The sequence below is a fragment of the Pleuronectes platessa genome, chromosome 5, assembly GCF_947347685.1.
Source record: "Pleuronectes platessa chromosome 5, fPlePla1.1, whole genome shotgun sequence".
NCBI classification, from domain to species: domain Eukaryota; kingdom Metazoa; phylum Chordata; class Actinopteri; order Pleuronectiformes; family Pleuronectidae; genus Pleuronectes; species Pleuronectes platessa.
Window position 1 is genome coordinate 18,633,436 of NC_070630.1, and position 72,089 is coordinate 18,705,524.

Consider the following 72,089-nt stretch of genomic DNA (forward strand, 5'->3'; position numbering starts at 1 on the left):
AGTTGCTTGATGCGCTACTTGAAAAAACCCACATACACACTCACACACACAGCCACACACACACACACACACACACACACACACACTGGTTAGGCCTCAATTACCAAATGGCGCCATTTGTCTGTCGAATGAATACATCTCATAAATGCGGGTTCGCCCCCTCGCCCTCGTTACACGACGCCGCCACAGCCTCCTCAGTGAGCCATGTGATGTCAAAGAAACTACAATGAAGTGGAATATATTTATTTTCATGTAAAAATGAAGAAATGATTCATGTTGACAAAGCAGCCACAAGATTTTAGAAGCGGACAAAAAATAACTGAGATTTGAAAGAAAAAGTGATGATCAAACTGGATTTCATGGTTTTCCTGCAGCAGTTGAATTAAATGAAGAATTGAAGCTGGGATTTTCTACCTACTATTATTAAGCAGTGAAACATCAAAACTCAGAAACTCAAACAGATCATCCAATAAAACACTGTAAATTTCTTTTATATAATTTAGACTGTAAAATGACAGTCTAAATTAGACTGTCCATCAATAAAGATTGAAGAAATGATGGCTCTCAAAAGGGAGGCCAAATTATCTGGATTTATAGAATCACAAATTCTTGTCTTGTTGTCGCTGTGAGAGGTGACAGACGACATGTCGCTCAACACCAATAACCACTTGACATGTCGATGAAATATTCCATTATTCTGGTATCCACCAGAGTAAGACAACAATCAGAAAAAGACACTCAAATATAAATAGTTTGTTCCGATAAACTTAACCTAATTAAGATCGAACTCAGAATAATCAATAATCATTAATACAAATTGAAAACGTCTTGTGGGAGTTTACACAACATTTTGACATAACAGTTACAACTGATGACATCATGTCCTCGACTTAGTGAGATCTGTGGATGAAGTACGATCATAGAATGTACATAAATGATTCATCTGCAGTTGATTATGTTGTGTATTGAAAATGTCACTTTCAGGGATATTCCCTTATTTCCTTTTATTTCATGTACTTTTGAGAATAATAGTCGGATGTTGTACATGAAAGAAAGTAAACTTATATAAAACTTTCTAACTCTTTGTACACAAGCAGGAACATGCAGATTAGTTGTTAACACATGTGTGAAGAATCCAGAGACAATACGTTATTGAACTGATTAGATGTAATGAGTCCAGAGGTTTTCATGAATTTTTTCGGTGACAGCACAGCTGCAGGCTCCCTGTGTTTCTAAAAGTCTTTCACCCACAGACTCACAACACATTTGAGTTATTAGATGAAGCAGGTTATTAAACTATGTAGATGTCAAACTTTACCATTTGACAAATAACATGTTCTGATTAAATTAACTTTGAACAGAAAAACTATTTAGCTTCTCATTAGGTGAAAATAAATTTGTAATCTGAAGAAGTTCATCGCCTAGTCATTATCCTTTCTTCTTTATTTACATTGACTCTTAGCAATCACTGTTGACTATACAATTCAATGTAATGACATTTTTATTTACAGCATGGTTTAATCAATCTGTGTTCAAATAACAACACCTTACACTTTCTGATTACCTGCAGTGCTCATGGTTTTCACGTGTTTCCTTTAGTTTTCAACACAACATGCTAACATGCTGCCACTCAGCAGATATTCATTACACTGTCTGCCCAGTGCCCACAGTTTTGTGTCCCTACCAGTAAATATAATGTCACTTTTTAAATTTGAAAGCAAAATTAGCATTTAATTGGCACATTTTTCTGCACATAATTTTGAAATATTTAGGGCTTTGACTTTTCTGTGTCAAAAGGCAGCGCAGCAGCAGAGCAGAGCAGATACACTGATGGTGCAGTGCCACATCAACAGAAGCACACAGGAATGATGGTGGACTGGACACTGTGTGACAGTGGACCCGATCTCAGAGCAGCTCACCTCCTCTGATTCCTCTGGAGCTCTGTCTCCACTCTGCCTCCCAGCAACAAGGCCCAGTCAGAGCCACTCTATGCACAAGCTGCAGCTGCTTCAGCCTCTGTAGATGATCAGGACACAGCTCAGCCTCCATCCACATACACTGTCTTCTTCACACTCATTTTTACAATGATCACTTCCTCAATCTGTGGATAGAAGAACACATCAGTGTTTACAGAGACTCACTTCATCAGCTGTAAGTCAGTAATGCAGCACATCCAGTATAAAGAGCAGCAGGGACTTCAGTCCTGTTCAGAGGATTCACTTCAGGACCCTGAGTGCATTTGGTATTTTGGTGACTGGATGAGTCTGGTGAGATTGAGATGTACTGTGTTTGTTAGCGGCAGAGATCGACTTAACCAACCATAACTGGCCTTATCCTTCCTTTTAAGGAAAGAGTGCACCACACAACAGTGTAGAGTCCCTTTGGTCAGTGGGCGGAGCTTTTATATGGGTTGTTCTCAAACTTAACCTGCTCCGGAGCAGGTTAGCCTCATGTCCCCATGGGGATTTACCCGTTTAGAAGTGAATGAGCTTCTTAGGACTGAAAAAACTAAACCTGAAGTTAACCTGATAACAACAAATCCTGTTCCGTAGTACAGACCCTGAATCTTTACTGTGAAACTGACCGTGTTTATTAAAATACTGATGAAAGTGGTGTGGACTGACTCACCTCACAGTCTCCAGTCAACTGCCTGAAGGCTGCTTTAGATTAAGCAGCTCTTTCACTCCTGACTCCTGCAGGTCGTTAAGTCTTAGATCCAGTTCTCTCAGATGAGAGGGGTTTGACCTCAGAGCTGAAGCCAGAGAAGAACGGCTTATCTCTGACAGACTGGAGCCCTTCAACCTGGATAAAGGTTTATTTGTGAAAATATCGTAAGAATACTCATGTCAGTACCGACTCATAAAATGGAAGGTAAATATGGAAAAAGGACTAAAACGAGTGCTGATTCAGTAAAAATATATTATTTGGACCCGGTCTCTGTCCTGCAGATCAGTTTAGGAAATCCAAAACCTAACACGGATATGTTTTAACAAGTAGTGGACAATTTAGAATTAAAATGGATACATTGGGTGTAAATGCTGTGTTAAAGATATGGGATCTAAAAAATTCGGTCGGTGAACTGACCTCAGACTCTCCAGTCGACAAGTTGGACTCTCTACAAAACCACAGAGCTCCTTCACTCCTGAGTCCTGTAGGTTGTTTCTATTCAGATTCAGTTTTCTCAGATGAGAGGGGTTTGACCTCAGAGCTGAAGCCAGATAAGAACCGCTGATCTCTGACAGACCGCAGCCCTCCAACCTGAACGAAGGATGGTGATAATAATGTAAAATTATGTATATAGAACTTTTAAAAAGTTTAGAAAATGCTTTGACAGCAAGCAAGAAAAGTAAATAAAAACTTGAATACATAAAAGCAGTAATATGACTGTAGAGATAAAGGAACAAGAAAATAAATGTTGAAAATGATAAAAAAAGAGTAAAAACACAACATCACATAAAAGCTATAAAATTGGTTTTAAGAAGTGGTATAAAAGAAGTAACTGATTCTGCCTTTTCTCCTCAGGTAGGCCGTTCCAAAGCCAAGGGGCCCTGACGGTAAAAGCACAGTCACGGTTCAGTTTTCAACCTCGACTTTGGAACAGCCAGTAGGATCCACCTGAGGATCTAAGGCTTGGTGCAGGCACATAGGCGGTCAATAATTCTGTAATGTAGCTTGGGGCCAGAATCTTAAAAAGCGATCAGAAAAATCTTTAAATCAATCCTTAAACAGAAAAGGAGCCAACGGAGAGAAGCAAGAATCGGGGTGATGTGATGTTGCCATTTAATACCAGTGAGAAGCCGAGCTGCTCTGTTCTGAACTAGTTGGAGGTGGGACTTTTGGCTGATGCCCAAGAGGATGGAGTTACAGTAGTCCAGTCTAGAGAAGAATAGTATAAAGTATGAAGGATTAAACTTAACTCTGTTGATATGGGCCAATGCTAGTGTGGATGTGCTGCAAACAAAAACACTGATCTTTCCATTATAATTTATACGCCAAGTCCGGCCTCCTGCTGCTCGACATGTTCTCCATATGTGAAAGTCAAACTCCAGAAAATGTCCAGACACTATTTGAGTTCATGACTGAAAACAGCTTCAAAGTGTAAGTGTTCAGTTGTTTGTAATATGTAACTTCAACACTAGATGTCTCTAAATATATTGCTGGACATCTTCAGGAGTCTAGATGTGAGCAAGTGGATTTCGTTCACATGTACTACACCTGGTGATGTCACTAAATCTTTCACAGTGAATCTGTAACATAAGAAAACTCAATGTAACGCAGATATCATGGAGATATGTGTTTTGGCTCCACCCCTCGCAGCCCACTATCATCTTATATCCTGTCAGTCCACAGGACCACCAGGACAAATCCTAGTTAGCTTACAAAGAAACATTACATGTACACATTGTCCAGCATTGGATTTTGAATCCCTCTGTAAAACTTCAGTCACATTTTACTCGGCCCTCAACGCTCATTCTACAATCTTTCAGCTCAGCATCAGTGTTCACTGTGAGGAACAGATGTTCTGCACTATGAACTTAAAGCTCTAGTGTGTAAGTTTTAGGTGAAAAGATCTATTTTGAGAAACTAAATATAAAATAGTAGTGATATTTTAATTGCTTTATCTAAATTGTACAAATGTTTGTATATACAGATAAAGCAACATTTTGTTTACTAAACTAAACCTTTGAGTTTCTATGATGACTGAAGCTACCACAGGTTCTCTTTAATGTTTGGAAGGGGAGGGTGAGGCGATGGGTATTCAGCTGCAACTAGATTAAAGTAAAGTGTACACACTGAACCTTTAACATTAACACAAGATGGCTGACCTCAGAGTCTCCAGTTCACAGGTTGGACTCTCTAGAAAACCACAAAGCTCCTTCACTCCTGAGTCCTTCAGTTCGTTGTAGCTTAGATCCAGTTCTCTCAGATGAGAAGGGTTTGACCTCAGAGCTGAAGCCAGAGAAGAACAGCTGATCGTTGATAGATAGCAGCCCTTTAACCTGGATAAAGAAATATGAATATTTGCATTTGTCCTGCTGTTATTTTTGATTGTCAGAATGTCAACACAGACTCTCAACATGCTGCTTACCTCACTCCAGTGTGTGACCTGAAGATAAATATCAATCAACATGTTTGACCATTATCTAATTTATCACATGACATGACCTTCTACTATATGTGATTGGTCACTGAGTAGGTTTTCTGAATTAAACACTGTTTAAAGTAGGAATGGCTCCTGACAGTCACTTCCAAATTGTTTCTATATTTATCAACTGTCCGACGTCTTTCAATAAGAATGTGTCTTATTTTTGGAAACTTGAGGAGAACGACTGCTCGGCCTCAGTCCACATTATTTACAGATACTTTATTACTGATCAGGAGCAGGTGTGTGCAGGTGAATGGAGTTGGGCTGATGAGGTGGACGTGACTGACAGGCTGATTGAGTGACATATGACTGCAGGACAGTGAGCAGACTAGAGCAGAATCGTGACAATCTAATTCAATTTAAATAAATAATGACGAAATAAGAAAAAAGTTGGAAAAATTAACATTCAAGGTTTCAAGAACCTAACCTCAGAGTCTCCAGTCGACAGTTTGGACTGTCCAGTCCAGCAAACAGCAGCTTCCCTCCTGAATCCTGCAGGCTGTTTCCACTCAGATTCAGTTCTTTCAGATGTGAGGGGTTTGACTTCAGAGCTGAGGCCACGACTTCACAGTGAGTCTCTGAGAGTTCACAATCAATTAGTCTGTAATTAGAGAAAATATCAAATCTGTTAGAATAAAATCTGAAAACACAACATTCATACAAAACATGTTCATTTGACCCTCCCCGTGGTATATCCCCTTTTTGCCTCATGAACATGTTATCTTAAAAACACCTCAAGAGAATTCTTTCAAATTGATGCAAGCATTCATTTAGACTAACAGAAGAACTCATGAGTTCGGGTGGTCAAAGGTCAAAGGTTACAGTGACCTAATCTTATTGTGAATGCAATATGTCAGGAGCCTGGAGGGACTGGCACTGCACTGATTTGCAGTGGCGTACAAACACAGGGTAATAATTCTAGTTTGACTGGAAAGAAGAATGAACGATATTTCCAGTCCTGCTTCTTCAGTGATTGTCTCCTCAAATTGTGCTCAGTGTGCTAAGTCAGAAAAAAAACTTTCCACCCTCATAGAATGGCTGCACTTACAGTGTTGACCACTGCAACACCAGGCTGCCCCAACAAAATTTGAACAATTTAATACAGTGCGTATTTGACAAACGACTTATCTACACTGATCGAATGTGTTATTGATCATGTCTGAACTCACAGAGCTTTCCTGCAGTTCCTCACAGCTGGGATCAGTCTCTGTCGACCCTGGTCTGATGTGTTGAACTTCTTCAGGTCCAACTCATCCAGAACCTCCTCTGACATCTGCAGCATGTAGGCCAGAGCTGAGCAGTGGATCTCAGAGAGTTTCTCTTTTGATTTGTTCTTTGACGTCAGGAACTGTTGCATCTCCTGATTTACTGAGTGGTCGTTCATCTCAGTCAGACAGTGAAAGATGTTGATGCTTCTGTCAGGAGAAATGTCATCACTCTGCATCTCATTCAGGTTCTTGATGATTCTCTGTATGATCTTTGGATTGTTCCCTGTCCGACTCAGCCGGCCTCCTAAGGCTCTCTGGATGATCTTTGGATTGTTTTCTGTCCAACCCAGCAGGCCTCCTAAGAGTTTATGGTTAGACTTTAGACTGAGGCCATGAAGGAAGCGAACAAAAAGGTCCAGATGACCATTTTCACTGGTGAGGGATTTCTCCATGGTTCTCTTCAGGAGGTCATCCAGAGAGAAGGTATCCTGTGTGTTCCCATATGTTCCCAGGAAGTTTTTGAGTTCTTCTGTGTTCCTCTTGGTGTAACAGTGGAACATGTAGACTGCAGCCAGAAACTCCTGAACGCTCAGATGAACAAAGCAGTAGACTGATTTCTGGAAGATCACACACTCTGTGAATATCTCAGTACAAACTCCAGAGTACACTGAGGCTTCTTTGACATTAAGACCACACCCCTCCAGGTCTTCTTGATAGAACATGATGATTCCTTCCCTCAGATGTTTAAGCGCCAGCTTCCCCAGCTTCAGAAGAACGTCCCTGTCAGCCTTCGTCAGCTGCTCAGGAGTCGTCTCATGTCCCTCACCGTACTTCTTTTTCTTTCTCTTTGTCTGAACCATCAGAAAGTGTGAGTACAAGTCAGTCATGGTCTTGGGCAGCTCTCCACTCTGGTCTTTGGTCAACATGTACTCCAGAACTGTAGCACTGATCCAGCAGAAGACCGGGATTTGACACATGATGTGGAGACTCCTGCACATCTTGATGTGTGAGATTATTCTGCTGCACAGCTCGTCATCACTGAACCTTTTCCTGAAGTAATCTTCCTTCTGGGCGTCAGTGAAGCCTCGTACTTCTGTGACCCTGTTAACACATGTAGAAGGGATCTGATTGGCCGCCGCAGGTCTTGAGGTTATCCAGACAAGAGCAGAGGAAAGCAGATTCCCCAGGATGAGGCTCGTCAGCAGTGTGTTGACTGATGACCTCTGTGTGACATCAGTAACAACCTTCCTGTGGTTGAAGTCCAGAGAAAGTCTGCTTTCATCCAGTCCGTCAAAGATGAACAAAAGTTTACAGAGAGCGAGCATCTCTGCCGTGATCTTCTGTAATGTTGGATGGAAAACATGGAGCAGCGTTAGAAGACTGTGCTGCTGGTCTTTCACAAGGTTCAGCTCTCTGAACGAAAGCACAATCAGCAGGCTGACATCTTGGTTTTCTAAACCCTCTGCCCAGTCCAGAGTGAACTTCTGCACCGAGAAGCTTTTTCCAATGCCAGCGACGCCGTTGGTCAGGACGACTCTGATGCTGCTCTGCTGGTCAGTGGAGGCTTTAAAGATGTCATGGCACTTGATCGGAGTGTCGTGGAGGATCTTCATCTTGGAAGCCGTCTCAAGCTGCCTCACTTCATGTTGAGTATTAATCCCTTCACTCTGTCCCTCTGTGATGTAGAGTTCAGTGTAGATCCTGTTGAGGCGGGTTCTACTTCCTGTTTCATCAGTTCCTTCAGTTACATGTTTACATGTCCTCGTCAGACTGATCTTATGTTCATTTAAAACCTTCTGCAGATCTTCTGAAAGACAAGAAACAATGTCAGACTAAAGACAGAGAATCTAAAAATCTGCTGATTATTTCCCTCAGATACAGAAAAACTACAGAAAATAAAAGCTTTTTAACTTTGTGGTTTTATTAAGATGTTAAATGTTAATGCTGTATGAGGGAACCACATAGAACAATATGTGCCGTTGTCAAAATTCAAGACATCAGCAGACAGATGTACGGTGCTGCTCTGACCAGCTGTCTTAGCTCCAGGTCCTGTTCTGGGTCTTTGTCCACAGTTGGCACTGCATAAAAAGAAAAATTTGTGTCAGTTAGTATCGCTGCAAATTTCGGTGGAATTTCAGGTTAACGGCTGCACAGAAAACTGCCAGGAACTGCCGGGAAGTGACGCAGGGTTCCCATTTCTGGCAGTTTTACAAGCCTGAGAATGTTGGCAGGTGACCCCCCTGCTCCTAGGCCTAGGTGAGGCTGTCACATGTAAATTACAATTCTGTGAGCTTTACAAATGCAAATCAGGATGGTTTCACATAGTGGTGCAGAGGTAACACCTTTTTCTAAAAGGTACTAACTAAGGTACCAACTAAAATATCTGGCGTAAGTACAGCAGGTTTAAAATAAATATAAAATCTGAAATTGTAGTTTATATAGATTTCCCTTATGTAAGTAAGTGTGTATTACATTGTATATCATGAGCAGAGGTCAATGCTATGAAACAGTGGAGTTTATTTCAACATTTGCCTGTCAAGCTCATCCAAGATAATATGTTGGAATGGAGAGAGTGGCACCACTGGAAACTTTTCTAAGAGAAGTCTTTCTGCATCAACATCAGTTGTGTCATTGCATGTCAAAATTCCAACCATATGTCCTCTCAAAATACTGGCTAACTCAGCACCATATTCACATGTCCATGGCATACTACAACCCAGTCTCATCAGAAAACGTTCAGTGGCAACGTTGGTCCACTTGGAAAAATGTTACCATCTCACAATCTGGCCTCTCAGAATGTGAGATGGGAACGTCTCTGTCCGCCCATTGTTTTGCATTTGCGTGTTCTCACGTCAGGTGACTCCCATGTTCCCGTCTGCGGAAAGGAAAACATGGCGGACATTCCTTGTTTTTCAGATAAAAATATAATTTTGTAAATTAATTTGGGCATAAAAATGACACCATTTCTAGCGAGAAATGTGCTCTTTGCTTCCAGTCTTCAGCCAGTTCATGCTTATGAAATACATTTTAATAGTTGTCACGAATGTTTTAATCGTTGCTATGAGGGTTGCTATGACGATGCCATGCCGAAAACCAGGTCGTAGCGTGCTGTTTAAATCACCGTCCCTGCGTTGTGTCGTTCAGTGATCGTGAATGTTATTCAGGTTATATAAATATATTATATTTGAGGATAGATTACAGCTCTAGTTCGAAGGATCTAAGGAATCCGTTCATATCGAGGCGGGCCCGAGTGCGCGAGCAGACATGACGTGTGGCTGTCGTAAAAAAAGTTTTTGTAAACATCCGGTCCATTTAACTCAGCGCTGCATCATAAACACGGAGCACTTGGAAGACGACAATGGATCTTCCTTCTGTCAGGAAGGAAGATACAGCCGAGTGCTGAGACAACGGATGCGGAACCCGTCGATACACACTATGGACGCTATTCATCAGCTAATATTCCGTTGTTTTGCCCCAGGCTGCGGCCCACGGTAGCCCGTGTTACCTGGGATTTGGATAGATGGCTGGTTAAACCAGTTCAAGACGCTTAGCTCATCATTTAGGGATGCTACAATATAAATATAAACATGAACAGATAATGTAATGGTATAAGGAAGCTAACAGAAACCACGAATCTGCCCATAAATATATTTTTACATGATACAGTGCAGGGTGCCCACTGTAGGGCCTTTACTATACATTAATTTAAAGTTTTGAGAGCTTCCCTATTTTTGGTTTCTATTTGGTTTGATTTCTCTTCTCAAATTAAGGATGGTTTATGATTTTGCTTTGATTTATGAATGCTTTAGATTAACAAGGAGTGTATTTGTCTACCACTACTCCACAATATCAGATCAATTTGGTTTAATTTATAGTATGCAATATGACAATAATGTTTTCATGTTAGGGAGTTGTGATTCATTTTATAAAACAATTGCTATGTTCTGTTTTTTAATCAAGGAGGATCCAAGTGAAGCTACAGCAGTTTCACCAACGTCAATAACTTCGACCGAACAGTTTGTTTTGCTTGAACAGGAAGGGCAGACTGGAGAGAAAGAGAAGCCGAGTTGAGGCCACTCCACCATCCACATACATCGAGGAAGATGAGGGAGAGAAATGATACTACCATTAAAAAGGCACTTTTAAGTTACATACCAGAAACACCATTTTATATAATATGCCAAATAGAAATTTTTATTAAATCCCCAAAGTACGCTGGGTGAAATACAAGTTTATATCACACTGAAATAATTTTGATCAATCATGCTTCCCTGCTGTGATTGTTCAATTGGGAAAACAACTTTTTCCACAGGAAGGCAAGTAAATTTGAGGAATGCATGTGCAAAGTTTTCCTCTGTTATGTATAATGATGACCCCCATCAAACATAATGTTAGCAATATTTACACCTTTTAATTTATATGTTTATTTCTGTCTACATGTGTCAATTTGCCTTCATTAGTTTCAGAAAAGAGCGATGATGTATCGGTCAGTGGGCGGCAGCACGAGACTCCGCAAACTAGTCTGTAAGCAAAGTGGACGAAGGCGTTGAGGTTGCCTCCTGCTATCATTGTTATTTTGCTTAAGGGACTGAATATGTTTCATGCAGGAATATTTGCGTTTCCCTTATATCTACCAAAACTGCTTGTTTCACAGACTGCAGTTTTGTTTTGATTCGATGTGGTGTGCAAATACTAACCGTATCTGCAATGGGTAGTAACTCTAATTTTGTTTTTGACAGACTGTGCTAAGGACCTTGAGAACATCACCACTCTACAGGAAGACACAGTCCAGTAATGGGTGTCAGAAGTTCAGTAATGAACGACATGTACTGTGGGAAAAATGTGTCATTGTTGCACAATGTCCTTTGACTCTGTTTACACAAGGTCAACACAAAAAGGTTTGATTGTAAACCTTATGCTAATGAGAAAGGCGGGCCTAACCTCAGTCTCGAGCAGGATTGGTCAACTGAGCTACACACACACCGCCCCTGCGCTCCGCCACATACTCGCTCAGAGACACGGGCAGTGACTGAGACTTGAGCTTTTCACCGTGAAACAGCCGGTCAGTGACTTTGTAGAACAGTGGAAACACAGAGTTTCTCTGGTCACATCTGCTCAGAGATCAGCGGCTTCATGATCAGAGCAGAAGCTGCAGGTGGTTTGTACCGAGCTGGAGTTTCTGTTTCCTCCTTCTCCTCTCGGCTCGCTCCTTGTGCTCAGTACAACACCAGACGTGATGCTCACAGTCAGGACTACTGACAGCTAAATCATCCCAATAAAAAATAACCTTAACTAACCCTCTGAACTTGAACTAGTTCATTTTAAGTGTGAACTGGCTCAACGCTGCAAACAGCTACTGGACACCAGCATTGAGAGGCAGAAGTAGTAGGGCTGGATCATTACACTCCTGTGACCAATCCTGCATGAGACTGCGGTTAGGCCCGCCTTTCTCATTAGCATAAGGACACTGCAAATGAAAAGGAAATGTATCATGGAATAAATAAATGTGCAAATATATTTAAGATTTATTTTGGTATTAACATATTTATTTTATTTTTTCTGTATTCATTTACTTATTTCCTTTTTTATTTATTTATTTATTTCTGTATTTATTTATACATTTATTTATTTATTTATTTTTACTTAAGTCATGTATGGTCCTCCATATAAGAAAACAAATCCTCTTCTGATCAGTTCTCAGTAGAAACAGTCTCTTACTCTGCGTGTGAGGGTCCAGGTTCATTTCTGAAGTCTATGAGACCTTCTTTGGACATGTTACTCTGGAGAGACTCCGCTCTGTCATCCACTTTCTCCTCATAACCACTCATCTTCAGTCTGAGAGGAAAAACAATGAAATTGACTGTTAGCCCATATAGACACACAATGAAGCCAGGAACCTACATTCAGTGTTTCTTCCAAAATATCAAAGTCGACCCTCCTGCACAGTTTCCCTGTTGTCACGGTAACCTGAGACAGTTGTAAGTTTAATGTGTTCGACTCAGCCGATCATGGAATTGAGTCAAACTGTTAATTGACAGAAGTTCATCCTTGATCTTGTTCTCCTGACAGTTCACATGTAGAAAAACTGACTCAGAGACTCCGACAGTAAAATAAAATTAATGTTAATATACAGTATATATCTACCTATGTACCTGGCACTGCAGGTCGATGTTTCTCTCACAACCTCAGCCAGGGAGTCCAGAGCTCGATAGTGAACGCTGTTGACGAATTGGTGACCACTGCTGTAATGTTGGATTCTGAAAACACCAGTCGGTTTTTAAACACTTGATTAACAGATGTGACCACGATAAAAAATGAAATTGTGAGTTAACTGTGTTAATTAGTCATTTGAAGGCACTTTCTTCCACACCTGGTGTTCACAACTGTCCCTGGTGATCCGGTCAAGTTGAAACTATGTCTGTCACAAGGTGTGAACTGACAAACTTAGAGCCGTGTGAACCACAGACGGGTGTTAACACCAGGTGTTAGAGTGTGACAGTAAAACTTTCATAAATGTGTGTTAACTTTCCTTCCTTCTGCTCATCCAAGTTAAAATGGAGTCTGACACTTCCCTGTTCTCATGTTACTCCTCAGTGTTGAGCCAGTTCACACTTGAAAAGAACAGGTTCGAAGTTCAGTTCATATAAATGATAAGGAACTAATTTTCGTTGAAAGTTCATTTTTTTATTGGCAAGATGATGATAGATGATGAACTTATGATCATGTATTTAATTATTAACCGATGGTGTCGGATCATGAATCCAGATCCTCTGCTCACTTCAACACTGAGTCCAGACTGTGTGCACCTCGTGTTGTACTGAGCAATAAAATGTTAGCTAGTCATTTTTCATGATGTCTAAAGGCAGCCTCATAAACTCTGGAGTGAATCAAACAAACTCTGACTAACTTCATGTACTGATCAGGTCCTGATAACTCGTGATGAGCGTTTATTAGTTAAAGTGAGAGCAGAGCGGAGGAGGAAACAGAAACTCCAGCTCGGTACAAACATTCTGATCATTGAGCAGTTTTGGACCAGAGAGAAACTGAAACAGACTGTGCTCCTATTATCTTGTCTCAATGTGTGAGTCACTGTGTGAGTGAGTGGTGCTGGGGCCTGTGTGTGTGTAAACTCCTTCTCGCTCTCAAGAAGGAGGAGTCTGGGAGCACACACACACACACACACACACATACACACACACACACACACACACGCACACACACACACACTCCTAGATAGATAGATGGCTCTGATTAGCCTTCTTAATTACACAGCAGTCTTCATCCACCTTTTGTTGGTTGTGGCAGAGGCATCGGCGGAGACTGTGTATCCAATTGCCTGTTTGGCTGCAGATGGGATCTTCCCTGCTCCCTCGAGTCGATCAGTGCTCTCCACCTGCTCTCACTGCGGCCCAGGGACTCCAATGAAGTTACGCCACCCCTCATTCAGGCTTTTAAAATCTCCCACTATCACCCTGATGGCAGGTCAGAGTTCTCCCCAGTGCCTTCCCTTTGCCCTCCTATGCCCCACTAAACAATCTGTCGCTTCACATCAGCCAGCAGATTAACTGCTGCTGTGTTTGTCCACAACTCATGAGCAGAGCTCTGTCTGTCCAATGCATTTTTTCATAGATCATATAGTTCATCTGTTCCCTTTTCTTATTGCATGCATGTACAGTTATCAGACTTTCAGCTGGTACGGTGTTTAGTTTACATCTATTCTACTAGTCGGTGTAGGGGCTGCTTGATTTCCTCACCTCCTTCTAAATGGTGTATCAGCAAGTGAAGAGTTTCTTTAAAACCATACGACATCAGAGCTGATGACTTGGATGTATCTGAAAAGGGTCAAATTCTGTCCAAATACTTTTTGATGCGAGTAAGTACTTTAAAAAATCCTTCAACACTGCGAATCCACAGTCAACGGGGTCTCTGGGATGAAGTTAGTTCACCGCAGACACCTCAGATACTGTTTGAGTGAGTTAAGGGAACAAGATCAAATGTCCATTTATAAAACAGCAGCTTCCAGTGTAGGACATTTTCTCAGCTGATATATATTCTGCGGACATATTCACTAAATTCATTCCTCAGTGCAAAAACAGGGATGTTGGAATTATTTTCTGGCACTGCTAACCACCTTTCTTGCAATATGGGCATTACACCTCGTATGATAATCACTTGTGTGTCAGCTATGGGAGAGCCCTGTCCAACACAGCTGGGCTGACTAGATATTCATAGATATCTATAGTCCTCTAAATATGCAGGGTTTTTTCCACCTAGACCCATGAATTATTCCCTGGGAAAATGTTATCTCCCAAATTTAAGTGAAATAAAACGGAAAAAAACGTGTTGAAAAACTGACTCCGATTCTCAGACAGTAAGATAATATTAATTAATAATATTAATGTTGATATATATATACCTATGCACCTGGCTCTGCAGGTCGATGTTTCTCACACAACCTCAGCTAGTGAGTCCAGAGCTTTATGGGGATCCACAGTGAAGACTGTCGACGAGTTGGTGAACACTGCTATAATGTATGTAGTCTGAAAACACCAGTCGGTTTTTAAACACTTGATTAACAGATGTGACGAAGATTAAAAAAGAAATTGTGAGTTAACTCTGTTAATTAGTCATTTGAAGGCACTTTCTTCCACACCTGGTGTTCACATCTGTCCCTGGTGATCCGGTCAAGTTGAATTTATGTCTGTCACCAGGTGTGAACAGACAAACTTAGAGCCGTGTGAACCTCAGACGGATGTTAACACCAGGTGTGAGAGTGTGACAGTAAAACTTTCATAAATGTGTGTTAACACTCACCTTCTCCCTTTTCTTCGTTCTGCTCATCCAAGTGAAAATGGAGTCTGACACTTCCCTGTTCTCATGTTACTCCTCAGTGTTGAGCCAGTTCACACTTGAAAAGAACAGGTTCAAAGTTCAGTTCATATAAATGATAAGGAACTAGTTTTCGTTGACAGTTCATTTTTTTGGGGGTAACGATGTAGATGATAAACTTATGATCATGTATTTAATTATTAATCGATGGTGTCGGATCATGAATCCAGATCCTCTGCTCACTTCAACACTGAGGCCTGACTGTGTGCCGAGTGTTGTACTGAGCCGTAAAATGTTGGCTGGTCATTTTTCATGATGTCTAAATGCAGCTTCGTAAACTCTGGAGTGGATCAAACAAACTCTGAGTAACTTCATGTACTGATCAGGTCCCCGACCACTTGTGACTGAAGGCTGCTTTCTATATACAGTAGTCATTTAAATCCAAATAGTATGAAATAGAGCAGGGGGCAAATTATAATGTATATCATAACCATGATGTGTATTTTATATTAGTAAGTATTTGCTTTCATTTGGTCATAAAAACCTATGTAAGTGTAGCATTGTTAAAAGCTCTATAGACATAACATATATTCTTATCAAAATTGAAAATGCAGTTCACTTGAAACATGCAACCTTGGATATTAGACTTTTTTAAAACCTTTGTATTACTATTTACTCAAGTAGCCGACAGTTTTTTAGGTCTTCCACTTCACGTCATCTACTATAATGTTATTTATACCTTTGGTACAACTATGTCTATCATTGAATCGGAAAAAATTGCACGGATACTGTGCCACAGTCTATGAAAGAATGTTTGACTAAGGTGAGCCAAACATTTTCATAAAATATAGATTAATTATGCTCTCAGTATTAAGAGTTAGAAAAAATGTATCCAACTGTATCCAAATCCTCATTACATTATTAGTTACGAATCAAAGTTCCGTAATATATTTTTGTATCAGTGCAAAGACTCAAATTTAATATTCCTACCATGTCTAGAAATTTACAGGAGGTACAGTATTCAGATTAGCCACAGTTTATTTATGGTCTATAACATTGAAAGCATGTAGTCTACAGCTTTTGGATATTAATTCTTCAGGTGAAACAGTCGACCCACTAAATCACATATTTACAGTAATGTATTTATTGAACTTGCTACATATAATTTCGATGTCTCAGAATAACAGGTTCAATATTCTGACTCAATGTCAGTGTTGTTCATGTAAACACGGCGACCTATATAAAGACAGGAGAGTGTGTTTTTCCTATACTGTAAAAAAACAGCCACCCTCAGAAAGCCTGTTAATGGACATCAGTGATGTGACTCCATTAGGTTTTACAATCTATAACCCATACTGTGTCTATCTGTCTTCCTAATTACGGAGCCCTTATCATGCTGTTTGGATACGCTGCAGGAGAGAGGATGTCTGGGCCATTGACCTCCCTGAACAGAGCTCTTAGTGAACCATGGTCTCATTCCAGTTCATTACCATGACCTCTGCAGCTCGAACCAACAACAGGTTTGAGTCAGCAGCATCAACCCAAAGAGGAAGACTGTGAAAGAATCATACTGAGACCTTTTCATTGATATAAGCAACATATTATTGACCACGTGAGATGGAGATAAACAAGATACTGAATTAATACGATTCTATTACTAACCACTTTCAGAAGAGAGAATTATTATCTCGGCACAAAGATTATAGCCTTCATACCCACATTCCATTCTCAATTACATCTCTGTCTCTCAGCTTTTGCAAAGAGAAAGAAAACACCATAGATAAAGATTGTAATATAGTTGATGTGGGTTTATAGTGTTTCCATTATGACAAAAACCACTTTCTCCGATGTAAATCAACAGCAATGTGAATAAATGAAACGAAAATAATGCAGAGGTGGATTTCAATGCACCTGAACCGACTTTTCGAATTAAAGCTAGGGTTGGTGATCCTGGAAACGAGAGCAGGCTGGGCTTTGGAAAAATGAAACTGATACGCCTCACCCTCTCCCATCAGCCCTCTGGTCAAAGCTAATTCCACTAAACACTAAACCAGACCCACCTTTAGGTATGATGCAGTTTAGGTAGAAAGATATAAGGATAAAACAAATTATGTCTCAGATAAAGATGGAAACAACAGCAAGTAATGATGATCGGCTGCTTTTAACTAATAAAAAAAAATTGGGTGTTTGAAGCCATGAATATGTTTTTTCTGCACCACACTTTGATTGTGTGAAGACACCTACCTTTCCATATTATGATTTTCAAACAGTTCTTTGTACAAAATGTTAGTATATGAGCTAACCCCACGATGTGTCAATGAAACTTCTGAAATTTATAAAATCTCACAGGTAATATCTCAAATGATAGTTTTTTGTTGAACATGAATCTAGAGCTGCTCCATTGACACTGTTACTGGGCCAAAAATCTTTCGTTGATTAATTTCCATAGGCAGAGAGAGAGAACTGGCAAAAGCAGTTTGCTTTCTGGCAGCCATGAGAAAAACTTTAAGAGCTCAGAGTCTGAAATATTTGAAAAAAGCTTATATTTCAGAGTTTAGTCCTGCATCTTATAATTTACAGTCTAATAAATTCATGTGTGGGTATGTTGTGATCTAAGTTCACAGTAAGAGACAGTATATTAATGAACACCTGTTTCTGCATCACATCCAATCATTAGGAACAGCGGAGCATGAATATTCTTTTTTTATTCATCAGGTTATGGTGAATAAGGTATCCAGTGTCCATGACTTTTAATGTGGGTAAATGTTCTGTCTGTCGCTTATGAGCTCAGAGTCTCTTTTTTCACTCTGTCTCTCACACTTACACACACACACACACACACACACACACACACACACACTTACTGCCGCTGAGTCCATTTTCTATTTTGGGAAAGCTGATCTTGTCATCCACAGCTCAGTCTCTCTAAGATTGTATAAAATGCATTAGTCTGATGTAGAAGTCCTTCAATATCCTTCATTATGGAACATACTGGAAAAGAGGGCTGCACACTAATGCATCAAATCGAGACCATGTAGCGTTCTTACATCATCTTACAGATAAAAAGATAATTTCATAACAGTAGCTGCTGTAGAAAAGGGAAGATCACCTCTTTTAACAAAGGCTCACTTTAAAGTGTTTCTGAATTTTGAGTACTTTGAGTGATCTCTTCAATTATTTTTCACAAAACTGTTTTCCTTTCCATTATGATGCTTTGTGTTGTCTAACTGAAACTGCTGACATTACATCGAGACAAATATAAATACAGAAAACATTGTTATTTATCATGATATCATTTGAAATGCATTATACATAATTCATTTTTTTGTATAATTGTATTGACTTATCATAGACAACTTTGATACCACACATAAATAAAAATTATTATTTACAGTTTTGTTCGATTGCTTAAGCACGATTTTCAAAACAGGGCCCGGTGTTTCAAACACTAAACACACTCAGCACAACCACACAACCAATCAGCAGAACACCTCAGATCCTTTGCAAAATGAAACACTCTTGTAAAAACTATACACTTATTTATCAAAACCATATTTTGTGCCATATGAAACACACACGCTTCATATGACTTAATTCTCTTTGAGCCAGTTACACACTGCTGTTTCTAACCTTAAACACTTTTAGCAATTCCAATTCTCAGTGATTACAGTTCTATAAGTGAAGTACTCTGAGAAAGTGCAAATATACAATAAATTCACCAAACACTACACAAGACCAATGCTGCAGACTCATGAAAATATAATTTATTTCTCTCCATATCCCCAAATCAGTCAACATGTCAACATGGAGAATCACAACAAAACAAGTCCTAGTTGTCATGCTACTACAGAAGTGTGCATAACACTGTAAGCTCGACAAATATCAGACAAGTAGAAAATTCTGTATCCAGTTCAGGTTTCAATGAGGGGTACCTGAGCCTGGGGCCGGAGATCGTAAACCCTCCACTGCCATGCCGAGAAAAACTCTTTGATTGGGTTTAGAGACGGAGAGTATGGTGGAAGGTATGGTACTGTAAACTGTGGATGGTGTTGAAACCAGTTCTGGACCAGAGCAGAGCGGTGGAATGACTCATTGTCCCAGATGACAATGTATTGCATCTGGTGCCTGTGGTTTACTGCTGTGACGATGTTGTGTAATCGGTCAAAACATTTGAGAATGTGAGGTGTGTTGTAAGGGATCGTATTGATATGACGGAGGAGGACCCCATTCTGTGTAGTGGCAGCACAGAAGGTGATGTTACCCCCACGTTGCCCTGGGACATGGATTATAGCCCCGTGGCCAATGATATTTCTGCCTCTCCTTTTTGATTTTGTCCTATGAACCCTGCCTCATCTATTTATATGAATTCATGCAGGATTTCCTCAGCATCGATCTGTAAAACTCTCAGAAATACAGTGAAAGACAATATTGTGTAGTTCAGCATAGGTCTGGAATACAGTACATTTACATTATGAAAGTTATGTGTGCAGTGTGCAACATCACACACAACATCATTACTCATGCCGCAGCCGCAGCCTTCTCCTCCTCCGTGGATTCCCCCTCTCACCCTCACTCTTCTTCTTTTTTGAGCACAAGCTCCATTTTGGTTGAAAACAGGTGAACTCAGCTGCTGCATTGCTATAGTGCTTAAACATGATTGGTGTGTCTACAATTACAGTTTTTTTCGATTGCTTAAGCACGATTTTCAAAACAGGGCCCGGTGTTTCAAACACTAAACACAATCAGCACAACCACACACCCAATCAGCAGAACACCTCAGATCCTTTGCAAAACTAAACACTATTGTAAAAACTATACACTTGTTTATCAAAACCATATTATTTTGCCATATGAAACACACACACTTCATATTACTTAATTCTGCTTTAGCCAGTTACACACTGCTGTTGCTAACCTTAAACACTTTTAGCAATTCCAGTTCTCAGTGATTAGAGTTCTATAAGTGAAGTACTCTGAGAAAGTGCAAATATACAATAAGTTCACCAAACACTACACAAGACCAATACTGCAGACTCATGAAAATTGAATTTATTTCTCTCCATATCCCCAAATCAGTCAACATGTCAACATGGAGAATCACAACAAAACATGTCCCAGTTTTCATGCTACTACAGGAGTGTGCATAACACTGTAAGCTCGACAAATATCAGACAACAGAAAATTCTGTATCCAGTACAGTTTCAATGAGGGGTACCTGAGCCTGGGGCTGGAGATCGTAAACCCTCCACCACCATGCCGAGAAAAACTCTTTGATTGGGTTTAGAGACGGAGAGTATGGTGGAAGGTATGGTACTGTAAACTGTGGATGGTGTTGAAACCAGTTCTGGACCAGAGCAGAGCGGTGGAATGACTCATTGTCCCAGATGACAATGGATTGCATCTGGTGAATGTGGTTTACTGCTGTGACGATGTTGTGTAATCGGTCAAAACATTTGAGAATGTGAGGTGTGTTGTGAGGGCCCATATGGGCGTGAAGGAGGACAACCACATTCTGTGTAGTGGCAGTGCAAAGGGTGATGTTACCCCACGTTGCCCTGGGACATGGATTATAGCCCCGTGGCCAATGGTATTTCTGTCTCTCCTTCTTGCTTTTGTCAGGTTGAACCCTGCCTCATCTATGTATATGAATTCATGTGATTTCCTCAGCATCATCTGTAAAACTCTCAGAAATACAGTGAAAGACAAGATTGTGTAGATCAGCATAGGTCTGGAATACAGTACATTTACATTATGAAAGTTATGTGTGCAGTATACAACATCACACACAACATCATTACTAATGCCACAGCAGCAGCCTTCTCCACCTCCGTGGATTTCCCCTCTCACCATCACTCTTCTTTTTTGAGCACAAGCTCCATTTTGGTTGAAAACAGGTGAACTCAGCTGCTGCATTGCTATAGTGCTTAAACCTGATAGGTGTGTCTACAATTAAGCAATGCTGTGTTTAAACGCCAAATGGTTAAACATGTTGTGTTTAACCAATTGGCTCATAGGGTGGTCATTTGACAGGCTGTGCTTAGGAATTGCAAGGAAGTGACATCTTGATATCCTTCTGTGTTTAATGTATACAAGTGTGTTTAGTGTTTTGCAGATCACTGTGTGTATTGTTTTGCAAAAAGTGTGAAGCTGACATTGTGCTTATAGTGGTGCAGATCTGGGCCATGTTTTGCTCCTTGAGTGTCAAGTTTGATAATTGTGTAATACTATTGATTTTAGTGTTTATGCAATCAAAAAAAACTGTAAGCAGTTTGAACACCTGATGGCTGTGTTTAACCAATTGGCCCATAGGGTGGTCATTTGACAGGCATTGCTTAGGAATTGCAAGGAAGTGAAATCTTGATATCCTTCTGTGTCTAATGTATACAAGTGTGTTTAGTGTTTTGCAGATCACTGTGTGTATTGTTTTGCAAAAAGTGTGAAGCTGACATTGTGCTTATAGTGGTGCAGATCTGGGCCATGTTCTGCTACATGAGTGTAAGGTTTGATAATTGTGTAAAACTTTTGAATTTAGTGTTTATGCAATCGTAATAATATGGCAGGTTTCACTGAACCAATTGTTTGTTTTTCTGTTTTATTGTTGCTGTTTCTATATTATAAATTTCAAATGCTTCTTTGAATAGGGGATGATTACTCACTCTCGATTTGGATGGCAACTTCCTCAGTATTTGAAAACAACATTAAACACTGAGGTTCATCCAAACCTCAGGTTTATGTTAACCTAATGTTAAACACTGTGAATGAACCAGTTTTCCTAACTGTGTCATATGTTCAACCCAAAAAGACAAAAAGTAAACTCCTGGCTAACTCTTGCACATTCACCTAAATTTTATTTATCTTATTTGTCTCTGCTAAATAAATCAACCGATTATAAATAATAAATCCTGTATTTTGAAGCAGATACATTTTTTTTAATATCTTTTGGGGCTTCTCTCAGAACACTGAATTAAACATCAGGTTCCACATGTGACAGTTGTTTCCAGAGCTTCATTATTCAGATCAGTCTCATGGGGAATATATTGTGCAGCTTCCCTCAGCAGAACAATGGCAGCTGAACAGCAGCATATAATCCTGCATTGTGATTCCCTGTTTCTCTGTTTAACTCTCGAGGTCAGAAGACTTAACCTTGTAATTGTGAGTAAAACATTGACCTGACAATGTATCACAAACACAGTTCTTCTTCTTTCTTTTTTTTCTTTTCAGCCTGAGCATCTCTGTGAAACGGGCACACTGTGTCCATCTATGTGTCCATCTGCTGCACAATAGCTGACCTAATTTTTTGTAAAACCTGGATATGTCATTTTTTCCAACCAAGCAAAATAAAAGAAATACAGCAAAGTGGACGGTAGTGTAAATATTGTTATAGCCCAGTTTGCAAATAGTTTGAACCATAATAATATTGTAGTTTGATGTAATGTTAGGTTGTGTAATGTAATGTAAATATAATATAGCACACACAATGTGATTATCCTCTCATTGTAGGACTGTGTAAGTGGTCTGTTACATAGAGAGCTGCAGTACATGGGGCTCATATCTGTACTTGAGCAGTATTTATCCCTCTGGAGTAAAACAAACCATCTCATTATCAAGGGGAGCTCTTTATTCCCACTCTGAGTTGGTGCAGATTCATGTGATCTGTGTGTTTATGCTCAGATTACAACAGGCTAAAGTTTAGATAGGTGCTAAATAATATAAACACTGCATGTGTGTGTGTGTGTGTGTGTGTGTGTGTGTGTGTGTGTGTGTGTGTGTGTGTGTGTGTGTGTGTGTGTGTGTGTGAGAGAGAGCATTGTAGAGTTACCAGGATATATAGTTTACTGAGGCATCATGCCAACAATGGCCGTGTCAACCTTTGTAACTGTTGCAGTGGAGTTGGTGTGTGTTTGTGTTTTGTATCCACAACTACACAGAGATTCAGTGCTGTATTTTTAGATGATATGAAAAAGAAAACAGAAAGCAGACTGCCTCACTTGTAACTGAATTATTTGTTTTGTTGAATCTTGTTTGAAAATCCGTAAACTTGAAGCCAGGCCCTTTTTGGAAGTTTGACTGTGTGTTGACTGCAAATAGAAAGAAAACCAATCTCATAAAAGCTACAAAGTAATGTCCAAGAGGTTAGAGGTTTTGTTTTATCCTAAAATGTAATAAAATTATGGGGGAAATCAGTGACCTTATATCCAGTAGTTTGTGTATGTTCTCACACTCTTCGCGGGGATGTCAGGGTTATGAGGGAACATCTCAGAGGATTGTATTTGTCCAGTGAGATCAACTGAAACCACCAACTGAACATGAAGGTCCTTTAAAAGTTTTTTTTCTTCTTGTTTCTTAAATCTCCGCTGTGAATCAGGTCAGCTCTGGAGTTTGGTGTGTTCTCTTCCATTGGCTGTAAAGTGGCCCTGCAGGGCTTTTATTGTTGTTTTCCTGCATCCCATGGCGGTGCCATGTGATGGGCTCGTGCGGCTCCATTGTTGTCCGAGGCTCCGTTAAAGGCCATTTTCTACGTTCAAAGATGCCTTCGTACTGAGACTTCCTTCCTGCCATTCAGTGATGATGTCACCGGAGCTATTTCAAGAGCACATCACGAAACTGTCGTGCAAAAAACAAATGTTTGGTGATGTGCATGGGAGGGTTGAAACTGAGGCGGGTGTGTGCAGACGTTAGATAAAGCAAAGTGAAATCTACGGGAAGAAGAAGAAAACAATGAGACAAAATCCACATGCCACTCTAGATACAGTCGTCACAATAACGTGAAATAAAAATATCACCCACTTTTCCTCCAGCTTTTGGAAAACTGAGAATTAACAGGTGAACTGAAATATATCTGAGCACAATAGCGTCTCTGAAACCTCTTTGTTGTTCAAAATTATAGGCAAACATCAGGCTATGTAAAGGTTTGCTAGAAAGCTACCTGAGCTCTTATCATGCCCTTTAGTCACCATCAGATTCTGCCAACATGCTGTTATCGGGGCACCATGTTTGCACAGGCAACTGTGATCAAATCATAACATGACTACAATCAAGTGATGTATCAGTGACAGTCACAGGACAAGTGTCATATTCTAATGTGAGGTAGGTAAAGTTTGTCTTTTTTTCTTTTCATAAACAAGAATTGGCAAAAACCTACTGAAATGATTACGGAGTTATGGGTTGGGTAAGAACCAATTACATTGTGGTGTGGATCCAGGATCTTTTTTATTACTTTACTGAGATTGCGAAACAGGGAATTTTTCAAAATTTTCAAAAAAATCGGACACATTTAGGGAACTGATATCTATTAGTGTGTACCATCTGGTAGCTTGATTGAATTTAAGTGGACTGTTAGGCCTTGCTGGAGGTAAGTGCTCTACCTAGTGTCATTCTAGTTGTGATTTATTTTGTCCGCAGGATACATCAGAAAATTCCGAAATTCTTCAATGTGGGGCTTCTTCAGTTGCAGCAGTGGGGCTGAGGGGCCATGTTTACTGTACACAGACACAGAACCCGCAAGTAGAAGCTGCTCAATTATGCGGCTCAGAGAGAGAGTGACCATCCATGGAGCAGATAAACAGAGCAGCACAGGTTTACTGAAGCGCCTCAGCTGTAATTGGATGAGATCCAGTATAAAGATATAGGATTGGCTTTCATCTTGTTAGTTGCATATGGATCGTGACATTGATAACCTATAGACCTGAAATCATAAATCATTATTTTTTTTAAGAAGTTGAGAGTCATGGTCTACTACAATGCTTCACTGTGGGATTAGTGCAGGAGCTACATTTTTGACCTGGCTTTCCAGTGTAGGGTATGGGTCTGCGTTAAAATGTGGTACATCGCCATGGTAACCTGCACCATGAGATCTGTATGTCAAATCCAAATGCCCCCTCATCGAACAGCACCCTGTAAAAATGGCCTTTCCAGAGGATCACGTGGTCTTGATTAAAATAACCTTTAATGGAACTGATGTCATGAGGAGACCAGAAAATGTGACAGTATGAGACAAACACTAAGAAGAAGTGCAGAGAGGAAGTAACAGATGGTGCATGCCTGCTGGACTGTTGAGGCAGAAATCTGAATATTTATACAGTGTCAGTGTCATGACTCTATTGTATCTATAAAACATCTATTAACGCTATAAAAGTCAGTTAACACCCACATGCTGTGCAAAATCCGCGCCCCATTTACCAACATGTTAGTGTCCGCAAGTTCCTCCTAATGGTAAATGTAATCATTCATATTTAATCTAAATATTTTGGGATCTAAACTGTATCTGATATAAATCATTTAAAATCAACTTGAACAAAAACAGGAAATATTCATTAAACATTTGAACTCTTGTATTACAACGGAAGCTCAAAATCGATTTTGAGGTTTATTATACAAAATCCTTTTTGATATGATCCTAATTGTCTTGTTAATTTTATTAGTCCCACAACAGGGGAAGAAAATATAGCGCTTAATGTTTTTGTGGCTCAGTTTAATTTTTTGTACAAAGAGAACAAGTCAAAACATGCCAGCTCCAACGGGCAGCAGAACCGAGTGTTCTGACAAATGTTGATGGTTTGATTCTTATTGGATAAATGTATTTCTACCCAACCTACTAAACTGATTAGATGGTTCTTAATTGGTGGATTAATAGCAACAATAAACGATGTGTTCTGAGGAGGGAGAACAATGTTACTGATTCATGACTTAAATTCAGCTTCATTATGGTTATTTAACTTTTAGTTCACCACTTTCTTTCGCATCTGCATTATGATCGTTTACAAATTATGGCCAGGGCGCTGTGACCCAATGGATTTCTCAGGTGTTTTAAAAGTGTTCTTACAGTAGAATTGGAGAACAGCCGGCTTAGGGTTTTGTGTTTTCTCATTGACCTGAGGATGCCGTCAGTTCAGAATTCAAAGTCCAGAAGAAATTGTTTGAACACCTGGAAAAGAGCCGTCAGTGAAGCGGATGATGCACAATCCCATGTCAGCTCAGGTGAGACGTAGTGAGGCAGTGAGCCAGATGATCATTCAGGCCGAAATACGCTGTGACAGCTTCTGTCCAATGATCTTTGATTCGGCCTTTCTCTCATGCGTCAAATTACCTTGAAATATTGTGAAATTTTATGTTGAATTATCCTTGTGTTGAATTATCCTTCTGTGTTTCCTATGCGTTTCTGTTGCCTGAATCAAAACCTCCCATCAGTAAGTCTCTAACTCTCTCAGGGACCTTTTATGTGAGGACGGTCTCATAAGCTAATGATGCCTCATTCACCCACATGACGAACCAACGCGACCATAGAGGATTAAGCCAGAGATCCACCTGTGACCATTTGCTGTGTTTCTTGTGCTTGTCCAGATCTCCACCAAAGTTTAATGGGTTATTTTTTGGTCCGTGTCCCGTCCCTCCTCCAACCTAAGTGGAAATCTGTTTAGTTTTTACTAAATACTGCTGACAAACTAACCGACAAGAAAACAAATGCAGGTATGGACACATAACCTCCTGGGTGGAGGTAACAGTTAAAGCTAAATATAGAGGAAAGGTAATCATTGTTTTTTATGCATATAGGATTTAAAGGCCCTATAACTGATGATACTAAATGAACAACACCATAAATTAAACAATGAGTTTAATCAGACATACTTACTACAATACTTACCATACTAACCCACTTCACAATATCAACCTGTTATCAGCACTAATTCCACATACGTTACTTTTATTTTGGGGTCAAAAACACTTCCCCATTCAGTGGGCTTGAGTCAGTCATGAAATAAAAACACATCACATTCTGATTGATTCAAATGATGCTCAGTGATGAAATGAAATGTTTGATATCACCTTTTTCAAAGCTCAAACCAAGAAGACAAGAGCCAAGACAAAACACACTTATTTAAAAGAAAATAAGCAAAACCGTTAAACTCCAAAACTATACAGAAGGTTATGTTTTTCAGGCATCACTCATTAGGAGCTGACTGAGAATATGAGCTGATAGCCTTTTCAGAAAGGTATGTAAAGCTTCTCTCCCTCAGTGTACCATCGGGATTAACTTGTGCATCTAGATTTAATGCCTGAGAACACTTTGTCATAAGCACTCAGTATGTGACCTGAAATACCCTCCTGATGGTTTAGCTGAGAGAAAGAGACCAGGAGAAATGACCTGTTGTACTCACACCCAAGACTCGCTAATCTCCATCTAATCTGTTTTCCAAGAGGCAACTCATTCAGCTCAGCACAGAAGGTCAAGGGGCCCTAAAAGGCACATCTGCATAATTCTCTGATATTTTTGTCCCCGTCATTTGTATTGCCTCAGCAATTATTTTTCATCTTCTTTCCTTCTGTTTCAGTATCTATTTTTTCCATTTTTATTTTATCTTCTTGACAATGCTGCATGGATTTAAATCCCTCGCCAAAAAGCTTTTTTCCTTTTTACAATGGCTTTGGAACTATTGCAGGAAATAATCTCAGTAACAAACACACGTTTATTATACTCACATATTTTTTAAAGTAAGATAATCCTCACAAATGAACACCACTTTTGTGATTTGTGAAACTGAATTAAAAAGCTCATGTTAGGTTGTAAACAAGAGCCATCATATCCCACTACACAGAAATAATATCGTGGATGCAAACGCTGACATCTTGCACATTTGGAGCCAGAGTCTTCTAGATCCAGCCGATACAGGCACTCAACCAATCATGAGTCAGTCTCAGCTGTCAATCATGATGTTTCACCCTGTATCAAGTAAGGAATTCAAATCAAACTTACCTTAACATTTTACATAATTACCGAAGATGACAGAAACCATCTTTGAGAAAAATGATTTGACGATGTTAACTCGGATTCTTTAGTTTGATCCATGTCCCATCCACCAATATGGAGGAGGAAAGGTTTATACTAGTACTGCAGCCAGCCACCAGGTGGTGATAATGCTGCTAAGACCTATCTTTTGTGGAGCTGTCATCTTAATTTAAAGTCTACCTTATAAAGAAAAAAACACACCACTGTTTCATCCTCCACACAACATAATTATCGGTTCTGCAAAAGCCTTTTTTCCTGGAAAGATAGTAGTAGTCGGTAAGAAGACAAACACAGTGAGGCTTTTATGGTGAACTCTTGAGTACATGTTGTTTGTGTTAAGTGTCATGACTAAAGCCCCTTAAGCCACTAGTTAGCAAACTTGAACAAATCACGAGTGGTGTATTAACTGGTGTATTTGAGTCACAGAATAAATCATAAAAAATGTGTTGACCACCGACTTTATTTCGTGATTTATGCCATAAAGTAAAGTTAAAGATTAAAATTTCGATTTGCAGTTTTCTATCCCTGAGTTGCTTCTACAAGATCTGATTTGCAGTTCAATCTTAACCTTGATGGCTCAGCCTGCCATGTCCCTCCACACACCATTAGGTTATAAGTAGCAGGCTTTTTATGCCTCTGCATGAAATGCTAATTTTTATGTCGCAGGAAGTGTAAATGGTGCAGGAAGGCCACCCCTGAGGATGTGGTCATGGACTGATCTGTGTTAGAGGCCGGGGATGAAACGCTGCGGCTGGATGTGGCTGCTCGTGAATTAAAAAAGCTGCAGTTAACTTGATATACTTTTCTTTGCAGGACACTTCAGGAGGACAATGTTTATGCATTGTATTCCTATATGATTTATATATACTGAAGCAAGTTAGTGAAACCGGAGACGTGTGTTTGGACTTGTCTCTATTTGTCCAGCAGACTCAAGTAGACACATCTGTTTGATCATGGTTAAGACTCTTTCAACTCTGGGCCTACGTCACAGTCCAGGTTCAAAGGGAGGACATGTACTGTAACATAAATAAAGTTTGATGTTTTGACGCCAACTTAAAGATGGATTCTGCTCATGGTTGCACTTAGAGAAAGGGAGGGGACCAGCTGTTTAATTCACCCATAGGTGAGACATTGTATTTTTCATTTACGATAAGCTTGGCCGTAAAACAATCAAACATCAGTCCTGAGAAAAGCTTAACCAGGTCTGTGCCAACTGAATAACAGTAATCTGTGGGGAGCTGTAAGGCAGATTCTGTTTGTTTCGATGTTAGAGGTTGTGGCTGTGCCATGGTGACAGGACGGGAGGAGCCCACAGAGGAGGGGGAGGGACAGGGGCGAGGTAGGATGAGGACAAAAACACTCCACTGTTACCAAGACATTTAAGGTCAAACTTTTCACTCTCAATATAAAATTGACTCACAATCCTCCTAAATGACAACAGCTGGTTTGCATCTTTCTCGAGTAGGGATTGTGAATAGGTTTTAAATTCTGAAGAGGAATATTGGTTCGGGCCACAAATTAGATCTGACCAGATGAAACCATTTGTCATAAGGCTGCATCGAATGCTGTCTCTCTCCTCTCCTCCTCGATGACGTCCCTGTTTCACTCCTCTTCTCTCCTGCTCGCTCCTGTGCTCTTAGTAACTTGAATTGAGCCATTTTGTCTCAGATTGTCATTTTCATGTGATGACGGACATGGTAAAGTTTTGTTTAAAGATGTCAAACGTTCACTTAGTGACAGGTCACCAGGTTAGAGTTTCTACTGTTGCTATCATTCTCAAAAAACACAATAAATTCATCAGGCAATGACACAAGACATTTTGGAAAATAGTAATGATTGATACCAAACTACAGCCAGAGACCATAGACTGTAAATAAAGATTGAACATGCGTTTTTGAAAAGACCATGTTAGGAAAAATACATTTAAAGATATATTTTTTATGTAATGCCCCATCAGTTAACACGGTGGAGGCGGGGTTTATGACCTATACTGCAGCCGGCCACCAGGAAATGATCCAGATGCTCTGGCTTAAGTTTTGTAGAGCTGTGTTGTCCTCTATCTTTATATACAATCTATGATTTCATTGATGAGGACCATATCAACACTAATAACCACACGTGTTTTCCTATTCATGCCAACAAGTTGAACAGGGTCATGTTGTGTCGCTAATCTAGGCTAAGCTAACTAGCTCCTGGCTGTAGCTTCATACAGACATGAAATTTATATTTTCATAACTCTATCAGTCTATTCAGTCTTTCTGTTTACGTCTGTTACAGTGAACATTTCAGCAGAGTCTCAGCCGGGAGACTTCATTCATTCATAAATATCCGGTTAGAGAGAGTGCAGCCTCCAGGCCGCGTCTTCATTTCAACCCAGTACTTTTCCTATTCTGTCAGCACTCCTGGGAAAATAGTGCACACCAAAGCACAATGTTTGATCACAGAGTAGTATGTGTGTGTGTGTGTGTGTGTGTGTGTGTGTGTCTGAGTGTGTGCCTTTGTTATCTGGGGTTATTGAACTCCTAAAGTAACTGGGTTCAGTCGTTCTTATCTTACTGCAACTAATCGAATAGTCTTTTGCGTTCATGCATCTGCTTGCATTAATCTATCTCGTACCATCTAACTCTTTGTTTCCCTTCTCAGTTGTCAATAAATAGAAGGATGAGGGTCAGGGTTTTCAAACACAGGACAGCAGTGACTGTTTGTTTTGAGAAACATGTGTGACATTTCCCTGTGGCCTTTCACTCTGACAAGGATCTCTGACTGCTCTGCTATCTGGTCCAAAAGTTAATGTTGATTTAGTGACCCTTTTTTTCTTCCTCTTCGTCTCTTCCTGTCAGTGCAAAACATGGTATTGTTTCTCATGTTTCTCGATCTCCTCCGGCCTTTTTGAAATCATTTATGGTTTGAACAGAGACGGCATGTGAATAACTTGAACAGTTTTCCAGGATTAAACCTCAAAGATGTTTTCTTTCCAGGGAAATACAGAGAATAACATTGAGAATAACATGCCTCTTATCTCAGCTTTTGACTTTGGCACAAAGATGAGGGAAAGCGAGAAATGGAATCTTTATAGGAGGGATTGAAAACAAGTCATCACAAATTAGATGCAGGACATTTTACTGCCGTCAGTGTGGAGCCCCACAACCTTGCATTCACGTCAGAACATATGATACAGAATGTGATATAAAAGGTTACAGGGCTGGGGCGATCAATACGTTGATCTGCATAACGTGCCCTGATTCGTCATATGGAAGTTGGCCTGGCCTTATCAGAGCACGCTTAAGCGAGCGTTTCTATTTCAACCTGCGCAACTTTTCTTGCATCAACGGTAGTCTTATTTTAACCTACGGAGCTACTTTTTTTTCTTTACGGTAATGAATCCTGGCAGCACAGCGTACTTCTCTCAGTCAACAAGAAAAAGTGTTAAAGCTTTTTAGTTGAGTAAGGGAAAAGGGAAACTCAAACTACAGCTTCATTTTTCTTCTTTATTTCAAGATTCCTTTTCAAAAGCTCTTTATTTTGTTTTTAAATGCAAACCTTAATTTACTTTAAGCGAGAAAAAAACAATTATTTTATTATTATATTACCCTTCATTTCAATGTGAAATTCTATAATAAACAATGTTGACATACTATCAAGTTGTTATGGTTAGCCTATCTTTATTTAAGTTCTTGAATGTGATATATCAGGGACAACCAGCGAAGAGAATTTATTCACATTTTGCACAAACATTCACTTAGACTCAAAGATGACCTGATTAGAAATTGGAGGTCAAAGGGCGAGGTCACGTGACCTCAGCAAACTCTTTTTAGATCCTTTCAAATTTGGAAGCATTTATTCACTTAGACCGACATATTAACTGATTACATTTCGGTGCTCAAAGATCAAATTCACTGTGGCCTCAAATAACATGATTTGGGCCTCTTGAACGTGATATCTAAAGTCTGGCTTTCGGGAACGTCTTCAAAATGTGTTAATTTGTCACAAAGTTGAATTGATTCGATTTCAGTGGGATGATATAAGTAATTTATATGATTAGCTACTTGACAGACTTTCTCATTTTTGCATAAAAAAAGCTTTCTTCTATATTTACTTATTTATTTCCCAAAGAATATACAACCATAAGTATGTTTTACACCCACACATGAGATGATTTTGTCAAAGACTTCCAGCAGGATATGTCTCTCCTTGGTCACCTGGTTGCTCTGTCATTTAATGCTGGCTTTAGCTATAATTGCATTATGTCAAGGTCTATATGACAATTAAAGAAAAGAAAATCCAGCTCCCGCAGTTCTCAGACAAACTGTAGCCTCTGGAAACGTCTGTCTATCCTGGAAGAGAAGCCTCATGAACTCAGATTTGTTCTTGCTCATCTTTTCCTCTTTTTAACACCACATGTCATAGTCAATTTGTATTGCTATATTGTATTATTTGCCTTTTATTGTCATTGTACAGCACTTTGGTCAGTTATGCTGTATTTAAATGTGCTCTATAAATAAATTTTACTTACTTACTTACTTACATGTCTCCATCAGGTACATTTGACATTGTTCTACTTTGGGCAAAACATGTTATTGCATGTTTCCTGGAAGCTTGAAGAGCATTAAATTAGTGTTATTCAAATAACATTTCTAGGAATTAAACATCTCATTAACGTTAATGATCAAACTGTGTTATAGACCACTGCAGAACCTCTTTGATTACACAGTGAGAGATTATCTTTCCCTGTACCCTGTACACTGGTTAAATTAATAAAACACATCTTCTCCCCAGTGGCTCTGTAAACTGCTCTGCTGCGTCTCTGAGGTGATGCTAACATCCTTCAGCCACTCGTTTGTCTCCATTCTCTGCTCGCTCTTGGCATCTCCCACTTGTTTACGTTTTCTACTGGCTAAACCACTGGAGCAGAGTGGCATCGAAAACTGGAGCAAACAGATGATGATGTACTGTCTTGTTATTTTTCCATTAGGGTTTGTTTCCTCTCTCTTGCTCACCACCGGTGCACACTGCCATCAATTTACGCTTGTTGTGCTGCTGCGCATTGCTTTGCTGCCAGAGTCCAAAACAACGTGCTCCTGACATACAGATGACAAAGCTCACTTTCCATGAATTCCTCAACCTTACTATAGCAGTACCACTAAAGTCTGTTTGTGACTGACTGAGATGGTGGCGGAAAATCGCTGCGTCCTTGAGTCATGCACAATAAAAGCTATGGGCTTTAATCAAAATGTGAAATCTACAATAATCTGATTACGTCAAAAGAAAATGTTATTTTATCCTGGTGCTCAAAGGCCCTACACACAAGCCTGTTTCAGACATGAATTCCGGAGAATATCCGCACCTCGGGGTCCTGACATTCTCTGGAAGTTGCCTTTCGAACATAAACAATGCAAATCTCTGGTTTATTGCAACAGTAGACCAGGTGAGTGTTTGGCATCTCGGCTCCAACTTAATCACTTTATCTCCCCCCAGATATGATTACAAAGATGATGTGAGTGATGAGCAAATACTTACCCCCCGTCGGAGCCTAAATGTGGAGGCTGGGGTGGTTGGGGCTGAAGCAACTGGCTCATGTTTGCCAGATCTGAGCCACAAGAAGGCTATAGCAATACTGCATGTCAACCAAAGGTGCCAGAGGTGGACTGACTTTGTTTTGTGCAATTTGGGCCCTACTCACCAATTGCTACATGGGCCACGTTATGTTCTCATACAGATTACCATGGCCTAGATCAGTGGTCACCAGCCTTTTCAAGCCCAAAATTGATTTAGCTGACGCTTTTTTCCAAAACGACTTACAATAAGTGCATTCAACCATGAGGGAACAAACCCAGAACAACAAGAATTAACAATTTCTTCGAGAAAGCCAAACTACAAAGTGTTATAAGTAAAGGCCATTTGAGGGCTACTAAATTGTTGGTTTAAACTTTTATTCAAGGTATAGTCGACTTTCTGCTGTCCTGATGTCCTTGGGGAACTCATTCCACCATTTAGGAGCCAGGACAGCAAACAGTTGTGTTTTTGTTGATATCTTCCAAAAAAACCCACTTAGGAAGGTCATACTTATTATTTCTTACACTTTCTGTTAAAGACTGAATGTACAATAAATAAATATACACAAAGAAGGGCAGTTGTGCAAATTTTTCCATTCAATGCAAAATATTCAAATTAATATCATTTAATATTTACAATGCAAAATATGTAGATTCTAAGTTCCACAACATGTTGTGCAGAGGATCTGCTACTGCAGCACAATGTTTTTACATAAAAGCTTTAATTTGAATATGGCCACAGATATGATTATTGCTCTGTCTCTTGCACTCAAATAAATTCCAGCACTACACAGTATGAGGCGTGCATCTCATGCTCCAGCAAATATTTCACAATAATAATAATAATAACAAGGGAATGGATTCCATCAACAGTGCTTTTATTTTGAAAAGCGTACAGAAAGTGTTGCAACCATTTGTTTGTGTCATTAATTAATCAGATACAGACTAAAAATCAGGTGAAAGACCTTCTGCTGTGAACCACAATGTTGAGAGAGAGAGAGAGAGAGAGAGAGAGAGAGAGAGAGAGAGAGAGAGAGAGAGAGAGAGAGAGAGACTTGAAGTGAAATAATGAATTAATTGAGAGGGAGTCCACGCATAAAAACACACCAAATGAAGTTACCTTCTTGCATGGTTCATATTGGAAGTATTTATTCTTTTTAAACGGGTCATTAATAGCAGGGGTTCTCTCGTGCACGCGGCACCTGCGCTCTCGCGGGTGGATGGGAGGCGGCGCCAGCCACAGCAGCGGGTCGCTCCTACTCATTTCTTGCGCTCCCAGCTGTTGGTGTGGAAGCGGCGGTGGAGCGCACACACAGTCGGGAACTAAGCTCAACTATGAGAGACTCGCATCCTTTATTTTAAGAAAGATGGAAACATGACGTCGGATTCGGAGCGACCTGGAAACGCAGAGTAGGCGAGAACGCACGCCGGTGACGACGAGGAACTGGTGCGTCTTTGGCTCCGGAGGCACCAAACTTCAGTAAGGAGCTGGTCAATTTAGATATAAAAAAAAGCACCTTCTCTGCAAGACTGAGCATGTCCCCACTGACTGTTTCCTCTCGTGCAAATCTTTGATTACATAGTGCTCTGAAGTGTGGGAAACGTGCGTGTTGCGCTCATCACCCCCTTAAACCGTGCAAATGCTGGGATGGCTCGTGGCTCTCTGCATTGTGGTCCTGGTGGTCCTGATATGGCCGGGCTCCAAATATTTTGGCACCGAGAGCACCCCGGATGCTCTGCTCCAAGGACTGGGGATTCCACAGCAGGAGGCGAGGGACAAGACCGGGAGGTCGGTCTCGGAGCGGGAGGAGAGGGACGGCGACCGGGCCGATGAGAAAGCGCGCACCGTGGCACTGATCTGCAAACCCTCCGCGCTGGCCAACTACCTCCTGAAACACTGCAGGACTTTCAGCCGTTACTCGCCGTGCGTCGGCTGGACGTGGCGGGCCAGCGCCTTCCTCCAGAGCGCGTACGAGGCGTGCTGGCCCTACGACTGTCCGGTCCAGTTCGTGCGGGACAACCTGCAGCTGAGCGATGACGGGCTGGTGGCCCTGGACTGGGCTGTGCCATCCTACCAGAAGCGACGCAGAACTTCCAGCCACTCCACCAGTCCGATTCTCCTCATCATCCCGAACTCCTTTGGGAAAATCACTAGAAACGTGTTGAAGGTAAATCCATGCGTCTCACTCATGGACTCCACTGCAATTACTTTATTACAGAGATGAACGTACTACCAGAAATAACCAGAGCTTATCAAATTGGGCACCTTATTCATCTTCAAACTGGTATCGCATCCTTCTGCAGACTCTAGCGTCATGATGCTGCTAACAAAAAGCCATTTGTTTCCACTTCATTGATAAAGATCAAGATCCCCTCACTAGACGACTTTGTAGCTGCTCATGTGTCTTGAATCTATTATGACATCAACACGATTAACATTGTAAGCTGCAAGGCACTGTGTGTTTGTCATTGCACCAACAGTAGCAGTTCCTCACCTAAAAGGTACATATGAGTATCTTTATAGCTGAAATTCAAAGAAGGGATTGGCACTTGGTGTAAAGTACATTCCTTTGCCAGGGCACACCAGTCAAGCTAAATTAAAATTTGAGTTAAATCAAGCAACACTAAACTACACACATTTATGGAGAGCAGTTCTCTAATGCCTGTTTTTTTTTTTTTTAATCAAGGTCCATGAATTAGTGTCTGAGAAATAATTGAAAACTTAGAAGAATAAAATCTCACACTGTTAAAGAAAGAGATACAAAAAATTACCTGATCCCTGATAAAAGAGCAAACTGATTTCAAGTGAATAAATATAGAAACCATGAAATACATGATACACAAGTATTTTAACAAGGAAACTAATCAAAAGAGATGTAAGAATCATTTAAAGCAGTATTGGGAAGATGCTTGTGCAAATCAACAATGGCCATGTGGCAAAGGAAACCACTTGACTTTTAGCAGTGGTACACTCAGTCTGAAGAAAAAGGGCAGGGTGGTAAAAAAAAGAAAAAGGGTAGCAGAAGCATTACGAGTCTTTCAACTGTTCTTTGTATGCGCTGAGTGAGGAAATCGAGTGAGGGATTACAAAGCATCCCTTGACTCGAGGGGCCAGTGGGAGTGGAGTGCTGCTCCGCACGAATGCCTGTTGGCTCTCACATCCCTCTGGGCACCTGGCGTCGCGCTAGCTAGCTCATTTCATCTGGAACTGTAAACTCTGTGTGCAAATTAGTCATCGGCTTCCTGTCAGCTCCGTGTCAGAACTAACAAGTGGGCAACAACTGGATTGGCCCAACACAACATAATGAGTTTGATATAAGCCTGGAGTTAATAACATCTTATAGTAATAGGGGAAGGCAGGAAAGAGGAGAAAAAGTGATGAGGCGAAAATAACAGTATTATGACAACGTAAACATGTGGTCACTTAAATATTCACCCAGGGAAATGATAAAGAGATGATGAGTAGCTCACGTTCAGACGGATTTGTGCCTCTTTTTTTTTGGGGCCATCAGCAGAGTAGAGAGCATTTGTGATGGAGTCAGACAGTTACGCTTGGGAGGACAGGAAGCAGAGGCACCACAAGGGATATTCACCAATTAAGATGTTCTTCTGTCACTGGGGATTTTCACTGCATAAAGCAGTCAGCGTGTGCGTGGCAGACAGAGATAAAAAAGAGGTCATGTTTGCATGGGCATACACACACACGAGTCTCTATCTGTGACACAGAGAGGAGACAGAAGAGGAAATGTCTCCTTTTCACAGCACTCTGCAGGAACCGATGAATTTATAAATTAACCATCTCCTCTTAAATCATTCATATTTTTACACTTTGTTTGTTGTTTGCTTCTTATTTAGTCTGCTGCGGTTCACATCGGACAGTTTGAAATGTGCAAAGACGATACTTTACTCTGAATTTACACTGGTCTATCTGTCTTGTTTCTTCTGCTCCATCTCTGTCCTTCATCATTATATTTCCTTCTTTTACATTTCTTAAAGTGGTCACTGAACATTAAGCCAAAATTGGTCTTATGCTTTCTTGCTGAGGGTTAGACGAGAAGATTGATATATCACAAGCATATCTTTGTGGTAGATATGAAGCTACAACCAGCAGCTGACTTGCTTAGCTTAGCATAAAGACTGAAAACAGAGGGAAACAGCTCGCCTGGCTAAATCCGTAGGTAACACAAACCTCCATCTAGCCACAGCTCTAAAACTCATCAAGTGAAATGTTAGGTAATGATCTTATTTGTTTAATCCAAATAAAAACTTTAGTGTCGTGTAGTGCACATGAGCCTGCTGTTAAATCAGAAGGTGTCTAAAGACGTGAAGCAGTGAGTCTCTTATTCAGTGGCCTGTGATCTGTGTTTAGAGCAACATGCTGAAAGGTCATATATGTTCACATAAGCAGAAATCCAGCTGTGTCAGATGTTTTGCGTTACGGCCATCGTAGTTTCCTGAAAGAGCAGGTAGGATCGTTATAGTTTCACTGTTCTGTGACCATTCTTTTCACTTCATGAGTTCTAAGGGAGCAGTTTTGGAATTCCCTAAATTCCATGTGGGAAGTGATAATAGCTTTAGAAGTGTGCAGTAAAAGTTTTTACATTTACAGCCTGGAATGGATCAGCGAGGGAAGTAATACAAGCAGAAATACATCATCATACCTAGTTTCGGAAATGTCTTTATTGTGTAAATATCACCAGTCACAAAAGGCGGGTGATCCATTTCAGACAAGGCCTGAATGTCTCAGGTTATCAAGCGTCTGTTCTTGTCAGAGTTTACCCAGGGCAAAGAAACAGGGATTAGATCAGTGCAATGTCTCTTACGGAATTTTACAGCTTGGTGTCGATGCACTGAGGCTAAACTGTTCATTAAGAGCAGCGATACTTACTCAGTGATGACAGTGATCAATAAGCACAAAGCTGAATTTAGTTTGAAGCTGTTTACACACATCTTTGGTGAACACTGTAGGAACTATCGGCCATAGGTGTCCTCTTGTACTATTCAACAATAGCTGGGAGCTTGTCCAGTGGACACAGGGGACACTGAAGACATTTTCCCCACACGCTCAGCAAAATGCAAATTTGTCTCCCCACTTTTTCCTACATCAGTGTCTGGCCCTACATCGGGTTTTGGCAGCAATTCTGTCAATGACTCATTGGATATGTTTTTTTTTGTCAGCTAGAAAGAAAAGGTATTGACATTTTACCAACCACTATATTCTTATTCATCTTGGAAAACACTAATACAGCAAACCGTCTGTGACAAAATACAGTTTTATGGAGGCTGGTATAACAGGAGCTACCTTGAAAATGTTTGATGCTCCTTGGTGTTTTTAATTGTGGTGATGTTGTCTTCAATTATTCATAACTCCTCTCCACTTCGAATGTGTGTCTGTGATACTTATCATCTTCATAATGTATAGTCCCTATACAGTATGAAGTTTCTGGATGATTTAGAGCAAAACAAATATTCAACAAAATAGATTTTCAGCAAAAATCGCCATAATTCCTCTCAAATGTCTGCACTGATTGCCCTGTTCCTAACTCATTGCAGTAAATCCATGTCTGGCCCTTGTCACAGGCCTGTTGAAGATAATTTAGGTGAACTTTTGACCTGGATAGATGATGGAGCACTGTAGTGAGATGCTTTGTTGCTTTTAATCAAATAAAATCCTTAAATCAACTTGATTTGTGCCAAAGTTAGTTTGACAGAAGTGGTGGTCTCACAGAAACAGATCACAATAGACTAGGACTAGGAATATTGTTGAACTTTTCAGGGGCCCTCTTTTATTTATGTTTGTCATTGTTTCAGTGGAGGGGGATAAGAGAAAGAAATGCGGTGCTCTGTGTGTGTGTGTGTGTGTGTGTGTGTGTGTGTGTGTGTGTGTGTGTGTGTGTGTGTGTGTGTGTGTCTGTGTGTGTGTGTGTGTGTGTGTGTGTGTGGGAGGGCCAGCCCTGGCATGTTGTGCAGCGTCTGGAGTCCCTGCTGAAGGAATTTATCACTGCACTGACACTGCACAGTTTATCAGCTCAACAAAACTAAATGCACAGCTCAAAATAACACAAGGCCTGAAACCTTCTGTCTGCAAATCTGGTGTAGAGCAAAGCTGAAGTTGCTCTTTTTTCAGTAATGTACACAACTTTTAAAATAACATTTCATGATCGGTATGGAGTGTTTAGCTGCATGTGTCATGTGCAAATCACGGGTTGTATGAAAACATCAGTTTTATAATGGATCCATCCTTCTATTCTCCCACATTGAAAGTCACGGTGGACTGGAGCCAATCCAAGCTGACATCAGGTACATCCTGAACAGTTCACCAGCGTATCACAGGGCCATTGTATACCTCTTTTACACACAAGTATATTACACATGAATAAACCAGACAAATAGATGTGATTAACTCCTTTCATTCCCAGTCGAGGAGCTTGCCTTTTATTTCCCCCTGGGAGTAATTTTCAACGTCACGAATACGCCAGAAACCAACACGTCAGAAACCTTGCACCTTGCATGGTACAAAAAAGACGTAAAATACAATAAATACACAAATATTTGTGGCTGTTTATGCACCAATGTCCGAAAGTGTAGCGGACATCATAACGACACGCCGCGAAAGAAATTAAAGCGTTAATCCTGGTGTCACGTTAAAACCGACATCTACTGCAGAGCCATTAGAGCAGGGAGATAATGCTGATTGTTTTCATTCCCATCGCAGAGATAAGTCCGATCTTACACCTATTTTACACCAAATATATCGGGTATACGCGGATTTTTCATACGCAGGTAGACCAGCTCAAAGCAGGCGATTGACGTGATTAAAACCCCTTTTCTACTGCAGAGTCATTAGAGCTGGGAGTGAGCGCTGATTGTATCCAGTCCCACTGCAGACAAAAGCCTGATGTTAGTGTGTTTTTCGAGCAGTAGAAAAGGGGCTTTAGAAAATCCACGAAGACACAGAGATGCAAACTGGACACTGTAAGAAGCAGGTTGGTCTTGCTGTGAGACGATAGTGCCATAACCACTGCCTTCACAGTTTATCAAATCTTAAAAATGAGTCCTACTTGGTCATGAGTCATTGCTTCACCTCCAGCAAAAAACTTTCAGTGACACACAATATAACAGATTTAGCTATTTCAACATCCTTGGATGTGGTCAATTCTCCCCGACCACTTTCCTCTTGTGTTCCATCCGCTCTGTGTTTAGTAGTTAACGCAGTGCAGTACCTCCTCATCGCTCAGTGAGCCTGGGTGAGTCACACAGTGCATCACAACACTGTGTGATGGTGGTTTACACCGTGCAGCTGTAGCTTACTAATACTGGAACATGCAGACATAACCGGGGCAACGTAACTTCACCTGATGCAATCTAAGGCACAACATTCGTCACTCGGCTGCAGCTCGTCTGAAATGTTAAATATCTCAATACCTGTGGGAAGGAAAGTGAACTGAAGTGATTCAGACTCATTTAGAGCTGCTCTCCACTCCCCCTCACATGTTCCTCTTGAATCTCAGTGATCCAACGTTATCTTTGGAAGAGGCTGAGGAAGGACTGAGTGAATGAATGAGGTTCCAGTGTTTTAGATCTTACTCACGCTGCCTGTATCTGGCTGAGTAAATCCTCTTTTTATATAGAAAGGGGCAAAAATGCGACTGCAGTGTCTCGGAGCTGTTAAATATTTAATGCCGTGATTCTGCAGCTGCACCTGCAGTATTCTGTGGTTTCTGTAAATCTAAAGCAAAAATGAAACTCAGTTCAAATCTGACATTTTATGTGCACCAAACCTCTGAGAAAAAGAAGAAGGGTTAGGGTTATTTTCCTCTGTGGTGAGATGAAGCAGATTGACGCTGCTCATTTACAGGAGAGACAAGTTGCCTGCATTAGTTTCCAGACACTGCCGTGAAATATGTATTCTAAAGGTACATTTTTGAGGCTCGTCTGGAATAATCATCAATTCTTCTCTGCAGGGAGAGCGTCTCAATTTATATATGGGGATGTCATTTCTGCTCAAATCAAAACGTTGAAGCCCTGCTAGATTTATTTCCCCCAGCTCGTGCAGTTTTAAGCTGTAGTCTTATAAAGATATTTGTATTATTAGTAAATTAACTGTATTTATAAAGCACTTTATCTAGTCTTATCGTCAAGGATAAGCGCTCAAGGCTCTTTACACCGAGTCGACCATTTATCCATTCATACACACATTCATACAGTGCTACTATGTGCTGGACTTTTTCAACCAAACACTATTCAAAGACAGCACGATGGGGTTCAGCCTCTTGCTCAGGGACAAGTGGACTGGAGGAGATAGGGATTGAACCGCCGACCTCTGCAAAGTACAAGCCGCTATACCTCCAGAGCGGATTTATGTTACCAACACTTAAAACCACTGTCTTTATCAAGATCAAGAATTTAGTGAATGACGTCAAGTAAGCTAAGTTGCAACCCAATGTGACAAAGATCCTCACCTTACCATCACGTTTCATGGAGCCTCTGAGGCTCTGCTGTTTCCTCTGAGGATACATCATTCTCCTACAGCCTCCAAAGGTTTCAACCTAACCCAAACTTTTATTTATTTGCTGAATAGAACAAAAACGTTGCATCAATTCCACATTTGTGCACACATTTTAATCGGCATTGATTCAGTTGTAAAGAATTCAGATATTTGTCCGGCACCAATGACTTTATACAGCCCAGAAATCTCATGTTGTCACATTCATGCAGCAGAAACAGTGAGTAGTGATATTTCTCTCTGGTGAAAGTGAAGTCTTCCTGCCAGAGACATGAGATCACAGGTTTCCACACTCGAGTCCTTTCTGCTCTCCTGCTGCCAACACAGCTCAAAGTCCTTTTCAGGGATCGCTACACCGTGCAGGTTGAGGCTTTTCTCGACTGTGGGCTGAATGGGAATCATCCAAGCAAATGACATTGTTCATAATAGCTTTCATAAATCCCCCACTGTGTTTGAAAATTGCCTCTATAATGCCTGTACATCTTAGCCTTGCCAAGTGCATGGCACCACCCTGATTTGTTGATGGAGATGAGTCTATATATATGTATAAATGTATATGTTTATATATGTTTAACAACAGTGGGTTCCATGTTATGTATGCCAAACATGTTTACTGTGTCAGTAAAGTGATTGCACTTAATCCAGTTCATGTTGAATGACTGTGTACACCTCAAGCATGGGTAAACAACACAGTGAAAGGGAGCAACACTTAACCCTGCCAGCAAATGGTTATTTATTTTTCCATGCAATAAAAAGCACTACCATGCATGTGCAGGCAGGAAACCACCTAGCACCCTCTAACGTCTGGCTTTTGTCTGTAATGTGACTGGACACAAACATCAACAGTGATGGAGGGCCAGACAGCGAGACGAGAGAGCGCCTCAGTTTTTGATGCATTTGTGACATCAAACATGAGGAATCAGGAAAGCATTTCCTCTCCTGTTAGTGGGATAGAAGTCATTCACATGTTAAGCGGGTTTACCCGTGTTCAAAAACCTGCATATATGTGCTAATTTTGGTGCAAAAGATGTATGTAAGATGTAACAGGATTTAAAAATATATATATATATTAAATTTAAAAGAATAAACTCCCCAGCAGGTCCTCCCACCTCAGGACACTTACATATTTGACACACCTGATACATTTTCCAAGTTTATAAATCATAAATAAAGTATGTGGATGAAATATAATAAATTGTTGAGACCAGTCCACTGGGGCTGGTCGGAGCTGTCTGAGATGGATGTGTGGAGAGCCATTTGTTCCAAGGCACATTAGTTTGCATTGCTGTGCAGAGTTTGAGATAGAAATAAAGGTGTGCCAGGTAGATTCAAATGTTTCTGGATATCGTGAATTGCTTGGAGGCTGACAGGTACTAAGGAAGTAATCTGGTTGGCCTCCCAATTGGAGGCTGTTGTTATGAAAAATGTGAGAGCGAAGACAGTTAAACAAAAATTTGCAATGCGGCAAAAGACCAGGTAGAGCTTTCTTAAGTCGTTATTGAGCAAAATTTCCTTCCTGATTTTTGACCCAGTGAAATGTTGAAGTAGATCATGTATTGTAACATGTGAAGGGGACACTGTGTTCTCTTTTACTTGCTCCAGGACACACAAGAAGCAGGATTTAACCATTATGAGACCAATGATATCACTGGAAGTTATGCAACCAAGATTACTTTTTGTTCTTGGAGAGTAGGCCATTTCAGTCTTATATGCCCCCATATAAATCAAGATGTTGAAGAAAGGCATCGTTGAGCTGACACATTTTTGGAGATACATGTTCATCCTTTTATTCATTTTTCTAACCCCTCTCTCCAGTTGTGTGAAGCGGCACTGTCCCACGGCTACCTGCCTGCCATCTTCAACCGCCGCAGCCACAACAGCACCCCGCTCACCACCCTCAAGCTGCAGCAGTTTGGAGACCCGGCTGACCTGCGCGAGGCCGTGCGCTACATTCGCCACAGGCAGCCGGCGGGGAGACTGTACGCAGTGAGCGAGAGCAGCGGGTCAGGCCTCCTCCTCTCGTACCTGGGGGAGTGCGGATCGTCCAGTTATGTGACGGCAGCCGTCTGCCTGTCGCCCATGTTCCGCTGTCAGAGCTGGTTTGAGAACGGGCTGTGCTGGCCCCTGCAGTGGGCACTGGTGCTCTACCAGAAGATTTCTCTCAGCAGGTATTGAGATAAAGATGATGCTGTTAATCAGTAAGATAATGAGAAATGGGTAGAAAACATGGTCCTAAAAGCTCGGAGTAAAGTGTGTATGTAAGATTGATTCTACTTTGTTTTCTATTAAAGTTGCAGTGAGTAGACTTTAGTAACATAAAGTAGCTGAATACGCCTCACCTCAGCCTCCCCTTCCAAACATGAAAGAGAACCTGTAGTAACCTATAGTTTTCATAAAAACTCAATGGGTGTTTAGTTTGTCCAGTCCGGGCTACTACAAGAAACATGGCGGCCTCCATTGAGAGGACCCCCCTGATGTAAATATAAAGTATTTCAATATAAAAGGCCCATTCTAATGTAAATAATAAAAACATTTTTTAGATGAAACACACTCTTGAAAACATCACTGGAATTATTTTATATAAAATTTCTGTCAATAGATTCCTTTCACCTAAATCTTAAAAACTGGACCTTTAAAGAGTAGATCTAGATCATTACTGCTTGGATTTTATGAATTGATTTGGCCATCAATTCTATTACATTTTGTAATGTTACAATGACGTTTATCTCTTCCCGTCGTCCAAAAGAGTCTTGGACGAAGGGAAGAGATAAACGGCTCCTTCTCTTCTATCACTTCACTCCGGGAGGAAATCACAGAGGACGTGATATGAACAGGATGGTCTAAATTCTGAAACCAGCTCAAAGGAGATTATAATGAAAGCAGAACCTCACTAACCATTTATTGGACAGGCAGAGACGAATAAGGAAACAATCAAGTTTCTGTAGGTGGGCAGGTCATTGATTCTGAGAAACACTGTGACCCGGGTGAAGTTTCTTGAATCAATGTCAATAGGGAACGTGAGACCAGTGCAGCTCCTCAGAATTGATTTACTGGTATTTTTGTCTTGTTGACTCTGTTTACCTGTGTGTGTGTGTGTGTGTGTGTGTGTGTGTGTGTGTGTGTGTGTGTGTGTGTGTGTGTGTGTGTGTGTGCGTGTGCGTGTGTGTGCATAGGTACAGGACGGTGCTGAGAGAGACAATACAGACAGACACAATGTTTTCTAGCTGTTCCTTGCGGAGCCTGGAAGAGGCGATGTTCTGTCAGACTGGACATGCAGGCCCTGCACCATCAACAGCAGCAGCAGCTACAGGAAGCAGTGGTAGCACCAATACATCCGGTACCTGGGAGGCTTACTGGGAACATAACGAGCCCTTGAGAGACGTGGACGAAGTGGCCATTCCTGTTCTGAGCGTGTGCGCTCGGGATGACCCGGTCCGCGGGGACACCCACTCCACTATACCCTTGGAACTCTTTGAGACCAACCCACATTTTTTTCTCCTCCTAACGGACCGTGGAGGTCACTGTGGTTTCTCCACCCAGTCTGAGGGGAGTGGTGCTGGTGCATTAAGTGCAGCCGGCTCTCCAGCCGTGCCGAGCCGTGGGACCAGTTGGAGCCACAGAGCTCTGCTGGAATTCTTCAGGGCGACCACAGACTTCTTTGCCGCTGAGGAGAGAGCCAAACAGCTCGCCGCCAGGAGGAGGGGACTGGGCGGGGGGGCAGGGGCAGGGGGCAGGCTTTTCCGGCACCGCAGCGTCAGTACATGTAAAAAGGTGCCAGCGTGTTCCCATAATATCCACGCCATTTACAACTGGCAGAGGTCCTACACACGATGAGGGAGCTTAATGGAAGTTAATGGAGTGCACTGATGCACTGGGATGTGACGCTGTGCCTGTGTGACACTCAGAGACAAAGTCTTATGATTACAAAACCAGAAATGGGCAGCGATTGTAAAGTGCTGAGGTGATGGAGTACTTTAAAGTGAGCCGTAAAACACTCGGACTTAGAAAGCAGACAGGCCACAAGTTGGAATGCACTTGTTATGTTCAGCTGCTCGGCAGTTGATACTAAACCCTCAAGATGAGCGGCTGTATATTTGTCTATGGACTGACTCAGGTCTCCTCACTGCCAGCTGTCAGAATGAAAAGATTTAGTTTTATTTCGACAGTTTTTGATTCATAAGTTCATCTGCCTCACATTTTACACAGTTTGCTACATTTTCGGCCAACTTTTGGACATGTGAAAGCTTGACACTCAGTGTTATATCTAACTGTTTATGTTTGAATTTCTGAAGGGATATTATTCGGGAGAAAAGTCCTGTGCCTAGAAAGTAGAAGGGAAAAAATCCAGTGAAAATTTCAAATAAATTTGAGCAAAATGTCAAATGAGTCTGAAGGACTCGTGCAGTGTTATTGTAATGAAAACATTAAAGAACGTTTACTGTGTTAATCATCACCATGTTCTTTTCTTTATTGGGAAATGGCCGTGGTTCCCAGAATAGAGAAACTTGTTGCAGCTTTTAGAGGAAAGACTGTGTCATGAGGTTAGGATCTGTTAATGAGCTGAGGAACTGGAGGCCTTTTGTGAGTTTTCCCATCTCATCACTTCAACTCAGTGCTCCAAGGTTTCTCTGGTTTTTTGTTCAGATCTTATGATGGTGAAACCGGCGAATGGCAGATGTTCTCCCATCAAGATCCATGATCAATTCTTTGAGAATTCAATGAATTTTTTTAACTTTTTTACATTTCTGCAAATACGTGAGGGGAATTTCCCATCGGCCTGATCCGGATCCGCACCAAAATTGATTGGGTTCATTTCTGACCCATACCACAAAACATTTCATTGTAATCTGTCCTGCAGCGTCATTCTGCTAACTAACAGACAGACAAACAAACACTTGGGTTAAATGGCTTTTGTATTTATCTTGTTCTGGATTTCTCATTATCTTTATAATCAATGTTCATGTTTAAAGCACTTTGCTCTAATGTTGTAATCTGTTGTTTTCTCACACTCCTGCATAGTCAACACTCACAGTCACTCCCTATTATAGCAAAGGCCCCCGAGCCATTCACCGCTGTGTGTGTCTGTGTGTGTGTGTGAAAGTCACTTCAGTGTTTGTCCACCCACTGTGCCTTATACACTCAGACAGCTGGAGCACAGCAGTGTACACAAAGACAGACCCAGAAAATGTGCCGGCAGACACACTGTCAACCCACATCTTTGCCATCACACACAAACGGATCAGGACCCCTCAAAATACACACTTAAGACACACAACAGTAATGAAGCTGTCACATAGATGGAGGATATTTTTATACTCGTTATCCACAGAAACCTTCAGTGTTCTGTGACACACACCCACTGACACAGATACGTGACAATTGCATGTTAATGACATCGTTCGTATTGTAGGCAGGGCCGATATGTAAGAGCAACCTGAAGGGATACCAAGATAAAAAAGATGTAGCTCATTCTAAACTCAACTGAAATATGGAATATTTTTGAAAATGTGATTTTCAAAAATTGGAGATTAAAACATAAAAACCTTTTATCCCATTTCCTATTCATTTTCTAGTACACATTCTACTGACTTTGTTGGCATTGTTAAATAATGTAGACCTTTCAAGCCATGACGATGCCACTGTTTCTGACTGTAATGACATAACAATCCACACGAGGACAGGGTGCAGATGTATTTTATCCTCTTCACTGTCTATTTTTCAGTCTTGATCAAACTTTGTTCTTCTTTAATTAAATACTTTTTTTTTTTTGTAAGTATCAGGTTGGATTCATAATAAGACTTCACAAAGACAATACAAGACTCACAAACCACACACACTCCAGATGTTGCACACATTGTTATTCGTTAGGAGCAGGACCATTAGTCCTAGACCTAGAGTATGTATAAAGAGAACATAGGTAGACTGCAAGCATGCACCAAAGACTAGCATCTGTGCCTTACACCTCTAAATACATGTGGACAGCACATGCTGAGAAAGAGGGGGGTTTCAGGGGGAACATACAAAAACGGCTTTACACAACCTGTCCTGTTTTGTTGTTGACATTACGTTTCAGGATTCATGTCCAAAAGTAGAAACTGTTTCATTGGCCCCAAGCAAATTAAACCATTAGGATTGAATTACCCTTTTGCTTATTTGCTTTTTCAATTCAATGCCAATTGTCTCCCTCAATGTTCAGCGACTGATTTAATTAAAATGAAGGATATTCAATCAACGGAGAAACTGACATTTCCATCACCTTGATTATACTTAATCAAGGGTTTGACTAAATTGAGGTACAAGCTTAATTGGGGATTTGTTGATGTGTGTTTCCTCCTGCACGTTCACAGTGATTGCTGCATTAGAATCTCGGCAGGAATAAAGAGGTGACCAGGTGGTGAGAGGCTGGTAATGACAACATTTATTGAATAAATATACAACAGAAAAGTATAAAACATCAAAAGATTATTTAGATTTAACAACTGATTGTTTTTCCAATGTTCTGATCGAATACAGTTGCAGCTTTGTTGTGTGTTTTTGTAGTTTTGTTGCTATAAAGTCTAATTGGTCTGGTAAAAACATAAACTTTCTGATATGTATCCTCACACATTACTGTATATGCCACCATATGTTATGTATATAGTGTATATGACACATTATATATCTACACCATTAGGAGAATAGTGGCTGTCTACTTCACATTTACTCCCTTCATTCCCCAAGGTCAGGTTGTCGATAAAGGGCCAACCAACAGTACATTGTTGTGTCTAAACTTTAGGACTTGCATATCTAATTCAGATGCGCCAGACAGAGACACCAGTGGCAAGACGTAAGGACACAATGCGATTAAGAAATGCATACGTTGGTTCAGTGTGTGGAATTCAGTGATATCTAGTGGCGAAGTTGCATGCTGTAGCTGTTACTTAGCAAACAAACTTAAAATACCTGAAACTAAGTCAGTTGTGTTTGCTTCATGGTTGTCCTCTTCTTGTGCTTTGTTACACAGCAGCTCTTTCAGCATTTATCCCACAGTTGCCAATATTTCCACTTCAGCTCACGCTAACAGGCTCACTTACGCAGAACGATATCAGAGAACATTTATGCTGAAAACATGGTGTAGACGAAGCAGATTCAAGTCAAATTTTACTTATCTTTAAATATTACAGGCACTTGGTTGAGATCACAGGAGCAGTATGGAGGCGTTTTCTGTTTTATTCTGTTGTTTTACGCTTGAAGAAGTGTATACTTCAATTGTATTGGATTTGGCTGCAACGCTGTTTACTGCTGAAACTCCAAAAGTGTTTTATGGACTGAAACAATTAACCCACCCCTCCATCTGCATAGTGGTGAGTAGGTAATGAGATAATTTTCACTTTTGGGTGAACTATCCCTTTATTGCATTTTGATAACAGTGTCTTCACCGGCTGTCTTGACAGCTCGAAACCAGTCTCCCCAAAATCTGACCAAAAATCATTAAAGATCAAGAGCAACAAACCCTCAAACTGCTTAGCATAGTAGATCAACCGTGAAAATGTCCATTGTTCAGGATCCAAGTCTTCAAATAGAGATCGTCAAGAAAATCTTCGTATATTTTAGCTGGAGTGTTCGTGTTTTTACTTCGGTTTTCAAGAAAATAGCTGGACTGCCAGAGAGTTAGTACAGTCACGTTAGAGACATTTTTGCTAAAAAGTGTTACGTTATCAGATGTCTCCTTGGAGCCAACACAACTAAAAGTAATCAGAGAGATCATAGCAACCAGCGGGGCCAACAATAATGCGAACCAGATGTCCAGCTTTGGGTCACTGACAGTTTAATTGTACTATAGTTTGGATGATAATCAGCCAGTGAGGAATAGGAGTGTTCATGTTTCGTTGTTGGCCCTGCTCCTCTGTAATAGTTATACTGAGCCGTGGTGATGTTTATAGTTGTGGTGTTTATAGTGGAGGACTTTTGGTATATCTGGTGTTTACATGATCGTATAACTTAGATAAAACACCAGAGATAGTTCCTTTTTGGTATATGACTCCCAGTTTTCTGTTTATTATAAAAAGGTCGCTCCTCTGTGGTATATCCATTTTGGCTGATGTTAATTCTGTGTGACATGTTGGCTCTGCAGCTCCAGAGCTCAGGATGAAAACTTGATTATTATCCTTGACATACAGAGTTGAGTTGAATGTGGGCATCAGCTTTTAGCATATGAAAAAATACTTGAATAACCCTCATTAACATATACATTTACCAGGATATTTACTATTTATAAAAAAATAGTCTTTTCATTATAATTTGAGATGGAAACCCTGCTGTATTTCTGATGGAGTATTTCCCACAACACAGTTCAGAGGGATTATAAAGTGAATTTGCCACATCGTGTTTATTTCAATAAGGTCACAGTCTTGTGTGAAAAAGTCCAGTCAACTGTATCAGAGAAAATAAGCCTTGTTTTTTTTTTAGAACTGCCACAATAATTACTTTAATCCGTGTTGGGTAGGATTATATAGGCAAGTGTCAGACAGAGCCGGTTTCACTTCTGCCATCTTTATTGCCCTATAAATTCGATAGTGTTTAACCACAACCTTCTTCTACTTGTTTAACCTTTCACCTTCTGATGAGATAACAATGAGAGAAAAGTACGTCAATCCTGGACTATTACGTGAGTGTGGGTGTGAGTCAGTTCCTGCTGATGTAATAAACAATTTCTTCCTTTTGTGTTTTAATCTGGTATCGTTTTTGGATGACCTCAGGATCTATTATCTTGTTCCTGTTTTTCATTTTGTTCTCTTAAGGACGTATTCAAGAGCCCGGCGTATGAAATTAAATAATTTAAATACCCACTCTCAGTACAACCGGAGAGATACAGTTGAAAGCTACTTTGATCATGGGCGCCATCTTGTGGATCACTTTACTTCAAGTCCCTCTGTGAATATACAAACATGTATTAAATATATTGCAGTTGTAAGCAGCTACAGGGGCATTTTCAGTAACAACAACAACAACAACAACAACAATAATAACATTTACTGTGTATTTCCTATATTATAACGTCCTCATTATCTTATATAACAGCCTCCATCTATGGGAGATGTTAAAAATCCTATCTGCTTGCTAGTATGTTATAGCATGTTACGACCCATTCATTGCTGCTTCTTAAAAAGGGAGACTTAAAGCATCATTTTGTATTTATGAATTTAATATGTACTTTCACTTATTTTAGTTGAATTTGTACAGTATTAGTAAGTATTGTAAGATGATGGCATGATGGGGACAAATAGAAACTACATGGATTGTCATATGATATATAATGGCATTGATAGTTGGTTTATTAAGCCGTTATGTTAATTTGATTTAAATGTTAGTCGAAAAACATCGTTTAGCCCCTGACATTATAAAGAAGCTTTGGAAGATAAATAATTATGATTATACATTTAATCACTGCAGAGCTCTGAGTCACATCGTTATTTAACACTTCTTTACATTCATAACCCTTTAAATAGGTCTGTCTGCCTTTTCAATGATGCCTTATCAAGACCACTTGACCTACTTGCTCATCCAAATTATCTAAGCATCTCATCCAACGTCGCCATGGAGACCTCCTCCTCCTCCTCCTTCTCCTCTTCTTCCTCTTCATCTTCTGGTGTTGGCCCATAGATGGCAGCATCAACAAAGGTTTCTCTGTGGCGTGTTCCACGCTGCGACTCCTCCAGGGGTTGACTCTGCTCTCACAGACACAATGACGCAGCTATCTCTGCTTTTGGCTTGGAAACTGTCTGTATATTTAGCACCTCGTTTAAAATTAGAGCTCAGCACATGGGGAATAAATTTAGCTGGCAGTTAAAATAGATATCTGCCAAGTCATTCAAATTTGACTCAGCTCACACATACTGTATGTCCATAAAGACTACTGTGCAGACGGATGGGAAGAAGTTAAAACTTTCTGACTGAGCTTTTAATTTGCTGCGCATCCAAAATGGATCCTTAGTTGTGCGGATTCATGTTCCGTGTATATTGTGCATTCATGATATGTGTTACAAAGGTTACTTTGAGTCACGTGACTCCGCAGTGAAAAAATGGGAACAAACTAAGCTGTTTAGCGCCAACTGATTAGTTCAAACTGTTGCATAACAAGCCAAATAATGAAATTGATTGTAGGCAGATATAGTTTCATATGCATGTCCGTTGCTGATAACTTGTTTTGAATTGTTTTAACAGAGGAGACATGAGGAGCACAAAGACAGCACCTGTGTCAATGTGCCGTGTGAACAAACTAATGTGTCATTAAGGAGCTTTTGTGTCTGAGCAAGAAAAACGTTTAGTTGAATTCAAATTATCTTTTGAGAATAATGAGATCTTTTCGATCTTTGTTGAATCATCTCCAGCGAGGAGGTTATGATTTAGTCACTTTGTATTTTTCACATGGGGACTTTTGCTAGTTCCTCATAATTGGATTTTATTTTCAGTTTTTTTTATTCTTATATTTCTCAGTATGGGATGGTGTCTCTTATCATGTGATAGTGAAGCCTTTGTTTGAAGTGTGTCAGCATTAGTGTCACATCATCTTATGTGACTGTTTATTTTGCAGCTCATTCGCATGTTAGCCTACTGTGTGGTTGAGCCTCAGTGTGAATGCTAACCTTGTAGTGTGACCTTTCTGATCATGATATTATACCCACTTTAGTGTTTATTTAATGTTGACACTTATTTGCAGTACAATCTAATTAAACAGCCCTGAAATAGCATTGTATGTTTGTGCAGTTATTGATCACAAAAAAACCCCACATCAAATAGTATCTGAAAAAGGTTTGACAGAGATTCATCAGTTTGTGTCTGCTTTTAGCCCATCAATCAATAGATATTGATGGCCTGATAATGAACAGTGAGCCACATGTGGCGTGTCAGAGCTCGCAGGACTGACATTCTGCAGAATCGGAAAATGCACAACGCAAGAGGAGGTCAATAAGAACCTTGAAAGCACGACAAGACAAAAATGAAAATCCAATGAAGCAACACAACCCAATCTCCAATTCAGGACATGAGAAGAGAGAATTAATTTAAGAGAAGCAGAACAAATATAACATAGAACAATTCATATACCTACTTTGAACTCATATCAAATAAGTATGCTGCACCTGCAGAGTTAAAATACATTTCAATAATATTGAATACAGTGGAGTTAAAATGCAATACATCCCGAAACTTCTTTTCTGTTCTGTGTGTGCCAGGTTTCCACAAGGGCAGATTGTTGAGCTTTCAGCTTTAGTAGATTTAGTAGATTAAATGCTGGTGTAAATCTGAGCTGATCAACTGGTTAATGCCAAGGTCATCAGAAAGTATGAGGAGACATGTTCTCAACCAATGTTTTAGGTTTAACACGCAGCACATGTACAAGTCGTTTTGAGTTAACCTGAAGAAAATGGAGGAAGTGTAAAATCAAGCAACTTTAAAATGCATGAAGCTCAAACTTTCCAGACTCAACTGCACAACATCGGTTCACAGACCTTATGGTCATGTGGCTTCCAAAGTGTCGACTGTTCTATTCACACATTGAACATGAATTTGTTCTTGTTAAGTAAATATGTTTTCAGTTTTCTTTGCAGAATTTGTATCTGAACCACCTCAGGCAACAACAACTCATATTTCCTGATACAAGTGACAACATGCTAAAGTAAATATTCCTCTAAATGCATTCAAATGAAAACCAGTCCTAATTTAGAGATCACTATCTATATCACATAGACAGCAGGACCAAGAGGACCATGCTTGAGAATCTCACAGTCAAATTATGCAAATTCTGTGAGTTTCCAACCCAGTCTCATCAGAAAATGTTCAATGGCAACGTTGGTCCACTTGGACCGACGTTACCATCTCACAATCTGGCCTCTCAGATTGTGAGATGGTAACATTTAGTCCTCCCATTGTTTTGCATTGGCGTGTTCTCACGTCACGTGACTCTCAAGCTCCCGTCTGCGGAGAGGAAAAAATGGCGGAGATTCCTTGTTTTTTCAGATAAAAATATAATTTTGTAACTTAGTTTGGGCATAAAAATACATTCTGACACCATTTCTAGCGAGAAATGTGGTCTTTGCTTCCACAGTCTTCAGCCAGTTCGTGCTTATGATAAATATTTTAATAGTTATCACGCATGTTTTTATCGTTGCTATGATGGTTGCCATGGCACCACGGGCGCAGCTTGGTGTTTAAATCACAGTCCCTGCGTGGTGTCCTTCAGTGATCGTGAATGTTATTCATGTTATATAATAGTAATATTTGAGGCTAGATTACATATCTAATGAGAAGGATCATGCGAGTCTGTTTATACCGAGGCCGGCCCGAGTGCGCGACCGGCCCGAGTCCGCGAGCCGAGCGGCCCGAGCGGCGCGAGCCGAGCGGCCCGAGCGGCGCGAGCGGACCGAGTGCGCGAGCGGACATGACGTGTGGCTGTCGTAAAAACCCTATTTGTAAACAACCAACCCTTTAACTCGGGGCTGCGTCATAAACACGGCGCGCTTGGAAGACCACGATGTCATCTTCCTTCTGTCAGGTAAGTAGTTTATTGTTTTTAAAGATCGTTACGATCTAGGTTTACAGTCCGAGTGCGGAGAGAGTCCGTCAATCCACACTATGGACGCTGTTCATCAGCTAATACGCCATTGTTAGCCACATGCTTCAGCCCACGGTAGCCTGTGCTACCTGGGAGGTGAATACATGGTTGTTGAAAGCAGTTCAAGACGCTTAGCTCATCATTGAGGGACGCTACAATATAAATATAAACATGAATTTGATTTATGAATGCTTTAGATTAATAAGGAGTGTATTTGTCTACCATTACTCCACAATATCAGGTCAATTTGGTTTAATGTATAGTATGCACTATGACAATAATGTTTCCATGTTATGGAGTTGCGATTCATTTTATAAAACAATTGCTATGTTCTGTTTTTTAATCAAGGAGGATCCAAGTGAAGCTACAGGAGTTTCATTAACGTCAACAACTTGGACCAAACAGTTTGTTTTGCTTGATGAAGAGCAGGAAGGGCAGCCTGGAGAGAAAGAGAAGCCGGGTTGAGCCCACTACCATCATCCACGTACCACGAGGAAGATGAGGGAGAGAAATGATCCTACCATTAAAGAGGTACTTTTAAGTTACATACCAGAAAAAACATTTTATATAATTTGCCAAATATACATTTTTATTAAATCCCCAAAGTACACTTGCTGAAATACAAGTTAATATCACACTGAAAGAATTTTGATCAATCATGCTTCCCTGCTGTGATTGTTTAACTAGGAAAACAACTTTTTCCACAGGAAGGCAAGTAAATTTAAGGAATACATGTGCAAAGTTTTCCTCTGTTATGTATAATGATGACCCCCATCAAACATAATGTTAGCAATATTTACACCTTTTAATTTATACTGTTTATTTCTGTCTACATGTGTGAATTTGCCTTCATTAGTTTCAGAAAAGAGCGATGATGTATCGGTCAGTGGGCGGCAGCACGAGACTCCGCAAACTAGTCTGTAAGCAAAGCAGACGAAGGCATCGAGGTTGCGGCCTGCCATCATTGTTATTTTGCTTAAGGGACTGAATATGTTTCATGTAGAAATATTAGCATTTCCCTTATATCTACCAAAACTGCTTGTTTCACAGACTGCAGTTTTGTTTTGATCCGATGTGGTGTGCAAATACAACCGTATCTGCAATGGGTTGTGGGGCATTAACATTTGTAACTCTAATTTTGTTTTGACAGACTGTGAAAAGAACGTTGAGAACATCACCACTCTACAGGAAGACACAGTCGAGTAATGGGTGTCAGAAGTTCAGTAGTGAACGACAGGTACTGTGGAAAAATATGTGTCATTGTTGTACAATGTCCTTTGACTCTGTTTAAACAAGGTCAACACAAAAAGGTTTGATTGTAAACTGATATCGGTATGAATTCATGTTATTCTCCTCGTCAAAAGAAACAAACAATCCAAATTACCTGCAGAAAGCCCTTGATGGACGCTTCAGCTGCATCGTCAGACTGGTGAGACAGCAAGATGCCAACTTTAATGCCAATTTATTTGTGTAACATTCTGTGACCAAATGTATAGATAACTTTTTGTAGATTGTAAAAATAGATAACCCATTTATTACAAAAAAACTACACTAGAATTATCGCACTGCGTTGTATGACTCCGCTAACCAGAGCAGTGTCCGTCTACATATTTCTACATATTTTCTCTCATATAAATGACACTGTATCTCTTGACAACTGAAACCATAAGATGAGGTCAGTGTGGCCTTGACCTTTTTACTTTAAGACAAATACAAAGTTAGACAATCCGAAAACATGCAGTTATGCCTCCGGCGACTCGCTATTGCAGAGGCATTAAAACCGTAGTGTAGTAGATTGGATTTTATTGGTGTTACATTGGACATCTTGTATGGGTACACCAAAAAATATATTTGGTTTCACATTCTAGATGGCAATAAGCAGAGTCATCAACTCAGGAAAAATATTTCTGTAGAAAAGAAAGCCTTGTATGTGTGTATGTATACATACACACAAACGCACAATTGAGACGTTTTTGTCTTTTATCATATATTCTCAGGCAGTACTGATGCATTTACTGAGACGGGACGTGAGGGCCTACTCTGCGTGCTCAGAGTTCAAGCCCAGCAGGCTGCAGCGGGCCTGACATATTCTGGAACAGCAGCACAGTCTTTGGATGACTCCTCTGAAGATGAAAACATGGCGAGGTACTTCTCCACTGATGAAGAACTGTGAGGGCTGTGATTAGCTACACTCTCTTGCTACAAGGCTACTCATGCTACTCCCTGGCAGCCTTAGGAAGGCATTAGCTTGCTGTGTGGTAGCTGTTAGCTTCAGCATTTTTAGTTTTTAGTGGCCTGTCTGACGTTTATGTTAAAAAAAAATCAGAGGGAACCATCTTCATAATTTAACACTATGGTTTGTTTGTGTCCTTCAGTTCTTCTCAAGAGAAGCAGTACAGGTGTGCCTCAGCTCCACGGTCCCTCCTGCAGCCTCCGCTCCTGATGCTAACCTCATGTCTCCATCACACCAAGCAGCAGACCTGGATTGACAGACCTTTCTCCAGAGCTGCCCCCTCCCTCTGAAACCCCCCTCTCCAAAACACTATTTGTGTAGTTTTTAAAGTATTTTTTGCATGAGAATTGTTGATCATAACATTTCCAGCAGATGCCTTAATATAATGTTTGTGCACAATAAATGACATTGATCATAACATAATGGTATTTCCTTGCACTTCTACACCATGATATTGTCAGATAAGATGCTGATTACATTAAAGCAGTGAATGCTCTGCTTTAAGCAACATAAACACACAATGATTCAATGGATCTGAAGTAGAATGGGCACATTACATTCTGTAGAGAATGCCTCAGTTATGGAAGTCAGAAAATAACTTTCTTTATCTGAGGTTCCAGTCATTTATAGTCACAGCAAAGCACACAGGTCTGGTTGTCTAAGTGGCGCCCATATCATATTGTTTAAGATGTGTAACATCAAGTTTGTGTTTCAGTGCAAAATTAGTCATTAGTCAAGAGTTCACCTTCTTTACACTAAAATTAGGTGACCCAGATGTTTCACAATGCAATCTGATAAGGTCTTATGAGAAACATTCTTAACATTAAAGAAATCAACACAGAGGATAGCAATATCTGTTTGACTTTAATCCGTAGCTGATAATCAGCGGCCTGACTTATTCAAACACATTAATACTACAATGAATAAGGCAGGGGTTTTCCATCAGAAATCATTTCTGGGACATTAATTTAAAAGATCTCCAGTATAAGCAAATGTATTCTAAAATTGGTTTATATCCAAGTGTGAGGCTGTCCTGGCACATGGAAATAAGATATATATATATATTGTTTGTATTAGCTTTCCCTCAGTTTAGTACTTGCACTTCTTGAAAAGCTCTATATAAATAAGATGTATTAATGTTTATACATTGCCCTCTAGTATATGTTTTCCTAAAAGTCACTGTAGATACAGAAATAACAGTATGGTTCAGGTGACAGTAAGTGGAGGCTGAAGGTAATTTCCATGTGCTCAAGAGAAACATAACGTGACGATATAGTTGATTTCTGATAGAAGGCCCTGCCTCATTCATTGTAGTATTAATGTGTTTGAATAAGTCAGGCTGCCGATTACCAGCTACTGATTAAAGTCAAACAGATATTGCTATCCTCTGTGTTGATTTCTTTAATGTTAAGAATGTTTCTCATAAGACCTTATCAGATTGCATTGTGAAACATCTGGGTCACCTAATTTTAGTGTAAACAAGATGGTGAACTCTTGACTAATGACTAATTTTGCACTGAAACACAAACTTGATGTTACACATCTTAAACAATGATATGGGCGCCACTTAGACAACCAGACCTGTGTGCTTTGCTGTGACTATAAATGGCTGGAACCTCAGACAAAGAAAGTTATTTTCTGACTTCCATAATTGAGGCATTCTCTACAGAATGTAATGTGCCCATTCTACTTCAGATCCATTGAATCATTGTGTGTTTATGTTGCTTAAAGCAGAGCATTCACTGCTTTAATGTAATCAGCATCTTATCTGACAATATCATGGTGTAGAAGTGCAAGGAAATACCATTATGTTATGATCAATGTCATTTATTGTGCACAAACATTATATTAAGGCATCTGCTGGAAATGTTATGATCAACAATTCTCATGCAAAAAATACTTTAAAAACTACACAAATAGTGTTTTGGAGAGGGGGGTTTCAGAGGGAGGGGGCAGCTCTGGAGAAAGGTCTGTCAATCCAGGTCTGCTGCTTGGTGTGATGGAGACATGAGGTTAGCATCAGGAGCGGAGGCTGCAGGAGGGACCGTGGAGCTGAGGCACACCTGTACTGCTTCTCTTGAGAAGAACTGAAGGACACAAACAAACCATAGTGTTAAATTATGAAGATGGTTCCCTCTGATTTTTTTTTAACATAAACGTCAGACAGGCCACTAAAAACTAAAAATGCTGAAGCTAACAGCTACCACACAGCAAGCTAATGCCTTCCTAAGGCTGCCAGGGAGTAGCATGAGTAGCCTTGTAGCAAGAGAGTGTAGCTAATCACAGCCCTCACAGTTCTTCATCAGTGGAGAAGTACCTCGCCATGTTTTCATCTTCAGAGGAGTCATCCAAAGACTGTGCTGCTGTTCCAGAATATGTCAGGCCCGCTGCAGCCTGCTGGGCTTGAACTCTGAGCACGCAGAGTAGGCCCTCACGTCCCGTCTCAGTAAATGCATCAGTACTGCCTGAGAATATATGATAAAAGACAAAAACGTCTCAATTGTGCGTTTGTGTGTATGTATACATACACACATACAAGGCTTTCTTTTCTACAGAAATATTTTTCCTGAGTTGATGACTCTGCTTATTGCCATCTAGAATGTGAAACCAAATATATTTTTTGGTGTACCCATACAAGATGTCCAATGTAACACCAATAAAATCCAATCTACTACACTACGGTTTTAATGCCTCTGCAATAGCGAGTCGCCGGAGGCATAACTGCATGTTTTCGGATTGTCTAACTTTGTATTTGTCTTAAAGTAAAAAGGTCAAGGCCACACTGACCTCATCTTATGGTTTCAGTTGTCAAGAGATACAGTGTCATTTATATGAGAGAAAATATGTAGAAATATGTAGACGGACACTGCTCTGGTTAGCGGAGTCATACAACGCAGTGCGATAATTCTAGTGTAGTTTTTTTGTAATAAATGGGTTATCTATTTTTACAATCTACAAAAAGTTATCTATACATTTGGTCACAGAATGTTACACAAATAAATTGGCATTAAAGTTGGCATCTTGCTGTCTCACCAGTCTGACGATGCAGCTGAAGCGTCCATCAAGGGCTTTCTGCAGGTAATTTGGATTGTTTGTTTCTTTTGACGAGGAGAATAACATGAATTCATACCGATATCAGTTTACAATCAAACCTTTTTGTGTTGACCTTGTTTAAACAGAGTCAAAGGACATTGTACAACAATGACACATATTTTTCCACAGTACCTGTCGTTCACTACTGAACTTCTGACACCCATTACTCGACTGTGTCTTCCTGTAGAGTGGTGATGTTCTCAACGTTCTTTTCACAGTCTGTCAAAACAAAATTAGAGTTACAAATGTTAATGCCCCACAACCCATTGCAGATACGGTTGTATTTGCACACCACATCGGATCAAAACAAAACTGCAGTCTGTGAAACAAGCAGTTTTGGTAGATATAAGGGAAATGCTAATATTTCTACATGAAACATATTCAGTCCCTTAAGCAAAATAACAATGATGGCAGGCCGCAACCTCGATGCCTTCGTCTGCTTTGCTTACAGACTAGTTTGCGGAGTCTCGTGCTGCCGCCCACTGACCGATACATCATCGCTCTTTTCTGAAACTAATGAAGGCAAATTCACACATGTAGACAGAAATAAACAGTATAAATTAAAAGGTGTAAATATTGCTAACATTATGTTTGATGGGGGTCATCATTATACATAACAGAGGAAAACTTTGCACATGTATTCCTTAAATTTACTTGCCTTCCTGTGGAAAAAGTTGTTTTCCTAGTTAAACAATCACAGCAGGGAAGCATGATTGATCAAAATTCTTTCAGTGTGATATTAACTTGTATTTCAGCAAGTGTACTTTGGGGATTTAATAAAAATGTATATTTGGCAAATTATATAAAATGTTTTTTCTGGTATGTAACTTAAAAGTACCTCTTTAATGGTAGGATCATTTCTCTCCCTCATCTTCCTCGTGGTACGTGGATGATGGTAGTGGGCTCAACCCGGCTTCTCTTTCTCTCCAGGCTGCCCTTCCTGCTCTTCATCAAGCAAAACAAACTGTTTGGTCCAAGTTGTTGACGTTAATGAAACTCCTGTAGCTTCACTTGGATCCTCCTTGATTAAAAAACAGAACATAGCAATTGTTTTATAAAATGAATCGCAACTCCATAACATGGAAACATTATTGTCATAGTGCATACTATACATTAAACCAAATTGACCTGATATTGTGGAGTAATGGTAGACAAATACACTCCTTATTAATCTAAAGCATTCATAAATCAAATTCATGTTTATATTTATATTGTAGCGTCCCTCAATGATGAGCTAAGCGTCTTGAACTGCTTTCAACAACCATGTATTCACCTCCCAGGTAGCACAGGCTACCGTGGGCTGAAGCATGTGGCTAACAATGGCGTATTAGCTGATGAACAGCGTCCATAGTGTGGATTGACGGACTCTCTCCGCACTCGGACTGTAAACCTAGATCGTAACGATCTTTAAAAACAATAAACTACTTACCTGACAGAAGGAAGATGACATCGTGGTCTTCCAAGCGCGCCGTGTTTATGACGCAGCCCCGAGTTAAAGGGTTGGTTGTTTACAAATAGGGTTTTTACGACAGCCACACGTCATGTCCGCTCGCGCACTCGGTCCGCTCGCGCCGCTCGGGCCGCTCGGCTCGCGCCGCTCGGGCCGCTCGGCTCGCGGACTCGGGCCGGTCGCGCACTCGGGCCGGCCTCGGTATAAACAGACTCGCATGATCCTTCTCATTAGATATGTAATCTAGCCTCAAATATTACTATTATATAACATGAATAACATTCACGATCACTGAAGGACACCACGCAGGGACTGTGATTTAAACACCAAGCTGCGCCCGTGGTGCCATGGCAACCATCATAGCAACGATAAAAACATGCGTGATAACTATTAAAATATTTATCATAAGCACGAACTGGCTGAAGACTGTGGAAGCAAAGACCACATTTCTCGCTAGAAATGGTGTCAGAATGTATTTTTATGCCCAAACTAAGTTACAAAATTATATTTTTATCTGAAAAAACAAGGAATCTCCGCCATTTTTTCCTCTCCGCAGACGGGAGCTTGAGAGTCACGTGACGTGAGAACACGCCAATGCAAAACAATGGGAGGACTAAATGTTACCATCTCACAATCTGAGAGGCCAGATTGTGAGATGGTAACGTCGGTCCAAGTGGACCAACGTTGCCATTGAACATTTTCTGATGAGACTGGGTTGGAGTTTCAGAGAGTCTGTTTACTAATGCAAGCATCTCAAATTTGTTTATTTGAGCATCTGCAAAGGTCGAAAAATTTGCCAAAGGTTTGTAGATTGTCTTCAGCAGGCCGGACTCCCGGCAATTTTCCTGTCATTTACACCACCAGTGACGTGTGAGCATCTCGGACTCAGGCTGCAAGTATTTGTGGCTAACCTGCGGCAAATTCCTCAGCTGTCACATTACAACAAGGGTTACACTGGGTGTGGCTATACTCTCCGCTGGCGAGGAGCAGGGCCGCTCGGCTCGGGGTAGCCACCAGTAGGAGGATGTGTGGTGGTGTCATTTTGTTGTTTGAGGCCTGAAAAAGGGCGAGAGAGGGGACAATGGAGACATGAGTGAGGGACACGAGAGGGGACAAAGACATTCATGTTGCTTGTTAGCATGTGAGTGTGTGTGTCCGGGTCTGCACATGTTGCGTGTGTATGCATGTCCTTCTTCTATGTATAATCTGCGGCTGCTGGTAGGTAACCACCTCTCCTTCAGGCTAAATTGGAGTCAGCTAACACTGAAAGATCTAATGCAACATGACAGTCAGCCTGGTTTGCCCAACAGTCTCTGCTCACATTCCAAACCTCCCTGGCAAATAGAAAGCAGAGCATCTTTCTAGATAAGAGAATAGGACAATAGTCACCAGGCAGCTGCTTTGATAAAGAAGCCCTTCAAACAAATCAGCTGAATAAAATGTTGCCTTTTGTAACGTGTTTCATCTTTGAAATGATTTTCACGTGCGACCACTTAAACCGTTTCGAGTTATTTTTGTTTTTCCACTTAAAGAAAAAAACCTGAACAATGTTATGACTGTGTATGTGTCACAAGAATGAGCGGGCTGCAGATCAGCACCCTCCACTTGGAATGCAAATCAGGATTTTACAGTAAAATTAGGAAACGTGGTTCGTGAAAGAACAAACCAAGTCTGTGGCGGAAGGAGATTGTGACTGTAAAATAAATACAGTCACAGAAAACTGCGCACGTTTAAAGGGCTCCGTTTGGAGAGGTACATCAAACTCTCTGATTTCCACTCATCTGTATTCCTGTTCTCTCTGCCTGTAATGCTATCTTGTTTTTCCTCCGTCTTTTTGCCTTTCCTTTTGCAACCCGTGGAGTCTTGTGCAAGTGAGTGTGATGTGTGACAGGACAGTAGTAGATGAAGGCCGGAGAGCAGCAGGTGATCTACCAGGGCACAGTGGGGCTCATCTCTCCCCTCCTCCGCAGCGCACCGGCCGTGTACAGTGTGACCCATACAGCGCTCTAATCTCCGGAGGACTCTGTGACTCTAATTTTCATCTTCTGCGTCTCTCATTTTGTGTCTCCTAAAACGCAGACAGACAGAAAAAACACACAACACCAGAAAAACACACACACACACACACACACACACACACACAAACACACGTCTGACGGGCCTTTGTCCCGGGCAGCCAGTTTGTTCTTGTTCTGCTGCGTTTTACAGTACAGGCTTACATAAGCAAACAGCCCGAGAGCAGCTGCTTTCAAAATGGAATCCAGGTTGCATTCTTTTCTACAAACAATCACGGATAAAGACACACACACATGTCGTAACACAGAAACTGAAGCTGTCTTAAGATGCTCAGCCAGGAAATAAAAGATTCCTTCTTCGATTTGTCAGTCTAAAACCATCATATCAGTGGGCGATAGCAGGGCGTCACTGGGGAATGTCTCCTTGCCCTTGGTGTCTGTCTCTGCTACAGGCGGCTCTGACGAAGGCCACAGATGGGGACTGAAGGGGAGCTCGGGAGTGAGGACGGACTGAGGGAGAATCGGAGAAGGGAATGCGGGAGACAACAAGGGAAATGAAAGTGGAAAGAGTGAGGAGGAGAGGCAGAGGGGGCAGTAGAAAGCGAGGAATGGGGAAGGAGACAGAGGAAAAGGGAGTGGAGGGAAGCACTGGCAAGGAAGAGAGTGAAAAAATAAGAGGTTGGATGCAAATATAGGAGCAAGATGTTGGATGTGGAGACATGAGAGGAGCGTGTGGCTGCAGTGCTTTGTGCGAGAGCAAAACCGCCGCAGAAAAATACCAGCCTCTTTCCTTAGCTTCCTTCACTTATGCGTCTCATCACAGTCCATTTGGCTGTCCTTCTGCACACCCACACACCCACCAGCACCACTACTAACACCCAACCACCCATCTCGGCGTGTAGTGGGGGCGGTGGCGGTGGTGGTGGCACCCTGCCCTTCTCCTCTGCCCCCATTCTTTCATTCCTCACATTCTTCTTCTCCCCCCAGGTCTCCGCTTTCCTTTCACGGGAGTGTAAGAAAGTCGCATGGCCTCAGGATGTCACTGTTTTTGATTTGCAATCATGTGCAAAAACTTACATTGGATAACTTCTGGAAGCTTTAATGTTTTTATTTCCTATTAAACGAAAGAGCTGGAGCTGGAAAGACAAATGAGAGAACGTGATTGACTGTGGATTTGAAACTATGAGGAAAACTAAGTAAAATTACGCGTATATAAGGTTAAAGAAATGTTTCATATAAACAACCCAAAGATCTTTGTCAACAATTTCCTTTATCAAGATTCCTGCTGCAGAAGGTGTCCCTATCCTTTTCAAACTGCAGCCTCATGTTGGATATTAAAAGGTTCTTAATCAATTCTTATACTGGATCTATGAGGTATAAAGCACTCTTATCTGTTAAATAAATGAACAAGTCATAGACAGATCCTTAGGTTTCCAGAAAACAATGAAAAAAGAGATGATTCTGTCGTCTTATTGGTTCATCGTGTTCAATCTAGTGAATAACTGGCTATTTATAGAAGCAGGAAGCAAGCCTGATGAGTCACAGCTACTTCCCAAAGACCTTACTGCGGGCCCACTGCAATTCACATTCTTCTAATTACCCACATACTGTAGCTTGCAAACGACATAGAAACCAAATAAATTCATAGAGAAGAGAATCAGAGCTTCGGTGTTTGTATGTCGAGTATTGAGATATGTTCGGGTGAATGGGTCTCTCAGGATGAGTCATGATTATGTGCTGAAAAGCCTCGACTGGTTTGCCTAGTTATGCTCTGATACGCCCAGCATGGACAAGGATCGCTCAGCTCTGAGAACAATCACCACTCAGCCTCTGAGTGTAAACTGATTATCATAGATATATATGTATATATATATATTTATATATGTATATGAAGAAGATTCAGACACATGCACTTCTGCAGAGGATGTTTGAGTGAAACACTTAAATAGAACATGAGTGGTGACTTAATCAGCTTAGTGTAATGCGAAGTCAGACAGGTTAATGTGGCAGGAAACCAGGATGGAGTTCACCTCACTCAAACTCTGTCTCATACTGTAATTCTGTCTGATTGTTCGTGTTAGGAACATCACATAACATTGGACGGACAATGTGCGTGAGGATCTGCATTTGCATGAGGGTTAAGACTCGCTCTTAGGGTTAGGGTAAGAATTAGGTTTAGCTTAGGGTTAGAATAAAGGTTATGGTTAGGCACTTGTGTTGGGACGGCTAAGGTTTGCGTAAGGGGCCAGGCAATGCATTATGCCAAAGATTGTCCAGAATACTGTATGTGTGTCTGTGTGTGTGTGTCTGTACTTGTTTTGTACCCTTTTCCATCGTAACCACTGACGTTGTCAGGACCAGTAGACCTCATGGGACCAAAGCCTGGTGCTAGTTAGGCTTACCGTCATTTCTGAGCTCCTGGGTAAGGTTAGGGTTACACATGAAATGCTCATGGTTTGGGTTAGGCTGTGTTATTCAAGTTGTGGAGACCTATTTACCCAGTATAAACAGTCACATCATGGGGACTTCAAATTAATTTAATGTCCACTGAAGTCATGGGGCAGGAGTGCTTGTATGTGTGTGTGTGTATGTGTGTGTGTGTGTGTGTGTGTGTGTGTGTGTGTGTGTGTGTGTGTGTGTGTGTGTGTGTGTGTGTGTGTGTGTGTATGTGTGTGTGTGTTTTGCCCAAACACACAGATACAAAAATATACTCTCTGCTGAAGACACAATAAGGTTATGTTGTGTATTGAAATATGAGTTTTTCACTACAGCACCTACACCTTGAACACAATGAACACAAAATCTGAAAACTGGACAAACAGTAGACAAATAAAGAATCACACTGATACAACTTCCTTATTGTTGGACAATTAAAACATTGCATCACTGTAATAAGTGCACGCAGCAAAAGTAATTAGCTGTTTATTAGTGCATGACGTATAATTCATCTGCAGTAGCACGGACCATAAGGCTGGTTATTTGTTCTTGCTTCTGAGCCCAGCTTAAACCTCTCCAAGGACCTGTCACACCCACACCTCATTTATTCTGTAATTAGCACAGGAATCAAGGCTTTAGCACTTAGGATGTATGTTCTAACCATAAACAGATAGTGTTAGCCTGACCGCATTGACAGCAAGCAGCTTTCCTGTTATTGGATGGCACAGTATATTTCTCATCCTTTAGTAAAAGCTAATACTGGATGTCATTCTGATCATATTACTGAGTCAGATAACCTCATCTTATCAGCCGCACAGTTTTCATTTTGAGTTGGAGATGTAAGGGATTTCTGACAGCTGCAATTTGAAATTGTGTCAGTAAAACTTGAGCAAAATGTCTGCCACCATCACTGGCTGGATCATTTAATAAAATATATTAAACGCTAACTCAGGTCAAAGGAGCTTTACACAGTTTGTATGCCCCCATTATTCACTTGTTAACAAACTGCTCCAAATCATAGCCTGTATAGGAGGATGGACAACATGAGACTCCCGAAAGTGAATGACAACACATACATTTTTCTCAAAGATGGTTTCTGTCATTTAATGTAGTACTTATCACACTGGTATTAGCTAGAGTGCAAAATGTTCCATTAAGTTTGGTACTAATTAGTTATATTTGATAAAAAATAAAGGAAGTTGAGACGGTTCGTCAATGTTTATACCGTATATAGTGAAATACATAACAGGAAAAAACAATCTGGGCTACAGATAATATAGCTATAAGGCACTAGGGGTAACCCCCCTGGAAAATGCTTGTACACACCCAAGTTGGAAAAATGTGAGTCATTTTCTATTCTTCTAACACAGCTGAGCGAATGCAGAATAACCACCTCCCTACACTTCCCTCCCATGCGACTAGCTAAGACATCCCACAACACTCTGTCCTCTGAATGCACAGAGAAGAGATTGATATCAACCCTAGATCAAACTCGCAGGAAGACAGACAACAAGTTGACCCAATGGAGCAAACATATGAATGTAGATAAAAAGAGGTTTCAGCAACAGCATCACGCCACAACACTGTATCTGTCAGGAATAACATACAAAAATCGAATATTTTCCTTATACGCTGTGCTGCTCAGCCATCAGCTATTCTCCTTGTGTGTTTTTCAATCTGTCTGGGTACATGCCTGAGCGTATCGCTAGGCCTGACCTGACCAAAAACTGGATCTGAGTGCCTTACAAGACTGCTTTCCTGAGGGGTGGGAGGGTCTGGAGAGAGGGGTTTGGACTAATGGAGGCACATGGTGGGAAGAGGAGATGGATAGCGGGAGGGAAGTAGGGAGTGAGGAAGGGAAAATGTGGGTCAACGCAGTCACAGCCCTGTCACATGTTCCAGACAGCTGGAATCTGGCCTCCAGTCCAAACCATAATGTTATGTAAGAGGTTATTGATCTGTAAATGTGCATGTTGGAAAACCGAGTGACAGTTACAGCTGAGGCGGTTCTCTGGTGTGCCTGCTGCAGTGCTGTCACATGGTGTCACAGCATGCACAGCAGACATGTCAGAGTATTACTGCAGGGTGCTAACTGACTGACACAAACCAATCCAATGAGAGTTACATTTTAATATGAAATGAAACAAGATATTTTGGTTGAATTAATATTTGACCTAGTTGAGTCGGAAAAAAACAAGCGCTGCAACTTTGACCCTGAGAAAAAGAAAGTGTCCGAGAGTGTCCTGTCAGCAAACAGTAGCCACCACTTGCCACTAACATGGCTTCTCTCAAAGTCTCCCTATCAGAGTGAAGTCATCACTTTCAGCAGCCATTGTTCTGCCAGCCTGTCTCAACCTATTAGCTTCAACAACCCTCACCCTGTCATTTTATTTTCTTTGTTGTGAAAGGGAGTTGTATTTAACTTACTGTTATCATTAGTCATTATGGACGTCAAACAAATAAGGTTGTTTAGAAAGAAAGCGGAGGTTGGTTCAGACTGACAGAGAATAATGTGTTTCTTTTCCACCAGCAAGGCCAATCATATCAGTAAGTAGGCCTTGGTGCTGCATGTGGCAACCAAGATAAACCTTGTGTAAATGCTGTTCTCTGGAAATTCAGACACGACAGCACATTGCCGTGGACTCCTCTCCCTCATATGCAATGCAAAGGGGTCATAGTTCCCTGTTTGCTTATGGGAGTAGAGGGTAATGAGTAGGAGAATGTTACAACAGGAGACACAAGGCCCAAAGTACCAGTTTACATCCTGTAGTTCAGAGGTTCATACTCACTGTGACAATGCATAAAAAACATCTCCAAATAGTTAATTCTGATCACTTAGTGAGATCGACATCAGAGACAAACAAGCCTATTAAACTCAGCGTGGATCAGATGAATCAATAAGGAACACCTGATTCTCTCTCTGCCTTCATCTGTGGAAAAAAGTGTATGATGACTTTAGGGTTCAGAGTTTAAGTGTGAATATTTCCTGGAACAAACATCAATGTAGACAGGTGACGGAGAGCAAGGGCAGCAGTTACAGTTCACTGACTGTAAGAGTACAACGGGCACAACGAGGAGAGCACGAGGGAAGACAGTACATTGGACCAATGTCTAATCTGTTGGGAACAGCATTACTGTAATGACTATTATGTGACCAGTCATCTCTGGGCATGAATAAATAGAGAAAAAGTATTGTGTAAATATTGATTTTAACATTCATAACATTTTAACATTCATAACATTCCTTTGGCTGACTAACCAGTCTGCACAACTCAACTTTTATTTTTTTTATCGGTGTCACGTTAAGCTCTCCTTTATCCCAGTTAGCAAACATTCTCATATTTGTTGGGGAATTTGCTGAAAAGAAAATACAGATATTCCACAATTCTATTTTAAATTATTATTTTAAATTATCACCAATAATTTTAAGAGTGTTGCTGAGAGTTAAGCAGAATTCATGTTACAGCAGTAAAACTGTACACTCCATATTGCCGGTGTTCGAAATGGCACCACTTTAGCTTAAGTGCTCATGTTGCTAGCAGGGGATTATTACTTTTCAGAGACTGAAACTGTTTTTCTGTCTGCTGATATTTGGCCGAAGGATTCACCTGTCTGTCTTTGGTCTTAATTAGTATTGTTGGCTCTTAACTGAAGAAGTGGTCAAAAGTGATGTGCTATGTCTACTATCTTCAAAACAGCTGGGGTCAAAGTTAAATGTATTTGAAGTTTCAGTACATCCCCTGCTTAGTTCTCCCAATGCACCACTTACAGCAGGGATGGGTTCACTTTGTCTATCAAGGGGCAAGTGAAACGATCACTGAACACATCATACCAACGTCTATAGCAACGGTCGGATGCTTCTCTCTGGTGACACATTTGATCAGATGGCAGTGATGATGATGCTACTGAGAGCTCATCAAGCCAAAACAACTTACGGCCTTCTTTGGTAGAGCTATTAATGACAACTAATGACCTTTACTGATCTGATAGTAGTAGCAGTAGTCCTCATTTATCCAATGGCAACAAACATTCCATTCATCCAGAGGCATTCCTGGGCCAGATGGCATATGTAGTCCATCCAGCAGGTTCTGAGTATACCCTGGAGTCTTCTCCCGATTGAGTTTGTCTGGTAAACCTCAAATGAAAGGCGCCCAGGAGACATCCTAACCACCCTAACTGTCTCCTTTCCATGTGAAGCAGCCGCAGTTCCAAGCTCCCTCCGTATGTCAGAACTCCTCACCCAATTTCAATGGCAGAGACCAGCCAAGAAACCAACATATATCTCTGAATACCTATACTTTAAATGAAATTAAGTTGTGAACTGTGTCTTTAAGAGGCCCCTTCAATGCAGTCATAGCTGGGATGCTGGAGATGGATGCAGTTGCTGAATTACTGCTCACCATAGTATATATATATATATATATAAATAGCCCCTGTCGTGTCATAGAGATGTGATGTGTTATGCTGACTGTTGCAGGCCTGACCAGTACAATACTCAGGAGTATACTTCTCTTTTGGCCTAATGGAAGATTCACTGCTGCTCTCAGGCCTTACTTATTCACAATACTGCTCAGTGTTAGAGTATCGAGAGGAGGAAGGAACAATGCCTGACCAGATCATAATGTGGGTCATTAAATCTATAACAGACCTGACAGGGCAAACTCATTATCAGCTACAAATCATTGTTCCACTGTCAGGACTCGGCTGGTCTTATTTGAAGAAACTGATAGAAGGAGGAGGATAAGATAGATTCTGATTGTGGGGAATGAAATCCATCTTTAGAGTGATATTCTCCAGAGAATGACTTAAAATATGAATCAGGTCAAAACTAAATTAACAACTGTCATGACATGGTGTTCCATTCATAGCCATCATCCATTTGAAACTGAACTTAGCTTCCAACTGAGCTCCTGGAACTGAAGAATCATACAATGTTGCCTACCTAAGAAAAACCTGGTGTATAGGTGTAGCGTATCTGTAGTGCAGAGGGGAAACACTGCAATGCAGGATATTTTAGCAGTTAAATTGGTCTCATTGTTGCAGAACTTGCAGCAGTTGTAGATGATATATTGTTGTGGGTGTTGTAGGTCAGACATTAAATATTCAAGAGTGAACTTAAAGGTATTAGGCTCAGCCATTTATCTATTTAAAACTACTGCATTTTCCGATCAAGATTTTATTAAATTATCCTATTATGGTCTTCTATTGTCCATGTCACTGTTGCGTTATGATATTAATAACAATAATAACAGAAACAGATACCTGATCAGACCATTCTGGACCCATATACTCACTTGCTAATCTATTTGTAGACCTTGATATAACATTTATGCAATTCAATACAACAGGCATGCCATAACTCCTCCTCTTCATTACGATTATAATGTTCTATTTCTATTGAGTACAGATTAATTGAATGGCAGATAGAAATTTGATCACCATGACATGGATTCATTTTATCACTGGAGTAATAAAGAAGTAAAATAATCACTGGCGCATGAATTTTTGCATCAACAAGGGAAAGTTAAAGTCTTTCAAAATGAATTGCTGTTTCAGGAAAGAGAAAATATGCAAGATATAGCAATATCAGATGACGCACGGTGTAACATTACGTTACCATTGCAACAACGGCAGTGAATAATTTACTTGTCCTGCGAATTAATAATCTTAATAAAAAAAGAGGTCTAGGACGCTTCAGTTTAAGCTGTGACAAGTATTTTTCCAATTTGCAGAGCTCCAGTGCTGACTCAAATACTCCCAAACTTCAGATGAAGACAATCGCGCTTGTCGAGAAAAGAAAGAAAGACAGAATCCTCCATTTGTTTTTGGATACTATGATCTCTCAGTAAACAGCTCCCTGCTTACGCAGAATTATACAATTTGTGAGAAACTTTGATGACAAAATGTGATGTGACAACACTTATTAAAGCATTAGGTTCTCAGCAAAGATTGCACTGGGTAATTCTGCAACGAACACCCATATGTTCCAGTGACCAAAACATAGTCAAGCACTGTCTCTAGGGAAAAAAGATGGGTGTAGCCCTGTGATGGACTCTTTTCGGCCTTTACCGGCAACACTGCAAAACAACCTGGGCCACATACCTTTGTGATCTGCACAGGGGGGAGGGAGTCGACACTTGGCCTGATTTTGGAAGTGCATTTTTCAGCTTCCTCCTCAGAGCTGCGAGCTGGCATGCTGGCCCTTTAAATCGCTGCAAAGTGTCATCTCACACGCACCCAACTTT

The 72,089-nt window shown here is 40.7% G+C and overlaps 2 protein-coding genes and 1 long non-coding RNA gene across 6 annotated transcripts; 2 read left to right on the forward strand and 1 right to left on the reverse strand.

Moving 5' to 3' along the window:
• Positions 1-2,642: 2,642 nt before the first annotated feature.
• Positions 2,643-34,783, reverse strand: LOC128439731 (NLR family CARD domain-containing protein 3-like). The gene is made up of 10 exons (XM_053422121.1): positions 34,640-34,783; positions 14,806-14,894; positions 12,507-12,611; positions 12,073-12,189; positions 8,332-8,432; positions 6,316-8,158; positions 5,574-5,747; positions 4,827-5,000; positions 3,085-3,258; positions 2,643-2,802 (listed from the first exon to the last, which is right to left on the reverse strand). The coding sequence occupies exons 1-10, from the start codon at positions 34,781-34,783 to the stop codon at positions 2,643-2,645; spliced, it is 3,081 nt and encodes a 1,026-aa protein (XP_053278096.1).
• Positions 34,784-35,047: 264 nt separating this feature from the next.
• Positions 35,048-46,478, forward strand: abhd15a (abhydrolase domain containing 15a). Its single transcript, XM_053422693.1, has 3 exons — positions 35,048-35,687; positions 43,841-44,193; positions 45,199-46,478. Exons 1-3 carry the CDS (start codon positions 35,160-35,162, stop codon positions 45,857-45,859), a joined length of 1,542 nt encoding a protein of 513 aa, XP_053278668.1. The 5' UTR covers positions 35,048-35,159; the 3' UTR covers positions 45,860-46,478.
• A 7,945-nt stretch (positions 46,479-54,423) lies between these two features.
• On the forward strand, positions 54,424-57,247 carry LOC128440073 (uncharacterized). 4 transcript variants are annotated; one of them, XR_008338472.1, is made up of 6 exons: positions 54,424-54,557; positions 54,966-55,148; positions 55,768-55,854; positions 55,982-56,046; positions 56,615-56,762; positions 56,993-57,235. It is a non-coding gene; the product is annotated as an uncharacterized LOC128440073 (long non-coding RNA). The 4 variants fall into 4 exon arrangements; XR_008338471.1 differs by having other exon boundaries at positions 55,982-56,762; positions 56,993-57,246; XR_008338473.1 differs by lacking the exon at positions 55,982-56,046 and having other exon boundaries at positions 56,993-57,234.
• Positions 57,248-72,089: the final 14,842 nt, after the last annotated feature.

Excerpts from the sequence above, each read along its gene's own strand:
- LOC128439731 (XM_053422121.1), bottom strand. The coding sequence starts at position 34,783 with ATGAGTAGGAGCGACCCGCTGCTGTGGCTGGCGCCGCCTCCCATCCAC. Across the intron at positions 3,259-4,826 it reads TGTGAACTGGAGACTCTGAG|GTTGGAGGGCTGCGGTCTGT; the intron begins GTCAGCCATCTT and ends TCCTTCGTTCAG. Across the intron at positions 2,803-3,084 it reads TGTCGACTGGAGAGTCTGAG|GTTGAAGGGCTCCAGTCTGT; the intron begins GTCAGTTCACCG and ends ACCTTTATCCAG.
- abhd15a (XM_053422693.1), top strand. The coding sequence starts at position 35,160 with ATGCTGGGATGGCTCGTGGCTCTCTGCATTGTGGTCCTGGTGGTCCTG. Across the intron at positions 35,688-43,840 it reads TCACTAGAAACGTGTTGAAG|TTGTGTGAAGCGGCACTGTC; the intron begins GTAAATCCATGC and ends CCCTCTCTCCAG. Across the intron at positions 44,194-45,198 it reads CAGAAGATTTCTCTCAGCAG|GTACAGGACGGTGCTGAGAG; the intron begins GTATTGAGATAA and ends GTGTGTGCATAG.